At 44.3% G+C, this 72089-nt stretch overlaps 2 protein-coding genes and 1 pseudogene across 2 annotated transcripts; 1 reads left to right on the top strand and 2 right to left on the bottom strand.

The window, feature by feature from the left end:
• Positions 1–39726: 39726 nt before the first annotated feature.
• On the bottom strand, positions 39727–40845 carry LOC131264545 (putative nuclease HARBI1). Its single transcript, XM_058266830.1, has 4 exons — positions 40715–40845; positions 40220–40655; positions 40005–40149; positions 39727–39935 (listed from the first exon to the last, which is right to left on the bottom strand). Exons 1-4 carry the CDS (start codon positions 40843–40845, stop codon positions 39727–39729), a joined length of 921 nt encoding a protein of 306 aa, XP_058122813.1.
• Positions 40846–47070: 6225 nt separating this feature from the next.
• On the top strand, positions 47071–49093 carry LOC131264544 (uncharacterized). Its single transcript, XM_058266829.1, has 4 exons — positions 47071–47109; positions 47190–47418; positions 47504–47595; positions 48599–49093. The coding sequence occupies exons 1-4, from the start codon at positions 47071–47073 to the stop codon at positions 49091–49093; spliced, it is 855 nt and encodes a 284-aa protein (XP_058122812.1).
• Positions 49094–51524: 2431 nt separating this feature from the next.
• On the bottom strand, positions 51525–52801 carry LOC131264543 (uncharacterized; annotated as a pseudogene).
• Between the last annotated feature and the right edge of the window lie 19288 nt (positions 52802–72089).

Raw genomic sequence — 72089 nt, 5'->3', positions numbered from 1 at the left:
AAATGGTAGACGTCAGCCATGAAATTACTTCATCGAAGTAATTTTGTTCGCTCAGTTTTTTGTTGAACGTTTCCAACTTTTCTTCGGTCGAAATACGTTCGAAAACAAAGGTTGATCTATTGGAAGCCGTTTGTTCCGGTGCTGCTGGAAGAAACCGGCTGTCTACCAACAGATCGACCTTTGCGTGAATGCACTGCACCGACTTTTGTAATAAAAAGGAGCTGCTTGCGCCTTGCTGAACCATATTTTGCAACGCAGTGCAATGGTTGGTACACGGCATAACCATCCTAAAAAGTAAAACAAAAAATTAAATAATGATTCAGTAAAACTTGCTAAAACACCATCTATAATGTTACCTTTCCAACATTCCGGGCTCTGTTTGAACGCCAACACTCTGGTGTGAATCCTCCATCACGTTGGTTTTCTTTTCGCTGCTCATTTTTAATGATAGTTGCTGCAAAATAGAAGCAATAGTTAACATAAATTTTATTTTAATGAGTACGAAGCTTACCTTATGTGTCCGTTGAAAATTTGATCGGAATGACGCTAGTAATATGACAGCTCGTCAAATCTAAATACTGCACTGTAAGAGAAGCGTCATGCTAAGCGGACATAATTTAATTTGTCTTGATTAATAGACATTTTTTTATACATTCGCGGCTTAATTCCTGTGTGAATATTGTAAAATGAATTTTGACAACGAGTACACATCATGAATTAATTTTAAAATGATGTTTTAGGTTTTCATCATGTTTTACCCGCCTTTTCGGGCCAATATATTTTGGCCGAAATAAAATTTCACTTTGATCTAGTATCCCTAGACAGCTCGCAGTATTGAACCAAAACCCAAACAAAGCAGTGGTGTGTGCTGTGCGTGGAGCAAAAACTAAGAAAAACTAGTTTGTTTTAAACTGTTAATGAAGTGTTTAGTGTTATTTGCTTTCTTTTAGCAAAAAGTGTTTGTTGCTGCCGCTTTATACACGATTGCTGCAGATTGGACGAAGCCTGATGAAGTCTGCTGGAGCCGGATGGAGTCGGAAAAAGCTGCTGGATTGACCAATGAAAAGGATGGAGGAAATTGTTTGCACGAGAGAAAAAGATAAGTATTTTCATAATCTATAGTACAGTTTACTATCATTTTAAGCATACATCGTATAAAAGATCATTTTTTTATTGTTTTTCAGACCACCTTGACGGAGCTGAAGCCGGTCGTCAACCCCAGTTAGCAGCCAGCAGCTGCTGCTGCTGAACACCGCTGTAATGCTGCCAATCATTACTGTGCACGGTAAGTTATAGTTTAGTGCGTGAAAGTGATCTTAAAATCATAAAATTAACTCCGTAATTTGTGTTTTGTTTTTCAGACCACCGGCTGACGAAAAAAGTGAAAAGTGCGTTGAAAGTACGATGGCCGGACATCGAACGCTGTACTGCTGCCGATCATCGCTGTGCTGCTGCCCTTAGGTGCGTGAAATAGTTCGTGTGAAATGCGTGAAAAAGTGCGTGAAAAAAGTCATGTGTGTAGTGCGTGAAATTATAGTTTTTAAGTGAATAAATTGTGATGTAATTATTGTAATAATTTTTCTCATTTCGTGTGTTCACACACACGACTGCATTTTGATGACACTAACACCACTACGCAAGGGATACTGCGGTACGGCACGCACACATGCTCAAAACGAGCTCATCTCACGCACACACTCTCAAAAAAGTAACTCAGAGTCGCTTAGAATCTGGGCATTCTAAGCGGGTCAATATGGGGTTCTAAGCGGGTTTTGATGGTTTCTAAGCGGGGTGTGCAACACATTTTTGCTGCGACGTGACATTTTTGCCGAGCGGGATGTTAGCAAGATAAAATCCGCCAGTTGGGTTATAACGAGTGTGAAGTCGAGGTCGGAACTCGATCTCGTGCAGGACAGTTCCACAGGGCCATGTATCGGGGCATAGCGCTTTTTCGCGAAGTGTTGTCGGAACTCCCACTTTAAAAGAAGAGAAGCGGCGAATATCCTTTTTCCTTAGAAAATTGAAAAATTCCACCTTCTTATTCTGGATGCCGTTTGCATTCCAATATAACATTTTTAGTTTGTCAAGGTCAAACATTTTTAAAACAGTATTTGGCTGTGATTTGAACGATCACTGAGATTAAATCTTTTTTGGTCTTGCAAAGGTTGGAGAAGACGTCTTCAACAATTTCACCAATTTCGCGTAAATCAATATCATTGTCTAGTGATGAACTATCTTTAATATGCATGGATTTGAGCTGGCTCGCATACCTCGGTGGGTTCACTGGCATTATATTTTTAACTGTTTCGTTTGTTGTTATCGTAGGGAAGTTTTCGTTGTTTAGATTAAATGTTTTCTTTTGTTTTGGAGGGTTTCCATTTCGTTTTGGATTTTGGATTGCTCTGCGCGCAGGACACCCATTGAAGTTAGCGGTATGGTGATTGCCGCAATTGGCACAGCGTAATTTTTCAGGTGCAATTTTGCCCTCTGGGTGAATGGATGATTGACTAAGAGGACACGTGATAGATTTGTGCCCACCAGCGCATTTCACGCATACTGGGATTTTAAGCAGTTTGCTTCACCGTCCCCGTATTTTTGGCAATTGTGGCATTGTATTGGCCCTTGCTTACTGGCGTAATAATCGAAACTCACCCGATGGTGGTTTACCACTTTTACCTGCCTGAGCTCAGCTATGGACTCAGCCTGAGCAAGTACTGTTACGGCGCGTTCTAGCAAACAGGCCCCGCGAAGGTAGACCTCCTAGCTTGCTATTCCGCGTGGTAACGTTTTTTAAATAAAGTAGGGGGAAGGATTACTGGTATCTGCCGGGACAAAATTGTCGAAGTCTCTGACTCTCTATTACCATCAAGCTAGTTGCCTCAAGCTTATGACGGAGGCCTATGCATCAGATGGGGAAAGCTGATCGTTTCGAACTTTCTTTCGGTGGCAGAATACCAGTGAGTGTAGCGGTCAAAATAACATACGACGTGAATCGTTCGAGTTTCAACTTAACACTGATTTATTCTATGAATTGTTTCTGTTTATATACCAGAATTTCTTCGTGGTATTTGTGCTTGTACAATAGTCGGATTGCTTACATGTATGTGCGTGGTAAAAAGGATCGGTGATCCTTTTTTGGGTTTTTTACCGATCGGTTTTTCCCTGAATATTCTACCCACTTTTTTATGCGTTATGTCGCCTAAACATTCTGTTACCGGCGCGCCGTGCCCTTTGCCTGCTTTCTTGTTTATTTGGGTTCCGGATCGCGAGAGGTAACGAGAATTTACATGTTGGGTTCGTTTCGTGGCGCCGATCGATAATAGTTGTTTCTGATCTACCATAAACTGATGTGAAATCGACTATGCACTTGTTATCTATTATTTTAGGCATCTCGTTTCCGGTACGTCGTGTCCTTTTCGGAAACTTTTATTTGGAACAACGATCATACCGGGTACTGAGATGTTACAGTTTATGGTGGGTTTTTTTCCTATGTTGTGGTTCGACTCAAGGGGGTAGCGTTATAATGTTTTTGGTTTTTATGGTGCAGTTCCGTTGGGGTTCAAACTGGCCGTTTCTATTTTGTTGTTTGAATCTTTTCCGTTGAGCGCCTCGTTGGTGCAGCAACAACCCCGGTGGCAAAATCAGCATGCTTTCTCATTCTGTCCAATTGACAATTGATACCACCAGAACGAGAAAGCATGATGATTTTGCCACCAGGGAAGTACATCGCCTCGTCATTGAATCTTTTGTTCTTGATACTTAGTTTCTTCACTGCGTTCGGCTGGATTTTGCAGTCAGCAAGCGTGGTGGAGATTTCTTCTATGGTCATATCTGGCAGTCCAAATATTACCACTTTTGTTGTTCTTCCTCAGGGAGCTGGTGAGTGTGAAAGCTCATTTTGTTGGTCTTCAAAGCAGTTGTAGCAGCGTTCAAGTCTTGTGGGTCATTAATCCGTACTGCAATACCTTGCCTTGTGGCGTTGGTAGAGTACCTAACGACACCGGCCTCGACGATTTTTCGGTGCACATCGACAACCTACGTGCCCGACACTACAATGGGTGGAACCCGTTGCTCTTTTGTTTTCGGTGACTCCGGGGGCTTCGAAAACGTTGATGGTGGTTCTTCATCTACGCTGAGCATCTCGTATGTGTTTTTGGTTTGGATGCCGCCATCACTCATACTTTGAAACTCGTCAAGCGATATTGTCTTTTTTTTACCCTTTTTTCCCTTATCGGGTGGTTTTACACTGATCTGTTTTGCTCGACCCATGTCTGTGGATCTAGCTCCACCTGCTCTTTTGCGGGTGTTAGTACCGATTATCTTGACTCTTTCCTTTTTATTCTTTTTTTCCGATACACAAACTATTCCACTCGATAACCAGAAACACGTCTGTTCAGTCCGGAGGCTGAGAGTGAACTGACCAAGGTTTGGAATGCGTTCGTTGCATTTTAATCAAATTTAATTGGAACATTTTTTGGTTCGTTTTTTGAAATTTGGCGATGGCCATCCTCCCCTCTTAAGCGACGGCTAGACACAGCGGTATTCGCACGAATATTCCCGCCGTCCAGCGGGAATCCCGCTGGACGACGGGAAACTCCATATGAAAAAAACGGATTTCGTTCCCGCTATGTTTAAAAAACGCGAAACTACGACCCGGCGGGAACGGACGCATTTGCTTAATTGAAACGTTTCATGAAAAGTTTCATTCGCTTGCTACAACAACGTCGGTATGGGCAACGTATATGGATGCGGCCGATGTTGTTGGAGAGAAACCAAAATGCGAGTAGTCTTCGACGCAAAATTTTGGAGGAGGAACTCAACAACACCATTCATAAACTTTATATTTGATAATGACTCACAATTCCACTTTTACCTGCCGCCAATTTAGATCACGTAAACAAACTAAAACGTAAACAAAGCTTCACTTTGACAGATCGGACGAATAAGCTCGTTCCCGCTGGATATTTTGTCGAATCTGGGCTACTTTTTCCCGTTCCCGCCACCGGGAATTCCAGGCAAGTTTAAACAGCGGTTTAGGGGTTTTGTGATGGGTTTTGCCAAGTGTGCATAGTTTTTAATAAACCTGCGGTAATAACCTGACAGTCCTAAGAATCTTCTCAGTTCTTTGAGGTTCTGTGGTTCTGGGAATTGCTTTATGGCTTCAACTTTTTTTATGTTTTGCCTAAGCAGAGGCGGATCAATCCATTTCGGGGCCCCACGCGGTGGGATAATCGGGGGCCCTCGAGGCCGTTCCATTATCTAAATGTTTCTTTACAAAAGATATATCTAATTGTACTAATATCAGAAACACACTCAAACATTTATGTGAAATTGTACTTAACTTTACTAAACATATTTTATTTTATTAACGTTATACATTTTATTATTAATAAAATAACTAACATTACTCAATTAACTTATATGAATTTTCTTCTGGATATTTTTCTTGCAAACTCTCGAATTATTTCATCTGTATCAATTTGATTAAGAAATTCATGTTCAATGTATATTATAGACAAATTATTAAACCTACTTTCTCCTAACGTACTTCTTAAAGAGTTTTGAATCCTATTCATTGAAGAAAATGATCGCTCTCCGGTGGCATTAGTTATAGGAAGGGTTAAAAATATTTTTAACAACGTTTCTACGCTAGGGAATGTACACGAGATTTCTTTAGCAATCTTATTTACTGTGCATATATCAACATTGGTTCTGTTATTTTCGTCAATATTGGCGTTATAACTTTCTTTAATAAAAATAAGAAACTGTCATGTAGATTCAATTCGTCTAGATCATTTTCATACATGCTCCTTAACGTCTCAGACAACCTTCTTCTTTCTTCAATTGTCATGTCCAAATCCAAAAAGATTCGGAATGGATCCACGACTGATTTATAAACTTTAATTTTTTGTGTAAGTTGTTCTCTTATCGAGTCACATCTAATATATAAAAGTCACCGTTGTCTGTATATATACGTTACGGCCCCGGACGTTATATACGAGTAGTTGTAAGATAATGTAAGGTATAAGTGTGCGTAATGATAAGATTAGATTGTACTTAGTCGATAAGCATCCCAAAAAATATAGTTCAGTTGATTCTCGAAGCTCGAACGAGCAAGGACCATCTCATAACTGGCGCAGCCGATAACCGTTCCATCTGGAACCCTGCATAACGTCATCCTATCCCGGATTATTCCATCCCTGAGAGCATATCAGAGGACTTGCGGAGGAAGCAGCAGATCCAGAAGAAACGCCCCGACCATCGGGTTACAAAACGACACCAAACAGCGGAAGCAACTTAATACTCAGAACGCTCCAGAGCACGCGCTGCAGCACCAAAAGAAGCAGAGCAAATATTCTAGCCGTGAGTAAAGTGCGTTTAGTGGAAATAATGGAACCAAACTATACTCAGGAAGAGTTGCTGGAACACATTCGGCAACTCACTAACACGCAAAACGAACTCGTCAGGGAAATGAATAGCCTGAAAGCGAGGTCAAGCGAGTCTATTATAAATTTTAGAACGCCGGACAGCATCCGCTATCTACCCACTTACGAAGGTAAAAAATACGAAACCCGCGCGTGGATCGAGGATCGAATTCTAACGATAACATAGAGATTATCTACAAACCGGGAAAGGAAAACGTAGTAGCGGATGCTCTATCTCGAATTAAACCCAATGAAATCGATACGAGTAAATCCGCTACTAACGAATTTAACGTTAACGAGAGCGATATAATGACAGTTCACTCGGCAGATACGAGCGATGATCATTATATGCGCACAAGCGAAAGGCCAGTAAATTCGTGTAAAACCCAAATTATTGTCAAAATAGGTGCAACAAATTCGGAACAATATGAAGAAATTTTTCCCACATATCATAGATTCACGATTTGTAGATCGAATTATAGAGAATCCGATCTGGTAAATATTATTAAAGAAAAGGCCAATGCAAAAGGGATTAGCTGTATCCATTGTCCACTATCTTTGGTTCAATTGATACACGAAACATATCGCAAACATTTTTCCCAAAATAACGCTTTCAAAATGGTTTACTCTCCCCGTTTGCTCACCGACATAGCAATGGCTTGCAAGCAAGACAATATTATAAAAATGGTACACGAGAGAGCCCACAGAGGAATAAAAGAAAACGTCGCTCAAATCCTCGGAACATATTTTTTCCCCAATATGGAAAAAAAAGTTAGAATTTTTATAAATAACTGCATAATATGCAAGCGATGTAAATATGACCGAAAACCGCCTTAACTAACAATTAATCACCTAAGGTAAAGTCGAATGAGGACGTTCGAAAGCAACAGGGGAAGCGTTACGGCCCCGGACGTTATATACCTTACACTATCTTACAACTACTCGTATAAGTGTGCGTAATGATAAGATTAGATTGTACTTAGTCGATAAGCATCCCAAAAAATATAGTTCAGTTGATTCTCGAAGCTCGAACGAGCAAGGACCATCGCATAACTTATATATATATATGTATGTGATCGCATCACGCAAAATCTACAGGGCCGATTTACACCAAACTTGGCAGGAAGGTAGCTAATTTTCCAGGATTGAATGATCTGAACTTCGTTTGTTAAAATCTCCAATCCTCCCTACCCCTCCCGAACACCTACCCTCTAAAATTAATGAAAAACAATTATAGTTCAACAATTTTTGAACGAATTTTCACAAAACTTGGTACAAATACTACTTACATAAGGACATACCATGGGTTAAAATTTCATTTATCTAGAGAAAGGGGAAAAGGGGGCTCTCCCACTACCCCATGCCTCAAAAATGGTAAAAATGTAATATGGGTATCAATTTCGTGGTATTTGTGGTCTCTAAATCGAATGACTTTACTGTTAATGTTCCATCTTAGCCCAGACTCCCACTACTCTCTGCTTCTTCAGCATATCAATAGCAATGCTCAAAATGAAGAACGTTAATTCTTACCATGTGTTCAACAGCTTTACGGACCGAATCTAACGGACCGATTTGCGCCAAAGTTGACTGGATATTAGCTAATTTTTCAATTATAAACTATTTGTACTTCGTTTGTTAATATCCCCATACCTTGCAACTCCTCCCAGACACCTATCCTCTAAAAATAAGGAAAACCAATTATAGCTCAACGATTGTTGAAGGGATCTTCACAAAAATTGGTACACATACTGCTTATATAAGGACATAGCGTATGTTAAAATTTCATTCATCTAGGTCAAGGGGTAGGGGGGCTCTCATACTAACCCCTACTCCAACAATCGTAAAGCTGGGGATAGACGGATGCAATATTTCACTGCAATGAAATAAAATTTGACATTGCTACCAAAAATGACAGTGAATGCAATATTTCGATGCTTAACCATCTCGTTTGGATCTTTGCAATATTGCAATGATATACGCATAGCAATATTGCAATGACTGTCATTTTAGGTAAAAATGTCAAATTTTATTTCATTGCATTGAAATATTGCATCCGTCTATCCGCAGCTTAAAAACGCGATATGGGTATCAGTTTCGCAGTATTTTGGGTCTCTAAATCGAATAGCCTCACTATTAATGTTCAATCATACCCCAGACTCCCACTACCCTCCTCCTGTCCAGCAAAACAGTAGGAATTCTCAGAATAAAAAGCGTCAATTCTGATCACATGTATGCAACGCGCCTACCTGTACTAAACAAGGCTGGAGTGTAGCTAATTTTTTTATTGTGTAAAATGTCCTCCTTCCCTTTCCCCCTTCCGTACATCTACATGATGAAAAATAATAATAATTCAATAATTATTGAATGGGTTTTTACCAAATTTGGTACACGTGGTAATTAAATACACTGGGCCCAAAGTTAATCCGGACGCTCAAAAAATGAGCATGCGTCCGACTTTGTGGTCGATTTTAGAGTACTTAGAATTGATAACAATGATTTTTGTTCATTGCATCTTCTTGGTGCACCTTCCTACGAAGTACGTGCAAAAAGAACGGTGAAAAAAATCGTACCCAAGCGGCGCAATAAACAATAGAGTGGAAAAAGTCAGAATTTTGACGGCCAATCGCAAAGTCGGACAGTTATATTTCATCGTACTTTTGTTAGCTAAAGTGGTGTGTAAGTTAGTTTCGACACTCGATATTTGTTATTATCGATGCAGACGACTCTTAGGCATCGTTAGAAGCACTCGGATGATTCGATTTATTATATTATTGAAGTTTTTATTGAAATATACGTCACACTACTTTGTTGGAACGAAACATCATCATTTATCCATCATAACGATGGAAAAAGATTTCAAAACATATGAAATTAGACTTACAATAGCAAACTAACAGATTCAGACAACATTAAAAAGTATAAAACATCAAAAAGTATTGTAAAATCAAAAAAGTTAGTCGTGGTGTATCTACCAGGAGTGAAACCGTGTTGTTGGTCGCTTAAAACAGAGCGTACATAAAACAGTAACGACGGATTAATCATAGATTCGAACACCTTGCTACAGGCGCAGAGCAGAGAGACACCGCGGTAATTTTTTACTGAAGATTTGTCCCCTTTTTTGTGGATGGGGCAAATCCAAGAAGTTTTCCAGATATGGGGGAAAACCCCGCTGGATATCGAGCGCTCAAAAAGAGAGCTAAGAACGGGCGCCAAACTCGAGTGGCAATGTTTGAGAACACAGGCCGGGATACCATCCGGGCCCGGCGAATATGACATCTTGAGTCTACGGATGGCTCGTTCAACCCGATCGACTCCCACCGGGAACGATGTGACATATAGAGCGCCGCTATGGGTGGTCGATAAGCCCGGCGCCAAGTCAGCCTGGTCAGTGACCGGTGTGGTGAACACCTCCTTAACCTTCAGGTCTACGACCAAAAATACCTACGTTAACATACGACCGCCTACCCGGGTAGGCCATACGTTTTGTATGGGGGTTTGCATTTTGTTGTGCTTCAAAGCTAATATCTTTTGTTCTAGATGCCGTAGTGAGTTGAAATTTTCAGTAATGATACTTAAGAATGTTTTCTAACACATCCCATTCAAATAATAATATTAAAAATTCGATAAGTAAGTATTTTTTTCATTCAAATATATTTTATCCCATGGATCTATAATCGCCAACTCTGTAAACCATACATTTTCAATAAGTTATTGTGTTTGTTTATACTTCTTAAGTTTCTGGTGAAGTAACTTCTTGGTGCCTTCAACATTTTTGCTTATAAATTGAAATTTCAAAGATGTAGAAATATTTTTCTATTAAATTTTACGTTTTGGAAATGTTCATGTTCCTCAGTAAATTCGGTGGCATATCTGGAGGAAATTCTTCATTATACATTGTTACAACTAATATTTAAGCCTTAACATTTTAAAACTTAGCTCATATATTGTTAGTTGCATCATGAGTTTCTTGCAATTAATAAATTATTATTTTGTGTAGAAAATTATGAAAGTTCACCTAGAATGCTTTCGTTGCCGCTGTGTGGTCCAAAATGTAGCATAATTTGCATATTTGTACATCGTCTTCGAGTTTATCTCATTACTAATTGTTCGAGGAGTTCGAGGAGTAAAACAGTCTTTCATAGTGTGTCTTAGATAAATTTGGATTGTTTTCAATATAAATATAAAAAGAAAAACCCGAGAGGCACCTCCTTTCACCTACTGGTGGTTTTTCTTGGTACAGAAAAATATAAACTCTCGTACAAAACGTATGACTTACCCGGGTAGGCGGTTGTAGATTTAAGGGGTATAAATAGAAAAATGGTGTAAAAAAATACTTAGAATAAAAATAAAAGGTCGGTTTTCGGCAGAATGATAGAGAACATGTTGCTTGAGGCATTCCAGGAATTTCGAGTCGATATAACTGTTCAATTCGAAGTAATTACAAAATAAAAGGGCAAAACTTACCCAGGTAGGCGGTTGTAGATCTGAAGGTTAAAGTGGGCCGAGAAAAGAGACGCGATACCAACAGGATCGTCCGCAGATATGTCATCGCGGAACATGCGAGACGAGAGTGAGTTCGAGTTTCGGCGAGAATTGACAAAACGCCAAAAGGAACGCGGATTGGAACGGAAACGGGATTGGAGCTAAATTATATAGCCCTTATACCGAGCACGATTATAGCCATGGTGCGCCGCGGATGCGAATTAAACAAGCGCTTGGAATACGGCGAGCGGTGCAGCTGATAAATACGTAGATAGTGGCGCTTGTCCGAGCCCAGAGAGCGCAGAGTGTGGTCAGACCAGGGAGGGGAAGGACGGGGTTTAAGGAAAGGAGTGCAAGACGAAAATGCCTGAACTAGTACGGCATTGAAACCCTGCACCTCTTCGTCGATCGTCGTACAGGAAAAAACAAAAGACCAATCGACGCGGGAGAGGATATCGTTCAGCTTGTGAAAGTTAGTTTTTGCAAAATTAAGGAGCCTGGGAGTAATACTCCTGGGTCGACTAGAAACACTAGGTTGCGAGGTGTTAGTAAAATTAACTGCTAAATCAAACGGCGGGTGGTGCGGGTCAACGGGCAGAAGAGATTCGACGGCTGGAAAAACGCGGCAGGCGGCGATGGCAGCAGAGTTCGCCAGCACAAGGTCCAGTTGGCGATCATTCACGTTGCGAATCCCACTCAGCTGGTGAAGATCGTGCAAGTGCAGTAGATCGAAGAGGCTGGGAGCGGCAGGTGAGGCTGCGCACGGAGTGAAGTACAGTACCGGTGAGTTGTCGATCAACGGGAGGTTGGTGTAGGCAGGTGTCCAGGAAACGAGCACCTGGTTAAAATCACCGATGATGATGAGCGGTACGTCTCGGGATGGTCTACTCGAAACAGCGCCAATACACTCCGATAGGTTGCTAAGCGTCCTGCGATCATTGTTGAGGTAGGGCGGGATGTAGACGGTCCCGATAACGATGTGTTGTCCGCTGATATACACGTCGATCCAGACAGCTTCCAGAGAGGGGTAATTAGACCGAAGCTCGTGCGAGGGAAGCCGATGAGAGCACGCGATCAGCACTCCTCTACCTCGTGTGCGTGTTGAGTTTACGTTATTACGATCACATCGGTACACCGCGTAACGGTCAAGATCGAAGAATAGGCTGGAGGGTAATGAGGGGTCAAGCCAGGTTTCAGTGAGGAGCACGATATCGAAGTCACACTCCGATATCGCCAGTCGAAAATTGGAGCTCTTCGTGCGCAGGCCCCTGACATTCTGATAGAACCAGGAGCAACGTTGTGAGCGGGGGTCGGGGACAATCGATCGGGTTAATATTTGGTGTCGCTGGTCGGTAATCTGCTATTGTGTTGGAATAGTGACGGGAGTGGTTGGTGAGTTAGTCCTGCAGGCTGGTACTGGAACTCTCGGATCGTGCCCAGAAGTGCCCTCCCCCAAGCCAGAACGATCCTCAGAGGCGGACAATACACCATGGATTGTGTTTCTTCGATTGATGAACTCCTTGAAGACTGTACCCACCGGCCACGTGGTAGGTGACAGAGCTTTCAGTTTATGCTCCAGCGACATCCCGACCTTGAACGAGATGAAGGTCAGAGTGCTGAGCTCCTTGTTTTGAGGCACAAGTTTGACAACCGTGGCATCATCAATGCCCATTTGTTCAGTGACAAATGCTTGCATCTCCGAAACAGTGGCCGTTGGACGGCAATGCGAAATATAGAGCCAGAATTTCGGCGTTTCTGGCGGTAGTATTATCGCGGCATGAGATGCCTTGGTGTTTGGAAGTGCAGTGCCCGTGAGAAAAGTTGGTGCTGGTTCCACAGGAGGTGGGGACGGGGGGGAACGGTCCATCAGTCGTCTCTTCGGTGGATTAATATTCAGAGTAGTGATGGAGGTTGACGCGGTGGGTGTGTGTGTTGAGTGAACCCGTGGTGCGGGCCGTACTGGTGGGCTGAGTGCGTTTTTCAACGCAGCCTCAATCGAAGATGTGGCTGCGTCCAGACGTGCGCGGGATGAATCCAACTCGGCTATCAGTTGCGAGCGAAGGTCCGCTAGGGCAGCAGAGAGTTGTTGAACTGCCAGCTCTCTCCCATTTCGACGGGTCTCCGTGCAACTGCTGCACTGCCACAGAAGTTGCGATCCTTCTCGCGAGAGTTCTTTGAGGATGGCGCCACTCACACCCATACAGGATCGATGGGTCCATCGCTTGCAGAAGCCGTCGCAAGCGTAGATCGGATCCTCCAGGGACGAAGGGCGGGCACAGGCAAGGCAAAGGGTAGCCATCGCAAATCGGGTTCAATAAACGCAGCAAACCGAAAACACTTCGAGGCGCACGTAAACAAATCTCAAAAATTGTAGGCAGACCGACGGGAAAAGTGTTGAAATTCGCGGAATAACGTTCGAGCAACCTACAGCGGTTGCGGTGCCTTTAACGGGTTACAAATTGTGGAACTACGCGAGTAAAAGAACGGCCCAGCGGAGCGAGGTGAAAGTACGTGTTTACTGATCGCTAGTTGTCAACCGAAAAAAAAGTTACTTGTGAGGTAAAAGGTAATTTAGAATCAGGTGGTTGGAAAAGATCCTGATATTCCTGTTGTAAGTTATGTAGCTGTATTTTTTCGTTTTGGTTGAGATGACTATCGCGGATATTTATTTTAATTACTTCCTGTAGTTCATATTGTTGTAGGGGTATTACATTTGTGTCGTCAATGATTAATTCATCATTGGCTGTATCAATAACTGCTTTTGTCACGAATGGAAACAAGGTGGGATTGACAGCGCTGACATTTGTCAACAAGCCGGCGCCAACTACGGTGTAGTTACGCCGATTACGCCGATTAAGGATTACGCCTACCCAAGGTAGGAGTATAAAAACGAGAGAATTGTAAAGGCAGGTCCTTTGTTCACTGATTTACAACTTGATCTAAGGACCTGCCTTTACAATTACAAGACACTAAATTAGTGGCGCATCCACTAGCGACCAAAATTTACCCTTTTTTCTAAAACTACTAGCTCGAAGCCCCGGCGAAGCTCGGGGAGGAAAATTGTGACTAAAGTGTTTATTCTTGGTTCATTTTCTATGCTATATTCAGTTTGCCTACATACATATTAGTAGCAGTGATATCACGCGGAAATTTTCTTTCATCAATAGTCTAGGGGGCTAAGTGCATGGGTGTTGTTCCGGCGGATCGGAGTTCGAATCTAGGCTGAGAAAAACTTTTTTATTGACGATTGTGAAATATTTTTACATAATTTTTTTAGATATTTAATGTAATTTTTCAAATCCGATAATAGTGCATGGGTGTTGTTCTGGAGGATCGGAGTTCAAATCTAGGCTAGGAAAAACTTTTTGTTGACGGTTATAAATTTTTTTTTTCATAATTTTTTTTAGATATTTTATGTACTTTTTCAAATCCGATTATATTTTGATACATAGATTTCAAATTATCATAACCATTATTAAATAAAATGCTTGGTGGTTCAATTTATTCACATAGCCATATATACCTGTATTTTCCCAATGCTATACACTCGTACAACTGGTGAGTGGTGCTCGAGCCTTGTAACAGAGGTTTGGTGTTCGTATCCCAATTGGGAAAATCTTTTATAGTACGAAATAAAATTTTTCTTCAAAATCTACGTTTGCCATTCAAGTAGCGATATTTCCTCATTATTTCTAACTTGTGCTATGGTTCTTCGGCAAGACTACGGCTTCGCTCTTGGTAAACCTATGTTCGAGTCCCGTTTCCACTTAGAGTCAGATTGTAAAAAGCATGCTTCACCGTGCACTATAAAAATGTAGGGTTTATTGCCTCATCTCATCACGGGACTTTGAAACTAAGATTTATAAAAATAAAGATTTGCAACAGCTTTCATTTCTTTCAGTGAATCGTGCCCTATTATGGCATCGAATGATTTCAAGTTTTCAAGATGTCTCCTGCTACAGAAGATACATAAAATGGTTTATCGATTTTATGGGAAATTTTAGCAAGTTCTTATTAGAACCGGTATCAATGAGCATTTTTAATGGCTCCGAGGCGTTACCGTAAAAAAAGAAAATAAGGCAACGCCGAGTTTAGTCTAAAAAATTAAGTTCTGCGACTTCGACAGTGTCACTGAAGTTGCATCCTTCTTGTTTTTCAATGGTTCGGAGGTATCTCTCGAACGATTGTAGTGTGTTGTTATCTATTGTGTTGTTCGCGAGGTTACCGTTTTCGAACTGTTGTGGCGGATTGGCAGCCGTTATGTGGTTCACCGTATTTGAGTGTCCTGGCTGTGTTTGGATATTATTGACCCTGGGACGTTTTGGGGGTCGAACGTTGTTTGAGTTAGGGCGGTTTCCATAGTTCGCTTGTTGTGTTCTGATGGAATGGTCAACTTCCATGGGCTCTGGTGGCGGTTGACGTTGAAAATTGTTAAATGGTTTTTGTTGGTAGTGTTGGTTGTTCTTTTGGGCGAAATTATTAAAATTTCTGTTTCCCGTGAACGGTTTGGGATGGTAAGGCCTTGGTGGCGGAGGTGGATGCAGTAGCTGTATGCACCTGCAAGGGATGTCGGTTCATAATTTCTAATGAATTTGTAAACGTCTCCATCCAGTCCTCTCATGAAAACATCGATTGCTTTTTTGTTGTACATTTCGATTAAAGCTCTTGAGGTTTCGGGGTGTGTGAATCTTTCGTCAGCGTTTATTTGGTTTGCTATAAGCGAGAGCAATCTATTTAATTCATCGTAGTATACTTCCAGTGAGCGGTTCTTCTACTGCACGCTCATAAGTTGGAAGTCTAAAAACTCTTGCACACCTGAGCAATGCCTGCCAAGGTAATACCAAAGCAATACTTGACAACCTCTGTTTTTCTGTCAGAATAGCTTACCTTGGCATTGCTCATGTGTGAAGTATCAGTACAAGTTGTCGACAAGTTGGCGACGACAACATTGTTTTAAATTTCATTCTATACTCGTTTTTACATTAAAAATAAACAACACCAGTTGTGTTTGAATGCGAATGGTTGTTTACGCTTGGTATACTGGTTTGTTTACCATTTCTGTACTAGGTAATATTGAATTGTCAAACATTGGCGAGGTTGCAACCAAATTTTTTTGGTTGAGCAAGATTTGGTTGCAAACTTTTCCGACAGATGGCGATACCATAGAATCTGCATATTGGCAGTGAAAGTTGGCGCCAACATTGGCAATGTGTGCAAGAATTTTAATGTTTCCAAATCTCGTTTTTCACCGTAATACGTGACCAATGTTTTTTTGATCAGCTTCCAATTTATGCCTACGTTTGAAGCAACGAGTGAATCGTTCGCTTCACCGCGGATTTTTCTGCGAATGAATTTGCAGATCATATGGTATTTGTTTTGGCGTTCAAGTGTGTCTGTACTTTTAGTTTGGTACAGTTTTACCAAGCTGTCTACGTCATTCAACCAGCTATTCAGTTCGCTGGGATCCCCAGTGAAATTTGGTAGATCCTTTACCAAATCAGGGATTTTTTGAAAACTTTCGGGATTTACACTTGTTCCATCTGGCTTTGTAAAATAAAGCGGTGGATCGGAATAATCGATTTGAGTGGGGGCGACATTGCACGCTTCGAGTGCGGCAATGCGGTTAATAATTTGATCAAGGTCTGGTCTCGACATTTTGAAGGAAAAAGATTGTAATGAGTTAATAAGATCCTCCAGGAGTTTTTTGTTTCAACACGTTTTTAACTTCACGAGGTAATTTATTTGTTAATCGCGTTTTTGTAATCACTTGATTTTTGTGTCACAATTTTGTGTTTGTTTCACATCTTTTACTTAATGTTTTTTTGTTACTTACAGTACCATACGCATCCTGTGTCGGGCGATGGTTTTACGATTTATGATGCTCCTCTGATGGGCGTTGTGTTTTACTGCTCCCCTAGCGGGCGTAGTTTAGTTTCTGGAAAACCGGCTGTGAATGACTTCCTTCTCGGTGTAGTGTAGAAGCAGTGACGGAAGAGGCATCTGTCCCTAGGTTAAAATCTCAGTTTACGGACGCTGTGGCACGTAACTAACTCCTAAAGGGTGAAAGCGCGTGTTGTTAAAGGGCTAACTGGTACCCTCTGCCTACCAGGGTCATGTTTCCCACGCCTAAAGCAACGGAATCGGTGCAGTGCAACTTAAGCGGCTCAGGAGATCGATCCGACAGCTGACTTATCTGACACCACTACCTCCTAAAAACCCGCAGATGGACTTGCACTTGGTTCTGATACCATCCGGATTCGTCAGCCCGCAAAACTAAGCTCCTGCCTAGTCTACGTGCTGGGTCTCCGCTATTTGACACCTCTGATGTTCCTTGCTGGCCCGCAAAACCAAGCTCCTGCTCGGTCTACGTGCCGTCCACCTTGGCCTGTTTGGTCTTCTACCAGGCCCTGAACGCGACCACTGTCCAAGATGATGATCCGCTATGACTTGATCAGCGATCGGAGGCGACGGCATTACACCCCCGACGCCTCTCTCACCAAAGCTTCACAAACATCGAGTACTTGGTCTTGTTCCTCCACGTGTTGAAACCAAAATTGCAAAATCGCGCTGCTGCGCAATCTACGTCTGGTTCCAACCTTGGGGTCGTCCGACGTCTGAATTGATTCAGTCATGGACGACCTGGTACCACCTCGGTGGAGGCCGTACACCTCGGCTCCCGAAGCCGACCAATCCTTTATCGCTGCATAGTCTGGACTTGCCTTCTTACGCTTGGCCTGGCTGGTGTTATGCCAGGGCCTTGACAGACCGGTTTCTGGTTTGACAAGACCATTGTCGCATAGGTACCACCTTGGTGCCAGCGCTCACCGGTGCATCCCTCATCGACATCAGTCAAGTCGCCTCATAGGCCGGCCTGTCATCCACACACAGTGGGCTTTCGCGTCTGCACTAAACGTGCCCGCTTTTGCCACGAGCGACCTTCCGTTCTGCTGCTGGTCATGGCTTATGATGGTTGGCAGGTCCATCCTACTCGCCCGCCAGCAACTCCAGGAGTTGTTTCCGACGCAACTCCCTCGTTTCCGGACGTCCACTCGCTGCCTGCGCATCGGTCTAGGTCCTGCACTCCGGGAGGCAACAGAGCACATCGTGACTTCGACCTTTGCGACTTTTGATGAATCTTCCGGGAGAGTGAGTCCTTTCCGAAACACTCCCTACGTCTTCGCGGTCCTGTCCGTTGACATAGGGTCAATCCTAACCTCCGGAGAGGCTAAACAGACCAGAGGGCTAGATATCTAAAACCAGGATTAAAGATACCTTACAAGGCCCGCTCCGTCTGCGGCACACTACCATAACCCTGGCCCATCAGGGCATCACTCTGATAATGCACGGGAGGTCGGATGTACCTCCCACCCGGATCTCTGTTCGTCACCCCTGTCTCCAAGGGGTCTAGTGGCGCCACGAGGAGGCCAGTATTCCAAGCGTTCACGCCGTCACACCGTTTCTGCTTCTGCTGCTTGGTGTCCTCATCCGTTTTATATCTCGGGTGGAACCGAGTGCCGTTCTCGAAAATAATGTCCAGCGTTCCTGTGGAGACCTCTGACAGCAGCAAGAATCGTTTTCGATGGTTCCTCCCGTAGCACCAGGATTGCGAACGTAGCACGTCCCTTTCGCACTGCCGATTAGTGGTGCCGGTTCCGGTGTTGTAGGGGCCTACTCCTACGTGTTGCTGCCAGTATTCCGTACCTGCTTTGCATCGCTCACGCGACTGTCCCATCAATTCGCTTTCGTTTCGCTCGCTAACTCCATGAAACACTCGATGACTGATCTCCACCCTTTGCTTGTTCACAGACGGTGGATCCAGCACGCTCCCGTGTATATACACAATCTTCCGGAGGATGAACGCACACATCCCGCCCGCCTGGAACCGTTTGCGATGATGTGTCCCGACCCACCATGACTGTAGTTGGAGGGCATCCAAAATTTCACGCTGCCGACAATCAATTTTGTCCGGTCTCAACGCAGTACGATGAGCAAGCTGACCAAACTGCTGCCGCATGGTGTCACAAAGCTGCAGCTTCACTGGAACCTCGGGTAGTGGCTCGTCTGTCCCCCGATCAAGCTGAGGATCAACGGTCAATTCCGGGATGCCTCCGGTAAATCCGGTAGCGCAGTGAGTGCCATACATCTAGTGTCAAGTGTGCAGTTTGCTGATACCGTGTGTCCAGATTTTGGTGCGTTAGTTGTCGGTGCCGTGGGTTCAGAGTCCGTCGTATATTGCGAATTTGAAGCGTGTTTCGGGTTTTCGGAATGTTCCGCGAGTCCAGTGATTATTGCTTGTTCCGTCTGTGCCGTGGTTCCGTTGTGTGTTGCTGTGTGTGCGGTGTGTCCGTGTGATGCTATCGTATGTGCCGTTCCGAGTCCGTTGCCATGATGCTTAGCGTTGGTCCTTAACGTATCCGCCATCGCGGGTACGTTGACCAGCTCCGCCATCACGGATGCTTTCACTTTCGCATCGATGGCGCGGCGCCATTCAAGAAACGCCGCCGTATCATCGCGTTGCGAATCTAGCCGAGTGCTGGTGACTTGTGTCACCGTTCTGCTGGTGTGCACCTCTTCCCCGTGAGGGGCTCCTGTGCCGTAGCCAACGGTTTAGGGTAGCTCTTCTCGCGCTCCCTCCATTTCTTCTTCCTCCTCTTCAGCTTCCAGCTCCTAGAGCTGGATGTCTATATCCAGCTTTTCCTTCCTCATGCGGAGTAGCTCGATTTCTCGTCTTCTGCGGTCTGCGCCGCTTAACCTCTTTGCTTTCGGTTGGGGACGGATGTCCCGTGTATTTTTCGTCCCAAACATTCCAGGCGGCAGAGCGGTATCCTGGGAAGTCTCGGCCACCCAGGTCGGTGTTCCGCCACCTGTAGTGTGGGCCAACGGTGTGGTGCTCCGCGACGTAGCCAGCAGAGATAGCGGATCCGTACGCACTGCGGCGGTGCTTGCCTGCTCTTCCCCGGTCACAAACGACGATGGCCCTACCAAAGGCACGCGCTTGTCCTGCTGCATCCCGTATCGATCACACACGCAAACTCACAACGACCCGAACCAACGAAAAATAGCTTTTTGTAGCTATTTTTCTACGAAGGATACATTTTTGGATTGTTAGGACTCGTCCTAACGAGCGCGAATAAAACGAAGCTTAAAAGGATTTATGGGTGCGCTTACTGGAGCGGACCAAAAATTTAGCCTTTATTTCCGTACAATTTATTCGCGACTGGCAACTTTTGCCCCGACTTCCCCTATTTATAACATGTCCCGGAGGCGATGGCCGATCTCAGGGGTCATCGATCGGCGAGCGGTCAGCTGATCGCTGAAGTTCCCCTTTTTGGTGTTGACGTTATCGGCTCGGGTTATCTGTTCTGAGACAATTCTGACAACTGGCGTTAGTAACGTAACGCGTTCCTAACAGAGTCCAACAGAAGGAGCTTAAGAAAGCCATAAAACAGGTGTCGCAAGAAAACATCGCTCCTATTCTGTTGGAAAAGCGATAAGAACGCAGTTTAATTTTTGTAACACCGCATAGTACGGTTTTTTGATTGAAAATAAAGTTACGAGAAATTGTGATTAAATTAAAACTTTTCCAACACTATAATTCTTGATGTTCTACATACACTGCCGCGGTTGCTAGGTGAGATGTAAAACGCTGTAATATTCAGAGCTATTCCGAGATCCGTTTCGAAACGGTGTCGGATGCGAGCGCTCGCCTCGCATCGAGATTTTTTCGGTATTCTATCATTCGAATAGAGTCGACAAAGTCGACATAGCTGTTTGGCAGTTCCCAAAATCAAGTAGTCAACACAGCTTTGGACGTTGAGTGTGAAAAGTGAGTTTATTATAAAATCATATCCTTTGTATATAGCAGTAGTGATGATAGTGATGAGGAGCAAGGAACGATAATAAATCTTGCTTCGGATCGGCGAATGATCCGAACTACGACAGATGCGTTGGAATAGACTGACAGAGCGTGAGTTTTGTAAAACAAGGAATAAACGAGATTAAACTAACCTATTGCTGTCTTTTTAGCTTTATTAAGAGTTTTCGTGTGTCGAAGGATATTTTTGTTAATATTCTTCGTGATATTGAGCCAAGATTTGCTCCAGTCATAGGACGCGGGTTGACTCTCAAAGAAAAATTTGCCGCTACTTTGCGATTCTTAGCAGAAGGCAGTTATCAGCATGGAGTTGGACAAGACTACGTGGTAGCTATTGCCCAACCAACCTTCTCTGCTAGTTTTCAAGCAATTTTGGATGCTATGGAAGCTACACTATGCCCCAAGTGGATTTCGCTTGAGATGAGCAGTAACGAGCAACAAGAAGCAAGGCGTTACTTTTTTAGAAAAAGCGAAATACCCTTCAATGTGATGTGCGTAGATGGTACACACGTACCAATTATCGCTCCAAAAATAAACAAGGATCAGTTTTACAACCGAAAGGGATTTTCCAGCTTGAACGTAATGATGGTAGGCTTATATATACGTTTTTACAATAGTAGAGCTCTTATTTAGAAGTTTCATCCCATTTCTTTTAAAGCTTTGTGATCATCAAATGAACATCCGATACGTGAACGCCTGATATGGGGAAGCCAATCATGATGCTCATGTTGTTCAACGGAGACTGAGGCCTATTTTGAGGCAAAACTGAAGGAGTACTACCAAAATGGTATCAAAAAATTGGAAGGTCGTTATAATCGTTGTATCGCCCTTGAAGGGAACTATGTTGAATAATAAAAACGAATTTTGACAAAAAAATGTGTTTCTTTGTTAGACCGGGGACTTATCAGCCAACCTGTTATCAATGTAATTAAAACTAGCTAGTATATCTAACTTATAATTAACCATTCATTTATAATAATGAACTTAATATTACTTAGTTTTTTTTTTCTTTACTTCTACGAGTAATTCTGTAAAGAGATCGTTTGATAATTTTTGTTCTTCTCTCAAACGTCGCAGTTCCACTGCAGTTTCTTCATTCGAGGCAATTAATTTTTTTTCTACTTCGATCTTTTCCTTCATAATATTTATCATATCCTGATTCTGTTTTAAAACATCGTTCTAACTTCGTTTCCTTTGGAATGCAAGTTTTTGCCTATTACTATTTGCTAAAATTGTAGGAGTGTTTAACTCGCTACTATTACAATTTTCGGAGGAAGCAACTTGCGGTTCCTCGCTTTTTATATTTGCCGAAGAACCTTCCTTACTAGTGTTACCGGGGGACACCATTTTCGGTTCCTGGCTTGCTGTATTTGCAGAAGCGCTTGCGCTGCTACTGCTACAACTTGCGGAGGAAGTAATTTGCTTTTGCTGACCGGTAGAAGCGTTTGGCAACCCAAAAGTTTTAGCATCAATGCCAGTAATAGTGTACCATTTATAGCACTTTTGTTGCATCTCAACTTGTGTTTGGTGTTGTGCTTGTAATCTGCCCAAACCTATGTAAAAAACAACAGATGATAGAGGTTATGCAAATACTACCCAATATATTCAAATAAATGTGTTTTACCTACTTCCAAGCAGCGACCGGTTTCACTGGAGGTCCCAATGAATTTAAGTTTTCGGTCAATTCCTTCCAAAACACATCTAGCCAATTCCCTTTTGCTGTGGCTCTTGCGACCTCCGGTTCTGCCTCCATTACATCTACTAATTTGTGCAATTGCACTTGAGTAGAGTACTCGTTACGTCCACCCGAATTGTTCATTTCAATATTATCACTAAAAGCGAAATAATCGTCTGTTAAAATATGTTAATGAATCATTTTTCATAATACTTACACAGCGTTGCTCCAGCAAAATTAAACACAACTTCACTTCTAACCGCTTTCAATCAGACTATTGGAGTAGAATTGAGGGGGAAAGGAATGGTCAATATAGCAACCATAGCTCGCTTGATTTAAATGAAGATTCTCTAAAAAACATCTAACCGGACTAAGCATTAATGCTCCTGATATCAGAATTTCTCAGGCACAACTCTCAATTACAAATAGTTATTTTTTATCCACCAACCAATTGAGCCGATATCATATCAGAATAACCTGGATTAGGATTTGCCACACAGCTTGATACAGCTTGAGTTCTGACCGGGCGGTGGTTTTTAGTAAAACAGCCTTTTTACTTACTAAAACTACCGTAATAAATTCAGTATATTTTAATGCCTATTATTTCATCAACATGCACCTGTGTAACCGGGCCTTTTAACCTAGTTTCTTGCCAAAAAAAACAAAAAATCGAATTTAACAATAACAATCAAAACGAATTATCGTACATCACCAAAGGTTTATTGAAACCATTAAGCGGTAACCCTTGAAACACTGTTGCATACACCTTGATAAATCTCGAATTCGAATTTGGTAATGCAAATATCGAATCTCGAATATAAATCTCGATCGTTCGGATCTCGGAATAGCTCTGATTGTTAGCATCGGTATGTTGATTTAGTCGAGATGCGAAAACTTTCTCAAATATTTTTGCTAAGCAGCTTAATAGGCTTATTCGTCTATAGTTTTCTGGAAGGGAATGATCTTTACCCGATTTTGGGATCGCAACAACTTAAGCTTTCTTCCATACGTCTGGAAAGTATCCTAACTTGAAGCAACCATTAATAATAGTGTTTAAATAAATGATAGCCTTAGTAGGAAGTCTTTTTATGGTGGTGTAATTAATTCTGTCCCGTGGACTTTTTCGATTTTATCCGTTTGATATTTTTTGTCAAATCTTTAGGCAGACACAAGGGAAACTTATTGTCAGTTGTCGTCTTTGGCTGAAATAAGCTAATAGCGTTGGTGTTTGTAGCTGAAAATCTATTATCTAGGGCGCTCCGGTAGTGATAAGTGCCGGTGTGGGCATTTTGCTTCATTTGTTATGAGATGTCCATTGCCAACTTTGAGTACAGGTTATTCCTTTTTTTCATGATGCCAATAAATTTCCATAACTTGCTATTATTTTGTTCAGCATTCATTTCAATTAAGTTTCTGGACCAGGCATAGTTCAACTGCCTTGAAAAAATAATATGTATGCTTAAAGTTATTATTCTCTCGATGTCTTTGCCATTTCTTCCTGTACGAATTTTAATAAGTTGGAGAGATCTGAGAGTGTCTAACATGAGATCGATATTACGGGTGTTTGTTATCATGCCCAGATTAACTACAGCTAAATCCAAGGAGCTGTTTATGCAGTTTCTAATTCAGTCCAGTCCGTTTGAGGGTCCGCGACAGCCGAGCGGTAGCACCGGTTAGAAAATCGGCCCATGAGCGCCGGGGCTCACCACCTCGACGGCGTGGGTTCGAATCCCAACCGAGACCGGACCCTCCCCCTGTACGAGAGGACTGACTATACACGTACAACAGGGAAACAAGTCTTGTAAGCCCTTAACGGGCAGGCATGACAAAGAGGTCGTTACGCCAAGAAAAAGAAGAAGAAGTCTATGGATCCTATGGTCTATGGAAGTCCCGCTCGGGGACATCATGTATGCTCTAGGTCCCGCTCAGGGACATCATGATCGCCCCAAGTCCGGAATCGCGCCAAGTCTAGCCCCACGGTGGTCGTGGTGGACCTGTTGCACGCTCAGGGGATGACAGCCGTATTCCGGACTTGGAAATATTTTTTGAATTGAACACCGCACACGCTACACCACCATAACACCATCTCCTTGCTAGTACCTAAGAACCCTCAACTCAATGGTGAAGGCAATGTTACTCCATCACCAACCTCTTTGCACTGCAAGCAGTTGCGTTCCTGCAACACTCCGAAGAAGGCAACGGCGCACGATGTCCAACTCCCCACACAACACACCACTGATGGACAGCCAGCCGGCCAGCACAACCAAGGGCCAACCAACCAACCAACCAACCAACCACCAACTGACAAGGCCAGCCCGATCCCACCTTCAAGTGCGAGCACCGCCAAGTGTTCACCAACCAACCATCTTACTATCTTGGTCAGCTGCCCGGTCCACACCTTCAAGTGCCATTACCCTCGGGTGCAAGCTCAATCAAGTGTTAACCAACCAACCCGGCCAAGGCAGTAGCCAACAGGCCGGCACCCAGCAGCGCCGACCCGCCACTTACCACCCCAACCGTTGACCATTACACCACGAACTCATGCAAGTGGTCTCGGAAAACAGGTGATACCCGAAGTACCACCGAGATGGTACATCAAGTGTTTGTTCACCAAGTCTACATCCAAACTCCAAGTACTTGTGAGTACCCGAAGTGTGTGATCCCAACCAGTACCGGCACTCCAAGTCCTTGACGAACCCAAAGTGTTTGCTCGGTAAGGCCCTTAGATCACACTCCTCGCATGTGTTAAGCCAGAAACGGACCGATCAGCACACCGCTAGGGTGGGTCCAACCAATCCCTAAACGTATGCCCCATGTGCCCACGGGGGGCACACCGCACACAACCACCAAGCGTGGTTCGCCTGAAAGGGTCGAAATGTACATCTCTCTTCAATGCGTAGCGCCCAGCCTGTAAACCAGTCATTTTCGGTTGGTCTTAGGAGTCGAAACTATTCTTGCAAGACTCAGTTTGAGAGTATTCCAATGAATGGAAAGAGTTCATAGTCAACTCGATCCGGTCTCGTGAGGTTATAAGCCATCTAGCTAACGACTCCTATTGCTACCAGCCTGGTTCGGTTACGACCTTAGAGGCGTAGCATCATACCAAAGTCCGCTCGGACTAGTATTAAACCATTGGTCCGTACCTGTGGTTCCTCTCGTAATGCACAGGAATTCCATTGAGCTCACGTTCCCTTGAAAGGGTGAACAATCCTACGCTTTGTGTATTTTGCTTCGCAATGATAGGAAGAGCCGACATCGAAGGATCAAAAAGTCACGTCGCTATGAACGCTTGACGGCCACAAGCCAGTTATTCCTCTTTTCGTATGCTGAAAATCAGTTTCCAAAAATTTTCCGATTTCCCGGGAAAAGTTGAAGTCAATCAACGCGGAAAATTAAAAGATAATTTTAGAAAGAAACCGCGAGTGATTTGGTAAAAAACTGACAAAGATATTAGCGAAAAACTTTTTGACAGGTTGTCAGTCGGGAAATTGGTGGAAAAGTTTTTTACGATTTCCCGTACATGTGAGGTGTCAAACGACGCGGAAAATAAAAGAACCGAATTGGACGCGGTTTTCACCAAAAATTTTTGAGATTTGGAAACTGTATGCGAAAAACGTGGTGACATAAAGTGGAGCGCAACTACAGTCCAGCCTTCCAGGTGAGGTCCTCGGCGTTCTGGTGGACCCCGGAGCTCGACAGGCTGCGGAAAGAATGCCAGGTAGCCAGCGTACGCGCCCGCTCCACCACGGACCCTGGTGAGCGACTGGCAGCAGCTGAGCGCCACATGGCTCTCAGGTTGCGCCTGTCCCGGGCCATCAAGGCGAGCAAGGACGAATGCTTCGATGACCTCATCCGGGAGGCCGAGGAGAATGCGTACGGAGAATGCGTACAAGGTCGTGATGGCTCGCCTGCGGGGCAGCCGCGTCCCTCCCGAAAGGGAACGCGCAGTGCTTGAGCGCATCGTGAACGACTTGTTCCCACAGCATGATCCCTTCGTGTGGCCGACCCCACTGGCCGCCGAAGATGGTGCTTCTCCGACGCGCGCGGTCACGGACGAGGAGCTTCTGGAGATAGCGCGATCCTTGGCCCCTCGGATGGTGCCCGGCCTCGGCAGCCTTCAGCGCTCCATTGCAGATCACCCTGAGGTCCCATCCGCCAACACCCCGAGGTCTTCCGGCGGGTGTACCAGTCGTACTTCGACCATGGTGTGTTCCCATCACTGTGGAAGGAACAGCGGCTGGTGCTGCTGGCGAAGCCCGGTAAGCCCCCAGGAGAGTCCTCGTCGTTCTGACCCCTGGGGATGCTAAACGGCGCTGGCAAGGTCCTAGAGCGCCTCATGCTCGACCGGCTCAACGAGCATTTAGAAGCCCCGGACATTCCTCGCCTCCCTCCGGCGCAGTACGGGTTCCGTCGGGGTTGTTCGACAACCCAGGCGATTTTGAGAGTTGTCGAGGAGTGCCGCAGAGTCCTCGCGCTCAACACCAGGGAGCCGATAACGCGACGCCTTGTGCACCACTGCCTGATGGTAGTGTCACTGGACGTCAGGAACGCGTTCAACACCGCTAGCTGGAGCCATATCGCTGCCGCGGCCCAGGAGATGGAGGTCCCGGCCGACCTGCAGAGGATGCTCGCTAGTTGGATGGAGGATCGGAGACTGGTTTTCGAGTTTAGCGACGGAGCCGCGTCCTTGTGTCGAAGCGAGCCATTGTCGTTGTCGTGCTGCTGAATAGTAAGTTGTCCTGGTTTCCGAACCTAACGCAGGCTGCTGAGAAGGCGCAGAGAGTGGGTGACGCCGTCTCTCGCCTGATGCGGAATCACAGCGGTCCCAAGGGCGCCAAGACACGTCTGCTGGCGGCAGTGGTGGAGTCTGTGCTTCGTTATGCTGCACCAGTTTGGGGTTCCGTCGTCGAGGTTCGCGAGGCACAGCGGATTCTAGAGCGGGCGCAGGGGCGAGTGGTGCAAAGGGCAGCTTCGGCCTTCCGCACCGCCTCGTACCGTGCGTGCTGTGTGGTCGCCAGAATAGTGCCGGTTTGGAGACTCTTACTGGAGGACGCCAGATGTTTCAAGCGGCAGCAGAGTGGAGGACTCGGCACCAACGGCCAGACCATCCGCAAGGAGAAGCGGATCGCTACCATCCGTTCGTGGCAGGAGCGGTGGGACGCTGACGTGGCAACCCCTGGCGGCGCCTCGTCAAGGATCCGCTGGTCGCACCGGCTTATACCAGACATTGCGGTGTGGATCGACCGAAAGCACGAAGAGGGCGGTTTCCATCTGTGCCAGTTGCTGACTGAACAGTGCAGGTGTTGAGGAGACGGCAGAGCACGCCACATTCTGCTGACCTCGTTTCCAGGAAGTATGCGAACCATTCACTCAGCTCAGCGAGCAAGTTCCGGTGACTCCCGATACCCTTCAGTGGCACCTCCTCCGTGGCCAAGAGGAGTGGAGCCGGATAACTGAAGTGGTAAAACAGATCACTGAGGCACTGCAGCGAGATCGCGCCCGCTGGGCCAGAGAGCGCCAGGATGAGGCCGACGCGGAAGCTGAGGAGAGGGCAGCGGAACTAGCTGCAGAACAACAGGAGCGTCGAAGAGCGTACAATGATTGGCGGAACGCAGCGAGAAGGCAGCGGAGAGCTGAGGAACGGGCAGAGAGTGAGATTCTCAATCCCACCCAGCCACCTTCGCCCGCCACCGCGGAGAGGAGGGAAGCAGTGCGTGATCCAAACGTCTCTTATAATAATTTTCCTTCCGAGGGTCGACCATGGCCCAACAAACACGCGCGCGAAAAGTAACCATCGGTTAAGGCATTCACCAGAATCTCGTGTATTGGTCTCTTTCCAGCTAATACCACAACCAAATACTTCTTTACTGTTTGGATGAGTCGTTCCCAGGCTCCCTGGATCTTTCTAACTGTGGCGTCTATGATTCGGTCTGTCTTGCCAAATCTTCGTTGCAGCGCTTCTATCGCCCCGGGCACGTTATCGGGATGCAACAAACGACCGTACACTGCTTTCCACGCATCGCCTTTCAGGTTTTCCTTCAACTGCAAGAGATTTTCTGCGTCGGTTAGGCCACACATTTCTGTAGACTGTTGGTACGCCGAGGAGAATTATGACCACTCTTCGACGGCCCCACTAAAGGTTGGCAGCTTTGACGGTACAATTTGACGAGCCAATAACTGCTGCTTCGTCAGTGACGTATCGTGCGATGTTGGCTTAGGTTGCTGCGTAAAATGCCTTTTAATGTGTTCCAGTTGAGGCGTTGTTGCATTGAGCCATTCTTTCACTTGGCTATTCGCTTCGCGCGCAGGCGTCGAGATGGCGCGTGCCTTCATCGCTGTTTCTAGCTTCGCCGAGATGAGAATGCCACGTGCACTCAAGACTGGCTCTCTCGATTCTACTACTGGTCCACCATTTTCCTCCTCCATCTCCGTCTGATAGGGTTTTCTTACCGACCCTAGCGGTTTCAGCGTCTGGGGTTCGTCCGGAGCTTCTTGCGGCCAGTTCCTAGCGTCCTCCGCCAACCCAATCGACTCTTCGTCCGACGAAGAATCTTCGTCGCCTATGCTAGACAACATTAGCTCCATTTTTCTTTTCTGGATGCTACTTGTTTTGTCGAACAATTTTCGCTCCCTTTCCAATTTCTTCCACTCTAAGGCTTCCTCCCTCTGCCGCAGCTGATCCGCGATTTTTATCCGCCTATCTTCTTCTTCTAGCTGCTGTAGTAGAAGTAGTTGCCTTGCCTTGCTGCTTGAGCGCGAACTGCCCTTTCTCGAACCAACTGGCTTAATTGTTGCAGCAGAAGAAGGATTGGTCGTCTCTTCCGTGCAAACCACACAGGTCCAGCTTTTCTCTGCGATATCGCTCGAAACTTGTGCGCACCCGAAGTGATGCCAATTCGCGCAACGATCGCATTGCACCACGTCTTCCGTCTTTGCCGTCTTGCACGTTGCACACACGACGTCGCTCGCGCTTACTGCACTTTCACTTGCGTTCATCTTCTTTCTGCACTCCACTGGCACCTTTCTTTCTGGGTTGCTTCTACGAATCTTCTCTCTTACCTCGTTCTGAGATGCAATTTGGCTGCTCGTTCTGAGCTGCTAGTCGGTTGCTCGTTCTGAGCTTGCGAACGCAATCGAAGAAAATAAATTTTAAAATGTTAAAACGTAGTCTTACTTATAAAGCTTAGAATATTAAAAAACTAAGTCTTATTTATAATAGTAAAGATTTAACTAATTTATTTTACTGACGAAAATATTGAACACTCGTAGCTTAGCGTAGTGTTAAAATGTATGTCTGTTTGTATGTTAAAATGTTTTGCTTTTGTGTTAGAGTTTCCTGTAGGTATAGTTTGAAGATTTAGCATTTGATTCGACAAAAGAAATTCATCAGGATTAATATTTTCTTCGTTGGATGTTTGGCAACGCAGAAAATTATGTAAATAACATACAGTTGGGGGTCCGCGACAGCCGAGCGGTAGCGCCGGTTAGAAATTCGGCCCATGAGCGCCAGGGCTCACCACCTCGACGGCATGGGTTCGAATCCCAACCGAGACCGGACCATCCCCTGCACGAGAGGACTGACTATCCACGTACAGGGGGGGTAATAAGTCTCGTAAGCCCTTAACGGGGCAGGCATGACCAACAACAAGGTCGTTACGCCAAGAAAAAAAAAAAACAAACATACAGTTAAAACTATTTTTTTAATGTTTTCAACGTTTTTGATTCTTATCGCTGATTGTAAAATTTGAAAACGAGCAGCTAAAATGCCGAATGCATTCTCTACAACCCTACGGGCGCGTGACAATCTGTAATTAAAAACCTTAGCTGAATAATTAAGTTGCCTTCTATTGAAAGGTTTTAAAAAATCTTTGCGCAATGCGAAAGCTTCATCACCCACAAAATCGTATGAAAGTACCGTGTTATAGTTTTCAACATTTTCTTCCGGCGGCAGTTGTAATTTTCCATTTATAAGTTTTTTATAAAAAATTGTAGATTGAATGCATCCTCCATCTGAGATACTTCCATGGCCACCAACATCTCTTATAATAATTTTCCTTCCGAGGGTCGACCATGGCCCAACAAACACGCGCGCGAAAAGTAACCATCATTCGATCGAAGTCTGATTCGATGTCGCTACTAATTCAAAATCAGAAAAATGGCCCTGCTAAGCAAAACCGACCCTTCTATGCGTTATTGTTGGAATTTAGTGCTGTCAGTGTGTGTAAGAGTGAGAGAAAGAAATAGGGAGAGGTAGAACGAGAAAGTGAGAGAGAAGGAAAGAGGCATACAGTAAAGAGATGGTGGGAAAAAGAGAGCCAAAAATGGAAAATATGACAAGGCGAGACATAGGGAAAGAGATAGCGAGAGAGAGAGAGAGAGAGAGAAAGAGAGAGAAAAAAGAGAGAGAGAAAGAGAGAGAAAGAAAGAGATAATGAGAGACAGAGACAGTGTGCATGCGATGGGAGATGTGGCAGGCAAAGTGAGAAAGAGTACGATGGGGAGAAGAGAGATTGTTGATGGGAGATGGGAGATGGGAGATGGTAGATGAGAGAGGATGCCGGTGGGCTGTGTATGGTACGTGGTGGGAGGGTGAGAGGTGGAAGGTTTGTTGAGGGTGGTAGGCGATAGGAGATGGGTGGTAGAATGTATGAGGCAGATCGTGGGAGTTGAGAAGTGAGAATGAGAGATGAGAGATGAGCGGTGGGTGGTGGGAGGTAGGTGGTGGGTGGTTGGTGAGCGGAGGGGGGAAGGGGGAGGTTGCAGGTGGTAGATGGGAAAGTAAGGAACATAGTTTGTAGTGTTAACAAAGAAAGAGAGAGATTGGCTGACAATGAGAGGGATGGGAAGAAAACGAGGGAGAGAAACGAAGGGAGAAAGTTAGCGGCATAGGACGGTATGTCCGAGTTGTACGAGCAGGTAGCTTTACCTTCCGCGAAACGGACAAGGCAAGAGATGGGGAATAGTTCCTTCCGCGAAAGAATGTGGGGTATAGCAAGCGGCAGAGTGTGCTGGACGCCGATACTGCGCCTTTCGCGAATCGTCACACACATGGAAGAATTCTGCCGTAGGAACGAAAGAAAGAAGAAACCGACACGCGGGGAATAATTCGCCGCAGAATGTGCAGCAAATGCGCCACAGATGGCATGGAAGGAGAAAGTTTTGTAGCGGCAATATGCGTTTTTTCTGTAAACCGCTGTTTAAACGTAGCTGGAATTCCCGGTGGCGGGAACGGGAAAAAGTAGCCCAGATTCGACAGAATATCCAGCGGCAACGAGCGGGATTCCCGCTGGACGGCGGGAATATTCGTGCGATTACCACTGTGTCTAGCCGTCGCTTAAGCTCAGGTAGCAAGTAATAAAAGCAGTGATCTTAATTTCTCTGAATTGTTTTGTTTCTGTTTGAGTGGTTTTTTCTTATTGGCCGACACAATACCCAATTCGCATCGCAATAATGTGGGTTATCATGTGTAGTAGGAGTTAGTTGCTTAGTTTATACGAGAGCCAAAAGATTGATAACTCATGCGTAAATGTCAGTTTTGCTGTCACTTTGTTTCGTTTCGTATCGACGCTACTATTCGTGAGCCGATCCAAATGAAAGTACATTCAGTGTCGATTTGAGTGCTTAACTGTAAAAACTGCAGAGAGGTGATGTGTTCATGTTTTACGTTTGTTGATAAGATTTCGGTGAACACACAAACAACTGTTTTCCATCCGCTTGCAATCAATACCGAGTGCGCAAATTTTTTCAATCATTTGTTTACTCGCCGATGGAAAAACACATTTGCGCATATTTTGACAGTTGACTGACCAACTGACAACATTTTACCGTTTGCAAAGGTTGCTTTGTGCTTCATGTCCGACCGACACTTTAAAAAGGGGCGTAACCACAGGACATGCGTAGGCTTGCATGTACTGCGTAGCACTGAAACTGGTACAATATGCTGTAACTCGGTTCAAGTACATGCTAATCCTACTATCCGAGCTGTTTGATAAACACGTTTGGTTTGATTTTTTTTGTAACATTTTTCGATATAACTGTGCTTTTACATTTATATCGATAGGGGCTTCAGTTAAACGGAGATATCCTGTGCGTCAAGATCAGGCTCTGGTCGAACAGGGAGACGGTCAGATTACTTCGTATCTTATTTTTGATCCCGCAATACGTATTTTGGACCCCCTTACCGTTCGGCAATTGCCGATACAATTGAAACCATAACGGGGACGACATGGAACCATCAAAAGGGCGGTAGGGGAACCAGGGACTGCCGACGGGCCAGGTACCTGGCCTAAAAAACCTAGTAAATGAATAAAGTTCAAACGCAACGAAACATTTCAACATGACAACATGAAATCGCCGTATTCTTTTTGTTGGGTGTAATATCTTCGGAAGATGATTGATCTTCGGTAGATGATTGCCCAGACATTTGTTCCAAGGCAGATTCGGCATCCGAGAAGGTTTCGCACCTCCGCAAAATCTTACATTCGAAACGGGTCCAATGAGTTTGCGGCTGGCTTGTTGCGTCTCGCAACATTTCCTTTATAACTTCCACTTTTGTTTTACTTGGCCACAGAAGAATAGACTTTCCGGTTTTCGTGGTGCGCACCCATGTTCGTGGGGCCTGTAACGACGTGGAATTGTCCGATCAAGCGCGAAGGTAGCTTGACCGTGTGCGTCAGTCGTCTCCAGTGACTATGCCGCCAACGGAGAGAGATTCCGACGAATTATCGTTAAGTCTTAAGTGACTACGCCGACGACGGAGAAATCGCGACCGAGGATGGGATAGAACTTTGGATCTTTCGAGAGTTTGGTCCGTGCCGTGACTACGCCGACGCCGGAGGAGACGCTCTCGAATTTTCCTGAATCTTTCGGATAGGAAGGTTGATTCGGTACGATCGGTCCGCGCCGTGACTACGCCGACAACGGAGAAATCGTAACCGGTTGCAAATGGACTTGCGGAATTTCCGAGAGTTTGGTCCGTGCCGTGACTACGCCGACGCCGGAGGGGACGCTCTCGAAATTTCCTAAGCCCTTGGGGTAAGGAGGGAATAGAACTTGTGGATTTTCTGAGAGTTTGGTCCGTGCCGTGACTATGCCGACGCCGGAGGGGACGCTCTCAAGATTTCCTAAGTCCTTAGGGTAAGGTTGCTGAAAGAGTAAAAAATGATTAGACCGAACTTCCTTTCCTCTAAAGCGTTAAGATGATGAGAACATCCACGAGCCTCGTACCAAGACGGTCAAGGTGACCGCCTCGGATGGATTCCCATGAAAGTCTGATTTTATTCCAAATTTGTCCATCTTATATACCTAAATGGTTTCTATGGACTAAAGAGCGCGAGCGAGTTAGAAGATCTCGCTTCAGAATCCAGATTTGTTTGAAGTTGCGTAAGATTCGCGTAAATTCCTGTTTCAACATGTTCATTCATGTTCGTTCGAACATATCCGCATTTTTTCTGTTGAACTTGAAATCGACCAGTCCCATTTGTGACTACATTGTTGTCTTGGCTTAGATGCTTATGTTTTGGCCTGACTCACTGACTTTCGCATGGTTTGGTCATGCGTTACTATATTTCAATTTGAATTTAGTTCTTTCGTAATAGGCTTCAATGTTGTGTTTAGCCTGCCCTTGATTCAATGTCACGTATTCGGATCTTATGCTGGCCATGTACTTGAACCCTTATGTCGATCGGGCTTCAATTGTTTGAAGATTGTTTATCGACGCGTTCTTGCTTCGCTCGATCGTTCGTTCTACAATGTTGTATCGTTGGAATTCGGTTATCTGGATTTTGTACTGGATAAAACATTGTTAGATCCCGCACGCTCGCGATTCTTTCTACAATGTTGTATTGTTGGAATTCGGTTAGCTGAATTTTGTACTTGTTACAACATTGTTAGATCGCGCCCGCTCGCGATCGTTCGTTCTACAATGTTTTATTGTTGGATTTTGGTTATGTGGAATTTGTTTCGCGTACGCATACGTGTGGCGTCTTGACTTTGTAGCCTTAAGCGATCTCGCTTTCCCTGTCTTTTGCTCCCATGCTTTGAGCAAGCCATGTTTTGATTTAATCATTAATATTTGTCGCGCCATACGTTTAGCGCTGTCGTTGCACGCATGCTTACACATCTCGTTCCCGATGAATCGTGTCCGGGAAGTCAAGTGTATTTTGGTCCACGATTGTACTTGGTACCGAAAGTAACAATCGTTTCCTTTACCGTGATTTACATGCGAGTTTTGCATTGGTGCAACAACAGCGGTAATCGCTGTTTCTATGATTACGTTTATCCTAAACTTTACTCGTGGTTGTTCTGTTAAACCAACAACCTTTTCTGGCCAATTCAAGCATTTTATGGCCATCTTTGTTGGTTATTTTTTCCTTCCTTTACTTTCATTTTCTTGTCTGTGTGTAAATTTTATATTTTGACATGCCAATTTGAAAACAGATTTTTTAACTCGAACAGGACTTATCGTCCGTCCGTAACAGGGCCACTCCCAATTCCTTTTCCCCTCGTGCGCCTGTTGTTTCTGTCACAAGGAACATTCTGAAAATATGCATGTTTTTAAAAATATATCCTAAGTATCAGCAGTAATATTTTAAGCATCATTTCACATTTCTCCAAGGCAAACTATATGAAAATGAGTGAACTACTACAAAACATGGATTGGAATTCTTGCGAATCTTCTCAAGACATCGATTTGGCTACAGAACTTTTTATCACCAAGATAAACAGCACCTTTGCAGAATGTTGCCCTAAGATCCAGACACGAACAACATATCCAGCCTGGTCGAACCACGAGCTAAAAGCTCTTAAAGCAGAAAAAATGAGAGCCTACAAACGATACAACAGATCGGGCCTCGAGCGTGACAGAATAACCTTCCACAGTGCCACTGATCGATACCGGCGACTCAATTACGTGCTTCACACGCGATACACGCACAAAATGCAAAAAAAATTCTACTCAAGCCCCAAAGCATTTTGGAAATACGTTAACAACAAACGCAAACAGCCTACAATACCGACAACAATGACTCTTAATGACACCTAAGCCTCCACGCCAAATGACATCTGCCAACTTTTTGCTCAGAAATTGCCCTAGATTTCTCATTTGCAAACGTAAGTGTTACACCTGAATCAGTGCTGGCTTCCATAAATAAACTAAAGCCCTCTAATAACCCTGGACCGGATGGAATCCCATCGTCTGCACTTATAAAGTGTGCAAAAGCCATTTGTGTTCCTCTCTGTAACTTGCTTCAAACCTCAATACGCTTGCGCAAATTCCCTGACGCATGGAAATACTCATACATGACGCCAAAACACAAAAAAAGGTTCAAAAAGTGACATAAATAACTATAGAGGAATAACATCTTTATGCTCGAGTGCCAAAATATTTGAGATCATTCTCCACGACGCACTATTATTCTCATGCAAAAACTACATATCTGTTAACCAACACGGGTTCGTACCAAAGCGGTCAGTGTCCACGAACCTAGTACAATTTGTTTCGAACTCTATAGAATGTATGGAATCAGGAGGTCAGATAGACGCAGTCTACACAGACTTTAAAGCAGCCTTTGACACAATTAATCATGACTTGCTGTTAGCTAAGCTTACTCGCTTAGGGGTAGCACAGGAGGTCGTAGTCTGGCTATCCTCATATCTAAGCCAACGAAAATACCGCATCAAAATTGACAACACCGTTTCAAAGGAGTTTAGAAGTAAGTCCGGTGTCCCACAGGGCAGCAACTTGGGTCCACTACTATTTATTCTCTTCATAAACGATCTCTACTTAGCCATTCCGGACCAACCCCTATTGATGTATGCAGACGACATCAAACAATACAGTACGATAAATAGTGTTAATGACTGCCAAAGAATGCAAGCTTCGTTAAATGTGTTTTCCAATTGGTGTGCGTCCAACCTTCTTACCTTATGCGTCAGTAAGTGCAACATTATTAGCTTATATCGGAAAAAGCATCCAACAACCTACAACTATACCCTGAATAATCATCAACTGGCCCGTAAAAGCGTAATACGAGACCTTGGCACCATTCTTGACCACAAACTTACATTTAATGACCACTACAAAACTGTGATAGACAAAGGAAATCGTATACTCGGCTTCATTATGAGAAATGCTAATGACTTGAAGGACCCTATGTGCCTAAAAGCTTTATATACCTCGCTAGTTCGCTCAATATTAGAATTTAACTCTATCACTTGGACGCCATATTCCGCAGTTTGGATAAATAGACTAGAGTCAATTCAGCGCAGGTTCACCAAAATAGCTCTCTATTACACACCATGGCTCAACCCGACTGACCCGATATGTTATCGTGACCGCTGCTCACTACTAGGATTGCAACCCCTGTCCCACAGGCGAAATGTAGCCCAAGCTACCTAATAGCCTAACTACTACACAATGAAATTGACGCACCATCGCTACTAGACAAAATAAATATTTCTGCGCCGGAAAGGGCTCTGAGATCCAAAGACGCCATCAGAATCCCACACACAACTACGACATATGCCAGCAACGCCCCGATCATCGCTATGTCCAAAATGTTCAACATATTCAGTGCCCACCACGATTTCAATCTTAGCACGACTAATTTTAAAACCAACATACTATTAAGATGGACGTCCACCACTAACTAAAAATGTTCATGTTGTGATTCTGTTTTCATAGAAGATTGTAAACTCAAATGTAATAGTAACTGTAAGTTCAAACAGACTAAATTGTCCATTGAACAAACTAAACTAAATAAATAAAATAAATAAATTTCCTACTTGATTTTGCGATGCTTCCCGTTCAAAAGGCAACAATAAACTGACAGTCTGCAAAACGTCTTGTGGCTTCGATTGCCAAAATTTGTTTTCATTTTAATGAAATCGAAGCAACTTGTTCGGGAGCGCGAGTTAATAATAACGCTTTCGCGGGTGTGGGTGTCGGAATCGAAGTGAAGTTTATTAAACAATGTTTAAACAATACATGACCCTTATCGACAGGTACAGAAACTGCAACGCAGTGTAAATAGTTGGTCGGTGGCGGTTGAACTTCGCGGCGATCATCGGTTGCTACCGGGTGTAACATAAAGAGCTATTCCGAGATCCGAACGTTCGAGATTTATGTTCGAGATTCGATATTCGGCATTACCAAATTCGAATTCGAGATTTATCAAGGTGTATGCAACAGTGTTTTAAGGGTTACCGCTTAATGGTTTCAATAAACCTTTGGTGATGTACGATAATTCGATTTGATTGTTATTGTTAAAATCGAATTTTTGGTTTTTTGATAAAAAAAATAGGTTAAAAGGTCCGATTACACAGGTGCATGTTGAGGAAATAATATGCATTAAAATTTACTGAATTTATTACGGTAGTTTTAGTAAATAAAAAGGCTGTTTTACTAAAAACCACCGCCCGGTCAGAACTCAAGCTGTATTAAACTGTGTGGCAAATCCTAATCCAAGTTATTCTGATATGATATCTGCTCAATTGGATGGTGGATAAAAAATAACTATTTGTAATTGAGAGTTGTGCCTGAGGAGCATTAATGCTTAGTCCGGTCAGACGGGACGATGTTTTGTAGAGAATCTTCATTTAAATCAAGCGGGCTATGGTTGCTATGGTGACCATTCCTTTCCCCCTCAATTCTACTCCAATAGTCTGATTGAAAGCGGTTAGAAGTAAAATCGTGTTTAATTTTGCTGGAGCAACGCTGTGTAAGTATTCTGAAAAATGATTCATTCATATATTTTAACAGACGATTATTTTGCTTTTAGTGGTAGTATTGAAATGAACAATTCGGGTGGACATAACGAGTACTCTACTCAAGTGCAATTGCACAAATTAGTAGATGCAATGGAGGCAGAACCGGAGGTCGCAAGAGCCACAGCAAAAGGGAATTGGGTAGATGTGTTTTGGAAGGAATTGACGGAAAACTTAAATGCATTGGGACCTCCAGTGAAACCGGTCGTTGCTTGGAAGAAGGTAAAACACATTCATTTGAATATATTGGGTAGTATTTGCATAACCTCTATCATCTGTTGTTTTTTACATAGGTTTGGGCAGATTACAAGCACAACACCAAACACAAGTTGAGATGCAACAAAAGTGCTATAAATGGTACAGGAGGTGGTCCATACAAAGTAAAGCGTCTCAGCGACCTAGAAGAACGTGTAGCTGCTTTAACAAATCTTCATAATACTATTACTGGCATTGATGCTAAAACTTTTGGGTTGCCAATCGCTACTACCGGCCAGGAAAAGCAAATTGCTTCCTCCGCAAGTTGTAGCAGCAGCAACGCAAGCGCTTCTGCAAATACAGCAAGCCAGGAACCGCAAATTGCGTCCCCCGGTAACACTAGTAAGGAAGGTTCTTCGGCAAATATAAAAAGACAGGAACCGCAAGTTGCTTCCTCCGAAAATTGTAATAGTAGCGAGTTAAACACTCCTACAATTTTAGCAAATAGTAATAGACAAAAACCTGCATTCCAAAGGAAACGAAGTTTGAACGATGTTTTAAAACAGAATCAGGATATGATAAATATTATGAAGGAAAAGATCGAAGTAGAAAAAAAATTAATTGCCTCGAATGAAGAAACTGCAGTGGAGCTGCGACGTTTGAGAGAAGAACAAAAATTATCAAACGATCTCTTTAAAGAATTACTCGTGGAATTAAAGAAAAAAAAACTAAGTAATATTAAGTTCATTATCATAATTGTATGGTTAATTATAAGTTAGATATAATAGCTAGTTTTAATTACATTGATAGTATAAGATAATTGGATTACTGGATAAGGCTGATGTCATTGCTTTACCGCACGATGTTTTGACAGGCGAAAATGTATGGGATTTGACAGCTGCAAGGTTCGTACGATTTCTTCGCACGATAAAATCAAAATCATTTGATTTTATCGGATGGACGCATCCGATTTTATCTGTCAACAAAGTTGGACTTTATAAACTCGGAGTTGTGGCTTTCATCTGAGAAAAATAATAAAATTCATTTAATCGACTTAGAAATTGAAAAATTACAGAAAAATTGGCAGACCTGTCGTCCGACAAAACATCGTACGGTAAAGCACTGACACCAGCCTAATAAATGGCGATTGGTTTTGTTTCTTCATTTAATGTATAGAGAAAATATTTATATACGACCTGACTATTTTTTAAAAATTATTAAATTTTGTTGTTTTCAGTCGCTTTCGTTTGAAGCCAACGTCAAATTATTTGTATATTTTTAAAATAAAATTTAATTATTATATATTTTAATTATTTAATTTGAGCTGCTTTTTCTGGTGCGTAGTGCAATTGTCTTGCATCTGAGAGACATCGAAACCGGGATTTTAGTAATCCAAACGTCCTCTCAACAATTTCCCTTCCTTGTACATGTTTAGAGTTGTATCTTGCTTCAGGAGTATCATGAGCTGCGTTTCTTTTCGGCGTAACAAGCCATGGTTTTGAAGGATATGCCGAATCTCCTGAAAGAATTTGTATCGTAATTTAATTAGACATTTTAGTTGATATACAACTTTATCGCTTAAACCCACCAAGTACTCTGAATGCGGTTTCTCCATTCCGATGTTTTGATTCAAAATAACTATCTACGATGCTAACAGCCCAAACATGAGCATCATGATTGGCTCCCCCATATCGGGCATTCACGTAACGGATGTTCATTTGATGATCACAAAGCTTTAAAAGAAATGGGATGAAACTTCTAAATAAGAGCTCTTCTATTGTAAAAACGTATATATAAGCCTACCATCATTACGTTCAAGCTGGAAAATCCTTTTCGGTTGTAAAATTGATCCTTATTTATTTTTGGAGCGATAATTGGTACGTGTGTACCATCTACGCACATCACAATGCCGGGTATTTCGCTTTTTCTAAAAAAGTAACGCCTTGCTTCTTGTTGCTCGTTACTGCTCATCTCAAGCGAAATCCACTTGGGGCATAGTGTGGCTTCCATAGCATCCAAAATTGCTTGAAAACTAGCAGAGAAGGTTGGTTGGGCAATAGCTACCACGTAGTCTTGTCCAACTCCATGCTGATAACTGCCTTCTGCTAAGAATCGCAAAGCAGCGGCAAGTTTTTCTTTGACAGTCAACCCGCGTCCTTTGACTGGAGCAAATCTTGGCTCAATATCACGAAGAATACTAACAAAAATATCCTTCGACACACGAAAACTCTTAATAAAGCTAAAAAGAAAGCAATAGGTTAGTTTAATCTCGTTTATTCCTTGTTTTACAAAACTCACGCTCGGTCAGGCAATTCCAACGCATCTGTCGTAGTTCGGATCATTCGCCGATGCGAAGCAAGATTTATTATCGTTCCTTGCTCCTCATCGCTATCATCACTACTGCTATTAACAAAGGACGCTAGTATCATTTTAAAATAAACCCGTAAAACTCGTAAAACTCGTAAACACGAAACTCTACTGACAACAACTAACTTTTCGCATTCAACGTCCAAAGCTGTGTTGACTATTTGATTTTGACAACTGCCGAACAGCTATGTCGACTTTGTCGACTCGATTCGAATGTTAGAATACCGAAAAAATCTCGATTCGAGACGAGCTCTCGCATTCGACACCGTTTCGAAACGGATCTCGGAATAGCCCTGATAGTATCGGTGGCCAGTGTTCGATAGCAGCGCTTGGATCGACCGACTCGGGGTGATTAACCGGGGCCAGGTTAACTCGCACCAGACAGTAAGCACGTGTGTAAGAACCCACAGTACAGTTCTTACTGATGATGATTTTTCCGCGTTTTTCACACATTTTAGTGTCTCGACAAGGAGGAAGAAGCGGCTTCAAGTGAACATCAACGCGTTCTACGTGTTTTCACTGGCCATGGTGCTGCACATTGTACATCGAACGAGCCTGCTACGATCCGTGGTCGCTGTTTGCCAGCACGAACCAGAGGAGGCGTCGGACGATTTCTGAACATTTCCCCTGATTGCTTTCCGAACCGGACGATATGTATATAATATTAGGGTAAGTGCACCCATAGTGGAGCTAGTACCAATAGTGGTTGTAGTGGAATAAAATCTTAGCTCTACGCCGATATATATGCAATGGAGTTATTTGTTCTTCTATGAAATGTTCTTTGATCTTCTGCGAAGTGTTAAAAAGATGAACCATCTCATTCCGTAATATAGAAGCTCCAAAATTTATATTTTCCAAACAGGTTGTCCCAACATACTGCATTCCTTAAGAATCTGTAACGAATATCATGATTACCTTAAGGCTATAAATCACTGCAAAATCATTAAAACTATATGATTTCGCTACTGTCATACCCCAATATAATTGATTTATACGAACTTAGTGCATTTTAGCATAATTTTATTATATTTTCATAGTTTTTACTATAGTGCCACTATAGGCACAAAAACCCAAGTTGTTCCTATAGCAGCCATAGATTTTTTCACAAGTATATTTTACTTTTATTCCGGTTTATATATAATCAGGTAAATTTAGTGATTTTATTCTGTTTCTACAAAATAAACAAAGCAGAACTGGAGAGAAGGCTCAGCAAAAGAAGCAGAGGAAAGAAAAATGAAAGCGGGCGAAGGATACGCTATAAAGCATATACTATAGTTTTAGCTGTAATATTCAGAGCATTTTTTATGAATTAAAATCTACTACATATTTTAGCTTTTTTTATGTATGGAGTTCTATGTACACTAAAAACTCCAAAAATATTGAACTGTTAAAGCTGAAACTTTTCACACATATAGTTTAAGCACTGCAGATGTTGTTGAAGGTTTGTTTGATCACTTTTTTTCGATAAAATCATCTAAATTTTACAATTTAAACTCAGTTTTACTAACACTAACAAAACAAGCATGTAAACAAATGTCAAGGTGTATCTACCATAGCTACAACAAGGTTTATACATCACCGGGAAATTGATGAACAATCAAACATTTTATACATGCCGTTATCGTAACTATTAAATTAAATCGAACTTTCAAGTAAAGAGTAGATCCATAACTCTTTTCTCAACCTATTCTTCACCGAGCAACGCCGGGGCGTCAAGCTAGTTGGACACATTTCCGTAAAACAATACAGTCTTTTCAATGACAACGCATTGGTCAAGGAGTATTTTACCGTTCTGTTAGAAATATGCTTCAAAAATAAGTAATAGTCAAAATATATTCAAGTTTGTCGTACTACCACCACTATAGGAACACGATACCACAACTATAGGAACCATACCACCATAATAGGAGCAACCGACTAGGAAGAAAAATACGCTTTTTTTCGTGTATTCTGTATGGTTTACGGTGAAAATAAGATGTTTTTCAGAAGAAAAGTCATGTTTCGATCATAATTAATTCAAATATGTGGAATATTGTGTTCTTAACACTCATAAATTACACCTAATTGGAATTTACATTACTAAGTGCACCGCTATTGGTATAGTTACCCTATCGATGTATCAAAATAATAAAACAATCAAAAATATTTTCCTGCATGAAAATAATTATTTTGGGAAAGAAAAGATATCCTGAACCCAGCTCATATAATCTACTACGAATGGGTATACGTTTTTGCCACGTATAGTTAGAAATGTTCTCTTTTGCGGTCAAAACTGTTCTCTTTTGCGGTGTCCCGCAAGTATTAAGAGAAATGTTTTACCCTTCTTTTCAGAAGTCGTTTAACACCTAGATTGCATAGGAAATCTGCTGCAAAAGAAGGGGTAAAAGAATTCTCAAAAGAAGAGCGGGCAGTTCTGAAGAGAATTCTTTTACCCCAAAATAACGCCAACATTTCTCGTTGGGATGTGCGTAAGTGCATTTGTCCCTGGGTTAACAAAAAAAAAACCAGTTATCCCTGGCGACACAAAAATTTTCGAATTTATCTGTAGTATGGGTATCAAAAGATGCAGAAAATTATTTGTGGAATATTGGTGAAAGAACGGGCGTGATCGGTTGGAAATTGTGGAAACCGCGCGCGAAAAACTTTTCGTGAGCGGAAAATTAGTTTCCCAAAATTTCCCGATTTTCCGAGGAAAAGTGATGCTGATCGACGCGGAAAATTAAGAGATAATTTTGAGTGAAAACCGCGAGTGATTCGGTGGAAAACTGGCAAAGTTATTAGTGAAAAACTTTTTGACAGATTGTCAGTCGGGAAATCGGTGGAAAAGTTTTTTACGATTTCCCGGGCAAGTGTAGTGTTAAACGACGCGGAAAATTATTTAAAAATTTTTGGTGAAAACCGCGTGCGATTCGGTTAATATTTGTGGAAACGGTGAGCGAAAAACGTGGTGACGTAAAGTGGTGCCGTTTTTGCGATCGGCCCTAGTGGCAAAATCTCGGCCCTCGAGCAAAATCCGCTGAAAGGTGCTAAAAACAAACAGGACATTGCGATTTGTTAGTGGAAGTTTGGAAAAAAAGTGGTTTTGAGTCCAGTTGGTACCCAGATACCCCCGGTGGGTCGTGCAGGACCACCCCTCCCCGCGACCACCCAACTGCCACCCACTACCTTCCCCCTGAGGCCTTAAAATCCTGCCAGAAGTGATAGAAAAATGCGACAATCGTCTTTAAACCCCTGGTCACAGCTTTGCGCAACCGCATGCGGTTGCGTTTTTTCCCATGGGAGAGATAGGAGCTGTCATGGGCTGTCAACGCAGACGCAAGACCTTTCGGTTTCTGTACTAAAAAATCAAACGAGTTTGATTCTTGCCGCAGACTCTTGCGTTTTTATATGTCAACAGTAAATATTGTTCCTAGTAGACTTTAATGAGATTGTATGCTCATATAAGCGGTATATTCAAACATTAAATTATTATTTTTGGCAAAAAGCTGTGCTTGTTTGACAGACCAAAAACGCAACCGCATGCGGTTGCGGAAAGCTGTGACCACAGGTTAATGGCCTTATCACACTGGTCACCAGTGGTGGCCTGGAAAAAGCACCGGATTGTCAAACGACCATCGAAAACGAATGACATTGGAGTGGCGGGAGGCCCGTTGGTGAATGAGCTTGTTCATATCACTGAAGTGTCATCGTCGTTTGTTTACTATATTTGAAAACAGTTGAAAGTAAACGTAAAATCAGATATAACCATGGACGAAGAATTACTTATTGCAGTGGGTGTTCTTTTTGCAACATAAGTCCCAAAAACAAAAAGTACTAAATGGGTTACAAATTTACATTCGAAAAGACATCGTTTTTCACACACGAACTTGATGGATGAACTGCGGTTGGAACCGACGGATTGGCTAATCTACGCAAGGATGGATGATAACACTTATTTAATGTTACTGCAGTGGGTTACACCATTCATCCGAAAACAAAACATTCAGCTTAGAGAAGCGGTATCTGCCCATGAAAGGTTAAGTGCAACACTTCGATTTTTGATCAGCGGCATCAAAATTTACCTTTTGAAACGGCTATATCCCAACCCTTATTGTGTGAAATAGTTCCAGAAACATGCCAGGCGATTATGAACGTGCTCAAAAGATACATGAAGGTAAATGAAAGAAATTCGATGATGTGGGTAAATAATTTATTGCCGTTGACTAATATACGACGTTGATGTAATGTTGCCGGTTCGACCAAGAGCAACAACTTCCATCAGCATTTTTTTTGCATATGGAAGGATTTCGGTTGGAACCATGTCCAATTCAGTTTGTAAAGTTTCAATGAATCCTGAAGTCTTAGTTATTGGTGCTTGTAATGGCTGGTTCTCTAGTCGATCGATGACTAGCTTCATAACTTTTTTACGCAAAGACTTTTCGTCTTCCACCGGCTTCCGCTTCCGTGATAGTCCAGGTGCATTATTATTGTCGTTGTATTCTATAGAAGTTTCTGTTCTATTATTTTTATGGTCCATCAGATACTCTTCGAGGTACTCCTCCGGGTATTCATCATGATTCTCTTCGATATCGGCCAACTGAAATATATCGGCCAACTGAAATATAAAAAATCGTACCATGCATAAATTGTAGAAAATCAATTCTCAATTTCAGGTCTGAAGGAACTGTGATGAATGGAGAGCAATTTCTGCGGAGTTTTTTGAGCGATGGCAGTTTCCACATTGCTTGGACGCTGTGGATGGAAAACATATTAGAATAATTCCGCCACCAGGCAGTGGGTCGGAATATTTTAAGTACAAAAAATTCCACAGCATCGTGCTCATGGCAATAGTTGATTCGAATTATAAGTTTATTATGTGCGATGTTGGTGGCCATGGAAGTATCTCAGATGGAGGATGCATTCAATCTATAGATGGAAAATTACAACTGCCGCCGGAAGAAAATGTTGAAAACTCCAACACGGTTCTTCCATACGTTTTTGTGGGTGATGAAGCTTTCGCATTGCGCAAAGATTTTTTAAAACCTTTCAATAGAAGGCAGCTTAATTATTCAGCTAAGGTTTTTAATTACAGATTGTCACGCGCTCGTAGGGTTGTAGAGAATGCATTCGGCATTTTAGCTGCTCGTTTTCAAATTATACAATCAGCGATAAGAATCAAAAACGTTGAAAACATTAAAAAAATAGTTTTAACTGTATGTTTGTTTTTTTTTCTTGGCGTAACGACCTTGCTGTTGGTCATGCCTGCCCCGTTAAGGGCTTAGGAGACTTATTACCCTATGTGTACGTGGATAGTCAGTCCTCTCGTACAGGGGATGGTCCGGTCTCGGTTGGGATTCGAACCCATGCCGTCGAGGTGGTGAGCCCCGGCGCTCATGGGCCGATTTTCTAACCGGCGCTACCGCTCGGCTGTCGCGGACCCCCAACTGTATGTTATTTACATAATTTTCTGCGTTGCCAAACATCCAACGAAGAAAATATCAAGCCTGATGAATTTCTTTTGTCGAATCAAATGCTAAATCTTCAAACTATACCTACAGGAAACTCTAAGAGAACCGCTACACGACCCGCAAACTCAAAAACTTTGCGGCGCGAAGAGGGGAACAACCGAGAAGTTTGCGTCAGAAACTTTTCAGCTCCGTGAGCTGGAAACTGCACCCGCGAAGTTTTTGGCAGCGAACCCCAAACTCAAATGCGTCAGAAGAAGAAGACGAAAAAGAAATAAATGTAAACATAACAAATCTCAAAAACAAAATAAACGAACATATGGTGATAAATTTACGTGTTTCTTTTGTAGTTACGGTAATATTTTGTAATTTTATAGCTATAATTTTTAATTTAAGATTTATTTCCCTGTGATGAAACTGTTTTTTTTAATTTCAGAGACTTTGACCTCCTCGGTCATTCGTCTCTGCCTGTGATGAAACTAAATTACATTTCCGTTGGATTTTAAGGTTACTAAAGGCTTTTTTTTCGGCAATATGGCACCCGGTGCAAATGCATAAGGGGATTATGTGATGGATGCTGGATACAACAAAGGGCTCCCGAGATAAAGGGTTTGGCAAACCGGAAAGCGGGAAGTCACTCGAATGATAAGCGGCACCACGTAAGGATCAAGTGGGAAGGAAGCACAACAAATAACCGCGAAATACTAAAAAAGTAAAGTGACTTTCGTGCTCAAACTGTGTGTGCGATTGTATTTTTTTTATTGTTAATATATGTGGTTTTGAATTCTCCAGCTAATTTCATCTAAAAATATTCATCCGGAATTCGCTGGTAAACAAGGCAAGATGAGCGGAACCGAATCAAAGAGATTGTACGCGCGTCAGGTGAGAACGGACATTTTTTATGAAAAATATGAACGGTTAGCGTAAGATTACGGTTCTTACATATATATTATTTATTTAAGAACGTAGAACAAAGTCTCCGCTTGATATCGGTAGTGGAGAAACGGCCGGTCGTTTATAATAAAAAGCTTAAACATTATAAAAATAAGGTATCGCAGAACGACGCTTGGTCAAGCATCGCTGTGGAGGTCGATATGCCGGTAGCAGAAGCCAAGCGTTTGTGGCAAAATCTGCTGTCGAGCTACCGTTCGTATCGATCAAAAGTTCGGCAATCTACACAGACGGGGGCTGGTAAGTTGATGTTTGTTATAATGTTATGTTTTTATACATATATAAAATTTATTAATTGCAAAACATATATATATATAATGTTTAGCACACTCGGAAGTGTACCGACCGAAATGGTTCGCGTACGATGCCATGGCGTTTCTCGGAAATGTAATGGAGGACGATGGACACGTTGATACGGTATGTAAAATAATTTTATTGTTAAATTGTATTAGGCATATGTACAGTCGTACCTGATTTGTTGAGTATGTCTTAGTTGATTAGTTCGTTAATTGTTCAGTGTAATAATTGTTGTTTTTTAAATCGTGTACCATATGCTTACGAATGTTCATTAGACGATCAGGTGTACGTGTCGGAATAAATTGTAGATTTTCCAAATGATCGTTGTTCCGCCAGTCGCCTTGAACTAAGTTTCCATCAACGATCCTATCGAATGACGATGGCGGAGAGTAAGTATTCCTTGAGGACGATTTCCTTATATAGTTATGTAAAAAAACTGTTGTCAATACAACGTGTTTTGCCACATCAGGAGCAAGAAGTATAGGACCTTTCAATACTTGAAATCGATTTGCAAGTATTCCAAGCGAATTTTCTACAGGCATTCGAGCACGCGAATGTCTATAATTGAAAATACGCTGGTAACTGCCAGGTGGGTGTACTCCTCCAAAAAGACGGATACAGTATTCGGTAAAAGCAAAAGGCTTGTCTCCTAACAAAAAATATGGTACTTGAACCTTATACGGCACTCTTAATGGCTCTGCACTTGGAATATTGAGTAAATTATTTTCTAGCTTGTTGTGAAGCCGACTTGTCCTGAGCATTCCCCCGTCCGATATACCCCCTTTACCACCAGCATCAGCAAACAGAAAATTGTAGTGAGCGTCCACTATCACCAGAAGCACAATGCTATAAAAGTTTTTATAATTGTAATAATCTGATCCGCTGTGATCCGGTTGCCGGAAGCTGACGTGTTTGCCATCGATTGCTCCAATAGCATGTGGAAAGTTCCAACGATCCTCAAACTGTTTTGAAACCTCTAACCATTTTGCTTTTGTAGAAGGAAACTGTAAAAAAGAAAATAAAACTTAACTTAATAACTTATTTACATTTAGAAAACTATTTGCTCAAGTTGATTATCAATTTGCTATTAATATTTGTAAATATTTGTTTTTTGTCTTTTCAGCTTGACGAGCACGATGAGGACCTCGCTCTGCACTCCCTCAATCCTTCTGCTCCTCCTGCTAATCCGACTCCAACATCACCTCCTGATAGCTATCCCGACCACTGCTACATGTTGCCAATAGATCCCCCCCAGTCCCTTTCCGATAATCTCTCTCCTTGTCCTGGACCATCAAACCGTTTATCTTCCTTACCTTCAAGCTTTCCTTCCACGTCCTTAGACGATACACCTTCACCTTCCATTCCTGCCCGAACCCCCGCAAACCCTCAAAGAAAACGGCGAAGGATCAATGAGGGTAGTGAAGTGAGCGAGGTCCTCAAAGAGCTAATGGAGGCGACCGTGGCCAACGCAAACTCGCCGGAAAACACTTTCGGTCGCTGGGTCGCTGAATTCCTCAGACGATTCACGCCTGAAGAACAACAGGAGGTGACGTCGAGGATTCAGCGAGCCATGCTGGAGGCCGAGGACGATGTGAAGGCCAAAAGGCAAGCGATGTGATTGTTATGTGCATTGTGTTTAATGTTATAAATGTTGTTTACCTCTAATTCCTACGTTGTGTTTTTTTTAATTGTAAACGTGTTCTTCTGCTGATGATGATGATAATAAAATAAAATGAATGTTGAAATTAAATGAACTGAAACAATTGATTGTTAGGCTATCTTATTGAAAGAAAACCAAATTTCAACACATTTTATCTCTACAGTATGTCCCATAAAAAAATGCGAAAATCGGTACCTTAGATTCAAATAATTTTTTTCAAACAAAATAATCAAACAAATTGTAATTTAAGGAAGGGAATCGTTTTTTAAGCCTTAAATGATTACATTAATAATTTGGTAAACCATTTTTCTTGATCGCCTCGTCCATACGGGGACAAAATCGAGAGCATATCTTCTCAATGTATGAATCAGTTTTCGAGATCCACGCCTTGGCAATTGTAGCTGTCAGGGATCCAACGATGGTGCTAGAACGTTCACAGGCTTTAACCTGAGCATGTGCCCATGTTGTTTAATCCAAAGGATTCAAGCCCGGACTGGTGGGAGGTCAAATGTAATTGCCCAAAATTCCATGTTTTTATTCAGCCATAGTTGAGTCCTTTTTGAAGTACGTCACGGGGCTGAAACCTATTGAAAAATGATGTGTTTTTGTGCTCCAAAGTTTGCTTTTATCCATGGCAGAACGTGGTCCTACAAAATGTTAATATTAACCTCGGTATTAAATTTTAATTCAGCTTTGATGAATGCTGATGGCATTTTAAAGCTATTGGGCGAAATGGTCTCAAAATCTATGACTCCGGCCGAATGTTTGGTTATAAACTTGATTTTCAGGGTCTCTGGAACATCCTCAATCTTCTTGGCTGTTATAAACCTGTCTGTACGTGTGTTAGACACGGGATCGACGAAGGACATTTTTTCATCAGAGAATACGACGACGGTATTCTTTTGTTTTGATGTTGACACCAAACGTGTCGAGAACTCCAGCCGTAGTTGTTTGATTCGGTCTGTTACAAGGTGACGCATTACTCTGACTCTGGACGAACTTTTCAAGTCATGTTTGATCAACCGATGCATGGTAGATTTTGAAATATCGGCTTCCTTAGCCGATTTCCTAATCGATCTGCTACGATTTTGTCTCACTCTACCTCTCATTGATCTGATGCCCTTTGGCGTGCGAGTGGACCGTGAATGGCCACTTCCTGGCATCATGGGATGTGGTCCATCAAGGAGTGATCGTTGGATACGGTAAACAGTAGCCAGGTGGCATCCCGCGATCGATACAATTTGTTTTACGGGCATTTGGGCGAGCAGTAAACTAATCACAATGTATTAACGTACATTTTTCTCAACTTTATTATTCGAGAATCACTTCTTTGGTTACATCTTCTCATAGTATACTACCAGATGATTACACACACACATGACCACCGTAAAAATAACGTTTAAAGTTACCCAAAAATAAGCATTGAAAATTTTCGCATTTTTTTATGGGACATACTGTATATAATTTTTAGCTGAAAATAATAAATTTACCTTCACATACAGTCTGACAAGAAAGTATCCGTACAGTCACCAATTTCAACTTTAAGCCTAGTTATCTCAGCGACTACGTGACCTAGGACAGTTATTTAAACGACATCTCGTAGATAAACTTCTATTCTATCCAATGAGGTCTTAACATTTCGAGAAAGTTACTTGTAGGTCACTTTGTTCTATAGAAACCCAAAAAAGGCTCAAAATCGATGACAAAAAAGTATCCGTACACCCACCTTTCTTGAAGAAAACCACCGGTTTGGTGAGGTTCTAGTAGTCAAAGTATCAACCTAGCCATTATTTCGAGTTATTAAGTGTCTAAAAGTATGGTGGCAACAATTTTATATCATCATCCAACGTGAAATGCCGGTGAAACTAGGCAAACAGCTGCAACCGATAGAGAACTATCTTTTTCATGTGCAGTAAAGGGAACCTAACTTGGGAAGTTGATGAACCCTGTGGGAAATATCATGCTAAGTCTCAGGAACTTACAATTTGTCGAATTAACCAGGGTACAACTAGACTAAACCCTTCAAACAGACATCTTTCGTGGTTACTCAATCGCTATGAGGGGGTGATTGCTCGAAAAGCTATGAAGTCCTCCATACTTAGAGTTCTTAAACATGAAGAAAGAAGTGTCTAGATCACCAATCATATGATTTGGATTACAACTCCTAAGAAGGTGTTTTGTAAATAACAATAACATTGCATAATTGTACGTTGCAAATTTTTCATTTCTAAGGAAAGAATAAGGAAGACTGGGGATTTGCAAATCGCTGTATTTTGATGCCATTGGCGTGTCGGCACAGTGTTTTATACACTATATAAAGACTTCATACAGACAATATTAAGCAATTGTGGCCAAAAAAACGAACATCAATAGAGACTTGACGTCGAACTCAATCATCAATACGAGCAACGTTCTTCCAACTATAAAACACAGTAGTTGAGAGTATGTGTTATGGTGTTCGGAGGCCATTAATCGAACTGGAAACATTGAACTAATTATAAATCATCTGTGGGACATGGTCTACTTAGCCCATTTTATTCCTTGGACAAGCCAACCCTTGTTAAAAGTTTAGATGTTCTACAATGTTCTCTCTGAGTAAAATAACGATCCTAGGAATAGGCCATGTATTGTCCAAGAGTGACTACTTTATGAGATCATACAAGTGTTGACGACACTCGAAAAGGGCCCGGAATCGATCTCTATACAACATTTGTCGAAAGATGCCTAGATTTACCACCAACGGAACATTATCCTGATCTTAGTAGACATCTTTAGAACTATTATGGAATCGGGTCAAATTTCCAGCATCTTTCGAAAAGAAAACTGGTAGAAATTATTTCTTGGCACTTACAGGCTATTATAGAGGCAAGTGGCATTGATTGCACCATATTGGCATATCATGTACGGATGGCACATCATCAATACTCATCATGTACGGATACTTTTTTGTCATCGATTTTGAGCCTTTTTTTGGGTTTCTATAGAACAAAGTGACCTACAAGTAACTTTCTCGAAATGTTAAGACCTCATTGGATAGAATAGAAGTTTATCTACGAGATGTCGTTTAAATAATTGTCCTAGGTCACGTAGTCGCTGAGATAACTAGGCTTAAAGTTGAAATTGATGACTGTACGGATACTTTCTTGATAGACTGTATGACCGTAGAGCTTTAGTAAGGCAGGAGCAAGTTTCCTTGACTATATTGCTTATAGAGGAACGAGACACCTACAATAAAAAAAGAATGTTGAATTTTGTTTTGATCAAACGCGGTTAACTCACCCGAAACAAATACTTCAAGCTACTGAATGTTTCTCCAGTTGCCAAGTAGCGCATCGTTATAAGCAACCGTTCTTGGGCTGTTATGGAGTCGCGCATATTTGTGTTCATTCTATTTATTTCTGGGCGTATCATGTCAAGGAGAACATCAAAATCTTCCTTCTTCATGCGAAGAAAGTTAATCAGGGTTTCATTTGCTTGCTCTGCTACAATATTGTCAAGCAAACGGTTGCCATCTTCTTGCCGCCGGAAAAAAATTGGACGCATCCACCACCTACGCACAATACGCCTGTTGCGTTGCCTGTTGCGTTGTTGAGAGTTTTGGGTACTTAACTCGATGACCCTGGATAGGGTTGTTAGCCACTCTTCACTCATCAACAGATTATCCATATTTAACTTTTTGTGTTAACTTAAGATGATATCTTGTTTGCTTCAAAGGCAGCTTTTTGAGCTAACTGATAACAAAAACAAAAACAGCAGAGACTGACACATGCATAGACTGTCAGAAACTTTTCGCTTGCATTGACTGGCGACAGCATTGGTACCACAAAACGCGGCTACACGAACCGAAAAGATTTTGACGTAAACTTATACGGTTTTTGAGTTCGCGGTTGGAGTTTGCGGTTCGTGTAGCGGCCCGGTAACACAGAAGCAAAACAGGTACGATTAAGATTCCAAAATTATTTCACAAGTGAGGGTTGAGTTGAATGGCAAGATGCGGCCATCGACCAAGGTTATACCGCATAGGATTTATACGATTCTGTAAGATGTAATCAAAATAGTATCTTGTCTATCTAAAACTAAAGTTTTATGGTATTGTGATGAAAGGAGGATGTTGTATGTACAGGATACTGGCCACCAAGAAATAGTTGTGTATTAAAAAACAGTTTACTTTTATTCTGCTTCCTTCGTCTTCGCTTTCAATGTTGCTAAGAGATGTTTTGGAAGAGTAACCCAAAAAGGAGAGCTGGTCGTAATACCACAATGTTGGAACACGGACATCCTTAGATCCTGCTCCACTTCTTGAAGAGGCCTCAACTTTACTTTTTTCTTTTCCGTAGCATTTGCGAAGGCTGTTCAGTTTGTGTTTCACAACGTCGACCGTTGCGTCCGGTTCGTACAAAGAGTAAATTTCCAATACTTCTTGTAGTCCCTTCTGTCTCGCATCTATATTTTTATATTTCGGATCACACTTGTTCCACAAATACGGACGATTTTTCCAGCCATTAATAAGATCGTTGTTGTCAAAACAAATACGTGAGCGTGAGGATCAGTGAGGTAGGGCCAGTGAGCGAAATGAGAATGAGACAGGAGGAGTACGGTCGGGTCAACGTCCCAGCATATAGGAAGGAGAGGATCGAGAACGAGAGGTATCAGCTGATCGATGAGTAATCGATAAGATCGTAGCTGATAAGCGAAAGGGGAACGTTGACCCGACCGACCCAAGAATGAACGAGACGACAATAGATGCATAACGAAACCTTCCTCGGCGGTGCCACGGAGAAAGTCTTTCTTTTTGGATTGTGCCACCGCCGAGGAAGACGACATAAATTTTAACACTACGCTAAGCTACGAGTGTTCAATATTTTCGTCAGTAAAATAAATTAGTTAAATCTTTACTATTATAAATAAGACTTAGTTTTTTAATATTCTAAGCTTTATAAGTAAGACTAGGTTTTAACAATCGTTAATCAATTGATAATCTTTCGGCATCTTGAACAACTGTTGTGAATGCTGATGCTGAATGTGTGTTAACAATTAACTGACATTTAGTGACACGACGCCCACTCCCAGGTGGCTTGCAAAGGTCACACTGCAAAGAGTCACCATTATGTCAAACTGGATGCCAAAATAAAATTTTGACAGTCTGGTGACCGAAAGTCGACCGAAAACAGAATAAAAGAGATTTTACCCACAGGCAAGAAAAGCTGGGTAATTTCTGTTTTCGGTCGACTTGCAATACGGCATCCGAAGGCGCATCCTTCGATCCCTTTTATACAATTACAAAAACACCGCCGTCGCTGCGACGTTTCCGTTCGGACAGCTTCGTTGGACCGATACATTACAGCGGTTTCAACATTCCCCCTCCTAGTGTGGCGACGATTAAACGCAGCTTAATCATCTGTCATAGCGCCCTGTCACCGTTGTCGCATTTAACCTAGCTGCCGAACTTGCTGTTGTTATACGCTTCTAAACACTAAACGACACTAAAAGGGGGCCGAAATAGTCGATGCCCGTATACGAAAAGGCACGATGACCCACTGCGACCCGTTGGTACGGATGTTGCCCATTCTTGGTGGTTCCGGTTTGGCATTATCTACCTTGCATCGCTGACAAGCCGCTTTTAGACGTCGATACTCGCTGAGCAAACGAGGTATGTAGAATCGGGATCGCAGCGTGTTTATCACTGTATTGTGGCAACTGTGCTTGTAGTTCTCGTTACTCGAGCATCTCTTACAATCAACATCGTTTCCACTTGAGTACGAGGCAAGATGATCGGTTGACGTGTGTCCTCGTTGATCCCGACGCACTCCGATAAGCGACCACCAATGCGTAATATACCGTTCTTGTCGAGCATGGGAGAAAGCTTGCCGATAAGCTTTTTCCACGGGTGCTTCTTTTGCTCCCCATGCTTTAAATTGGTGATTTCTTCCGGGAATGCATCCGCCAGCATCCTTCGAAAGAGGGTCTGTTCCGCCGCCTCCAGTTCCTGTTGCGTTAAAGGACCTCTCTCTACGGACTCCTTATGAACACTATGGAGTGTATTGTTTACGAAGCGGATTACATACGCCACCGCTCGCAGTAGTCTCTTCCATTTCGAAAAACGCTCGAAGTTCACGAAGGGGAGAACAGGCCGGTGATGTTAAAGGTATTTCCGGAATGTAAAAGGTATATTAGTTCGTGCGCTGGCCACTCGTTCTCTGGGCCCCATAGAAAACTCGGCCCGCGAAACCAGCGACTTGTGGGAGAGAGATCCGGCGTCCTTGTCCACTTAGTGCCATAGTCGGCGACGTTTACCTTGGTCGGAATCCATTTCCATTGGTCGGCATCAGTGGCGTCGAGCAGCTCTCCTACTCGGTGGGCTACATACTGGTGGTATCGACGGTGGTCCGAGTGTAGCCAACTTAGGACGTTCCGCGAGTCGGACCAGAACAGTTTTCGAATAATCTTAAAACGGTCGGCTTTCTCGACGGTTTGTGCCAATCTTGAACCGATGACTGCCGCGGTCAGTTCTAGCCCTGGAATGGATACAAATTTAATGGGTGCCACCTTGGCCTTCGAGCCGACCAGGCTGCATTCCGTAATCCAATTCTCCTCGAACCGAAAGTACGCTGCGGCCGCCATGCCCTGCTCGCTGGCATCGCAAAATACATGCAGCTCCACGGTCGCTCGGATTGACGTTAGCTGACGGTAGCATCTCGGTATCGTTATCTCTGCCATGTACGCCATTTCTTTTCCATCTCGCTATCAATAGGTGCATCGCATCCAACACCTGCTCGCCAAATTTCTTGCAACAGAACCTTCAGGTACATTAGAAAATGTCCTAATAAACCCATGGGGTCGTATATGCTCATCTGTGTTCTGAGTACCGCCCGTTTTGTTGCAGGTTTTTTGCCAGCTAGAAGCTCTATATCGTGTTTCGATGACAATCGGTAGACAAGGTAAGTGAAAGTATCGGAAGCGGTGTTCCACCACATTCCCAAAACCTTTTCCGTTGCAAGATGACTGCTCAAGCTAACGTTCATCTCCTCATTCGATTTTCCTTCTAGGTGCCGAACTATACCGAACTTTCTCCGCAAGTTGGATCGCTTCTTCTTGCGTTTCCACGCAGACGAGCAAAACATCGACGTAACTTTATGCATTCAACCGCCCGGGGATACTCGCGTGCAAAGCGGTCTGCATTAAGGTTTTTCACAAACTGTGCGCTACTCGGGGAGCAGGCCGCTCCGAACGTCATGACCGTGACTGCGTAGACTCCTGGCTCACCATCCGGCTCATTGCCTTCCCAGAAGATCAGTTGACTACGCTGGTCTTCCTTTTTCATGGCCACTTGGTGGAACCTTTCGCGTATGTCCCCGACAAAGCCGATTCTGAACTCTCTAAACCGGAACAACACCGAGAGCAGGCCTGTGAGCAAGTCCGGACCCGCTAGAAGAAACGAGTTTAAACTAACTCCACTCACCTTGGCCGCCGCGTCAAAGACCATGCGAATTTTCCCTGGCTTGTGCGGATTGAAAACCGGAAAGACGGGCAGGTACCAATTGTTACGATGCCGTTTCTCTAATTCCACATCGGTAAGTCGTCTTATGTAGCCCTTTGCTTCGTAGTTTTTCATTTTATCAGTGACTGCTTTGGCTAAATTTGGATCTTTTTTCATTTTGTTTTTTTAGGCATACATACCGCTTCAATGCTGCAGATTTATTGCACGGCAGCCTCACGTCTCTCGCTCCAGCACCATCAGGGCTCTTTCGTCCTCCTTCGATTGAAGCGGACGCACGGACTTGTCGAACCCTATCGACTCCAATGAGAAGTGTTCCTTTAGGGCCCGCGTCAGCTCTTCATCCTCAGAGCAGTTGCAGGAGCGAATGTGGAACACGTGTGAAGGGCCTGAGGCGGCGAGTCTCGAACAAGGACCACCGATAACCCATCCAAGGCGGGTTTTGGATGCAATCGGTTCGTCGCAACCACCTTCCGCGTTCCGCAAGGGCTGACCGAGCCGACAATTGTCAACGCCAATGAGTACGCGTGGAACCGCATTCGCGTACGAGATCAGCGGGACACCTCTCAGATGAGAGAACTTGGCGTTCAGCTGTGATGTGCTCGATCGACTGCGCCGGGAGTGCTAACGTTCGAACCGTATGCACGTTCTGGAGCTCAGGAACCGTATAGCACAGGACTCGTCACGGCCGGACACTCGCACGCTTACCATGACCGAATCTTTCTCTTCCCGGGTCACGTCGGAAGTCCATTGCAAACTCATGGGGTGAGACACTCCGGTCAGCCTCAGTTCTTCAAGCAAACCGTGTTCCATGAATGTGGATGTGGAGCCGTCATCGAGAAGGGCACATATTTCAGCATCACGTCAGAGGTCAAGTGTGCGTTTACATGCGCCACGTTTTTCCCTTGTCGTCCCGCTGAGTGACCATCCTCTTGATGTAGAAGAACGTGATGCATGGCACTGCATCCATTAGTGTCGCAAGCCGCTGTAATGAAACATTTGCCACGATGATACGATAGGCACTTACGGCACAACCTCCGTTCGCTAACGAAGGCTTTCCTCGCTTCCACCGTCGTTTGAAGGAACCTCGCGCAGACGGATAAGGAAGCGCATGTCCCTCCGCAAAGGTAGCAGGCCGTTTCTGGGATCGGAGCACTGTCAGCTGCCGGTGAGTATGCTTCCGTGTGTGTGTTGCAGAAGGCGCGCGTCGGCATAGAATGTCCTGCTCCGGGGTGCTTCTCTGGGATTCCTCGGGGCTGGAAACGCTGCACGTTGGTGGGCTTGCTTCGTTGGTAGCGCTCCGAATTGCCGTCCATAACGCTCACGGGGACGTCCGCAACACTACACAAGTCATCTGCCAGCTCTCCAATCCACAGTCCAAACTCGTACAGCGTCACTTGCGGCAATCTCTTTTTGCGTCGTACCCAATCGATGCACAACGTCGCTGGCAAGCGTTTCTATAACTCTTTAAGCAAGATCACATCGAACATGTAACCATGGACCCCAGATGCTTGTACCGTTTCCATCAATCGGTTTACTGCAAACCCGAACTCAACCAGGTCCAGCTTTCAATCCAGCTTCTCAATCCTGGTGTTGGCAACTGCCTTACCTTGGCGATTATTAACTCCACTATCAACTCGGGACGCCCAAACCACGCCTTGAGCGTCAGGATTGCCTCGTGCAGCCCAGCCGGAAAGGACAGTAGATGACCCTCGGTTTCTCTCGCGACACCTTTCAACGCGTGCTGCAACCTCAAAATATTTTCGTCGTCCGAATAACCGCAGGCGAGGGTGGTTCGCACAAACGTCGCGATGAAAAGTGGCCACTCCTCGACGGAGCCCGAAAACGCGGGTAAATCTCGCGGATTTCCTTGGCGGGCCATGAACTGGCTGTGGCACGGGAGTGAAGTGCCGTTAAGATTTTGGTGCGGAAAAGTGCTGAGAAAAGGTGTTGTAGTGCGACGGTTGTGTGGTGATGTTTTGCAAGTAAAATGGTGGTGGTGCAAAATAGTAAGGTGGTTGACCCCGTGTAGTGCTATTGACCTTCGCAGCGTCACCGGCAGTCGTGAAGTCCATCGCGTGCCTAAACTCGAGCGGTTGATTTCCTGACGCTGACCCATCGCCTTTCACCTCCCCCCCCCTCAACGACCGTTCCATCATCTGGAACCATTCCCTGTACTCCGGTTCCCGCGTCCATCTTCTATCGTACCCGGGCGGCGGGTTGCCCGTACTAGCGACGAGCATTTCTGAATGGTTCATCCGTGTCGCGTTCAAACGGTCCTCCGGCGCAGCGAACCTATCCGTTGCGCCCAGCCATTCCTCCGCTTTCTTTAATTCGGCCGCCGACTCTTTTTCTTCCGTGGCTTTCCTTGCGTCGGCCATTTCGAGATCCAGCAACGCCAACTCATGGATCATTCTCCTTCTTCTTTCCTCTATACGAGACAGGCTCGTCTCGCGTTCCGCTCTAGCATCGGCGGTCTCGTCGCTTGTCGTGGGAGTGTTAAACGTAGACCGTACGGTGCTTCGCTGCGGGGGCCCCGAACTCGCAGGAATCGCGTCACGCACCGTGACGCTCCCGGCGTTGCCCTCTTGTAGCGGTGTTGACGGCACGGTCGCATTTGATGGACCCGGGCTGGACGAAGCATCTCGGACGCCATCGCGTCCTGTCGTTGGACACATCGTGGGCGAAACTAGTGAACCCCACGCCAACCTGCCTTGTACCGGAGTGTCCTGATCCATTCTCACTCACTCTTTTTTCGACGAAATATCGACGTACTAAACGCGGATTTCGTAACACTAGAAAACAAACGTCGTTTTCTTTATCGGCGCGCGTGACTTTCGACTAACTTTCGCGCGCGGTCAAAACCAAAAGGATTGTTTGGAATGTTAAAGACAATCGTCTTTAACGGGCTCTAAGTCGACCGAAAACAAAAATTACCCTACCGCCACAAGCTTCGGGACGAGATAGGAAATCAATGGGCAAGAGCGAGATGGTGATATCCTTGCTCCTTCCTAGCCGAACCCTCATGTGTGTAGTCATCAAAGTGCGCATGCGCATTGCAATACGATACGAAGTTTAAATGCTCTGCGCGAAGACCCAGCGCGAGCGATCGAAAACCCAGCGCGAGCAATCGTAGACCCAGCGCGAGCGATCATTCATTCATCCGGCTCTGAGCCGTTGAGTCTGGAGCTCGAGCAGTCGACGCAGATGGAGACAACTGTACAGCCGGAGCGCACCGAAGCCTCGCTGCGCACCCAGGTGGAGGCGCTCACTGATACGGTAGCCAGCCTGATGCGAACGATGGGGAACCAGACAAGGAAAATGGACATATTGCAAAAGCTGATTGAGGCAAACTTTGGTGGCCTCTCAGCCTCTAAGCCGGTAACATCTTCCAAGTCTGGAGGCAAGAAAGAGCAGCAGCAACAGCAGCAGCAGCTGGAGCAGGAGCAGCCGCGGCAGCAGCTGCTGCTGCTCTTCAGAGGCGATCTTCATGCGGACTCGTAGCGATGGACTGCAGGTGGCGCAAATGCGTAATCCTCTGCGTCCGGCGCTCTTGCTAAGTGAGAAGACGCTTCGCATCGGCTACACTCGGGTTCGCATGGAGATACTCCCACCGCTTGGCCTACCAGAGCAGCAGCGGCAGCAGCAGCAGCAGCGTGGTGTCAGGGAGGAGCAGCATCCTGGAACGAGCGGCAGCGGCGCAGCAGCAGGACGGCGATGGAAGGTGCGGTAGTTCAACGCGGGTACGTGGAGGCTCTGCGGCACAGCAATTTTTCGGAGCTCGCGTACTCACCCGAAGGTCTGGTAGCTGGTCTCGCACGCGCCTGCGACGAGACCATGAAGCGCAACCACGGCCCAGCCTTTCAGGTGTGGTCCTCCGCGTTCTGGTGGACCCCGGAACTCGACAGGCTGCGAGGAGAATGCCAGGCAGCCAGCGAACGCGCCCGCTCCACCGCGGACCCTGGTAAGCGATCGGCAGCGGCTGAGCGCCACATGGCTCTCAGGTTGCGCCTGTCCCGGGCCATCAAGGCGAGCAAGGACGAATGCTTCGATGACCTCATCCGGGAGGCCGAGGAGAACACATTCGGAGCTGGGTACAAGGTCGTGATGGCTCGCCCTCCCGAAAGGGAACGCGCAGTGCTTGAGCGCATCGTCGACGACCTGTTCCCCCAACACGATCCCTTCGTGTGGCCGACCCCACTGGCCACCGTAGATGGTGCTTCTCCGATACGCGCAGTCACGGACGAGAAGCTTCTGGAGATAGAGCAATCCTTGGCCGCCCGGCCTCGACGGATCTGCAATGGAGCGCTGAAGGCTGCCATCCGCCAACACCCCGAGGTCTTCCGGCGTGTGTACCAGTCCTGTTTTGACCAGGGTGTATTCCCATCACCGTGGAAGGAACAGCGGCTGGTGCTGCTGACGAAGCCCGGTAAGCCCCCAGGAGAGTCCTCGTCGTTCCGACCCCTGGGGATGCTAAACGGCGCTGGCAAGGTCCTGGAGCGCCACATGCTCGACCGGCTCAACGAGCATTTAGAGGCCCCGGACAATCCTCGCCTCCATCCGGCGCTGTACGGGTTCCGTCGGGGTTGTTCGACGACCCAGGCGATTTTGAGAGTTGTCGAGGAGTGCCGCAGAGTCCTCGCGCTCAGCACCAGGGAGCCGATAACGCGACGCCACGTGCACCACTGTCGGATGATAGTGTCACTGGACGTCAGAAACGCGTTCAACACCGCTAGCTGGAGCCACATCGCTGCAGCGGCCCAGCACATGGCGGTCCCGGCCGACCTGCAGAGGATGCTCGCTAGTTGGATGGAGGATCGGAGACTGGTGTTCGAGTTTAGCGACGGAGCCGCGTCCAGGCTGCTTAGTGCAGGCGTTCCACAGGGGTCGATCCTCGGCCCCACCCTGTGGAATGTGATGTACAACAGCGTCCTGTCGGTGCAACTTCCAGAGGGTGTCGAGGTGGTGGCGTACGCGGACGACTTGGTGCTGCTGGTGGAGGGCATGGGACCACAGGACACCTCGAACCGAGCGGCTGCCGCAGTCACCGTGGTGAATGAGTGGATGGGGGCGCATCAACTCAACATCGCGCCGCAGAAGACGGCGGCGGTACTTGTGTCAAAACGGAACGTCGCCGTTGACGACCCACGCAACCCGGTCACCGTTGTCGTGAACGACCAAGTAGTGGCTGTGAAGAAGCAGCTACGCTACCTAGGAGTGATGCTGGACTCCAAACTGTCCTGGTATCCGCACCTCGAGCAGGTTGCTGAGAAGGCGCAGAGAGTGGGCGACGCCGTCTCTCGCCTGATGCGGAATCACAGCGGCCCCAAGGGCACCAAGACACGTCTGCTGGCGGCAGTGGTAGAGTCTGTGCTTCGTTATGCTGCACCAGTTTGGGGTTCCGTCGTCGAGGTTCGCGAGGCACAGCGGATTCTCCGGTTTGGAGACTCTTACTGGAGGACGCCAGATGTTTCGAGCGGCAGCAGAGTGGAAGACCCGGGACCAACGGCCAGACCATCCGCAAGGAGGAGCGGATCGCTACCATCCGTTCGTGGCAGGAGCGGTAGGAAGCTGACGTGGCAACCCCTGGCGGCGCCTCGTCAAGGATCCGCTGGTCGCACCGGCTCATACCAGACATCGCGGCGTGGATCGACCGAAAGCACGGATAGGGCGGTTTCCATCTGTGCCAGTTGCTGACTGAACAGTGCAGGTGTTGAGGAGACGGCAGAGCACGCCACATTCTGCTGTCCTCGTTTCCACGAAGTACGCGAACCGTTCACTCAGCTCAGCGAGCAAGTTCCGGTGACTCCCGATACCCTTCAGTAGCACCTCCTCCGTGGCCAAGAGGAGTCGAGCCGGATAACTGAAGTGGTAAAACGGATCACTGAGGCACTGCAGCGAGAGTGGAACGAGGATCGCGCCCGCTGGGCCAGGGAGCGCCAGGACGAGGCCGATGCGGAAGCTGAGGATAGAGCGGCGGAAATAGCAGCTGAACGCGCGGAGCGTCGCCTACTCTACAATGAACGGCGGAATGCAGCGAGAAGGCAGCGGACAGCTGAGGAACGGGCAGAGCGTGAGAGGCTCAATCCCCCCCAGCCACCGTGGCGAGGAGGGAAGCAGTGCGTCTCCGTGTAGCGGAGCACCGTCTTCACAACCCCAGAAGGAGCAGGCGTGGTAGGCGACGTGCGCGTTCGGACACCGAAGCAGACTCCACCAACTCCAGCAACGCCCCAGCTCGCAACGATCCAGTAGGCCGCAGCCGCAGCAGCAGGCAGCAGCGTTCCAGGAGGAGCAGAAGCGAAATGCCAAACAGCAGGCACTCACCCGCAACGCAAGCAGGAGATGGCGTCAGCAGCAGCACACGTCCTCTCGGCCACCATGAGGACCGAAGCCGAAGCCGCAGACGACCAGGGAACGGGGTTGCGGAGGACCGCATCCCCATCAGTTCCAGCAGCCGGAGCCCCCACGCACCCCGGGAGGCGATGCCCGACGAGACCGGCCGCAGCCCGCTGACACCGGCGGAGGAGGCGGAGGTCTCTGAGGCCACCACCTCGGGTCGCTAACCAGCGATTGGTCGTCATGTAGGTGCCCCACGGCACGGAAGGTGTGCAGCTGAAGCTGCGGGTAAGTAGCCGCTACGCGCAAGGGCTTTCGCGAAAGTCCAAGTGGCTTTCTGGTGTGTGCTCGCAAAACACAGAGACAGGCCCCAGCCAATGACCAATGCCTCGCGGTTACGGTCAGCGGCGAAGTGGGCAGCACCCGTCAGGTTGTTTAGTCGGTAAAAATCCGGCATTCGGAGTCGCGCCCGGATCTTTCGAAGGTTTCCCTGACGTAAAAAAAAAAAAAGCCAGTTATCCCTGTGGCTGTACGGCAGGACCACGAGTTGGATGGTGCTATCGATCGTCCCCGGCGGTCGGCGGACAACGTCTTGACGTTGTATTTGTCGAAGACTGCGGACAGCAGCGCGGTTCTGGAGAGGGTTGCCAAGGCGGTGGGAGAGACTGCAAAGACGAGCCTGCAGACAGAGATGACGACGGTCGAGGTGAAAGGCGTCGACATGCTCGTCACGGCCGACGAAGTGGCTGAAGCGGTCGAGCTCGCCACCGGGGTCAACGTCTCGTCTGAGGCGATATTTATGACGACCCGCACCGACGGACTGCAGGTGGCACGAATGCGGATCCCCCGGCGTTCGGCGCTCACGTTGAGTGAGAGTTCGCTGCAGATCGGCTTCACCAGGGTTCGCATGTAGATTCTCCCGCCGCTTGGCCTTCCAGCCCAGCGGTGCTTCAGGTGTAAAGAGCGAGGTCATCACGCTGCCACGTGTAAGGGCGTCGATCGCTCTGACTGCTGTTTCAGGTGCAGCCACATCGCGAAGAACTGCGCCAACCCGATGAGATGTATGGTGTGTGGAGAACCCCACATGGTCGGGGATGCTGCTTGTAGGACACAGTCATCGTCGTGCTCTCGCTAAGACGGACACGTAACCAGGAGGATCGGTTGGTGCTGAGGGTACTGCAGATCAACCTGGGTAGGGGTCGAGCAGCGCAGGACCTCATGCTGCAGACAGCTAGGGAGGCGAGGGTTGATGTCGTTCTGGCAAGCGAGATTTACCGTCCCCCGGGTGGCAACGGGAACTGGGCGGTGGACTGCAATGGGCAGGTTGCGGTCATCGCGACAGGCGCATCACCCATTCAGCGAGTATGGAGCAGTGTCCCTGGGATGGTGGCAGTGCAGATCGGTGGCATCTGCTTCGTGAGCTGCTACGCCTCCCCTAGCTGGAGACCGCCCAGGTTTGAGCAGTACCTCGACCTCCTGGAGATCGAAGCTCAGGCTCACGCACGACTGGTGTTCGCAGGGGACTTCAACGCCCCCCACACGGCTTTTGGAATGTGCTGTACCAAGCATACACACAGGCGCAATTACCAAAAGTACAGATTAAGATAAGATTAAAACAATTAACATTTCAAGCTCCATTGCAGAACTTAATCGTCCAAGCAAGTTCTAAGTAGAACACAATGTAGAATGCAATATGGCATGCAACATAATTGCAAGGCAAGATAAAACGCAAAGATGCAACGTAATCACAATCAAAGCCAAACGGGCATGTACGCATATTGTAACCTGATATTGTTTACCGATAACAAATTCAACCACGAAAAAACCAAAATAACTATGCGCAATAAACCAAATGCCAAAGAAGCAATGCATGCGTAGTTGGGAATGCGTGTTCCCACGCTTTCAAGTGCATACGCCCTTAGGTAGCATACGACTCGTCTCAATATGACACCGCGAGATAATTCTCACGATTTCGGGTGCACATGCAATCGCGCCAATAAACAACATATTTAGTTCAAGGGTAAACGAACGTTTAGAAACGCATTCAAATACAATGTATGGATTCCCACACTTTCAGTTAAAATAATGAACCCCAAAAATTATAAAAACATGTACAATGATCTAAAAAAATGTATTGGAAAAGATGTACAAGGAATTTGGTGTTAAAGTAGATGAACCAAGGTAAATGGGTGGAAATAGTATGACGGGAAATGTTTCGTTGCGATTGAACTTTATTCATTTACGTTTGGATCATGCACAGATAGGCAACAGTATTTCAGTTGGACGTCAAATGTTTACTTACGGTTGAACAGTGATACAGAAGCAGTTGAACGATGCTTACCTGGGCTCGAAAACGGTGTATGTTATTAACTATGACCGTGATGTTTTATACATCGTTGGAATGGTAATGTTTTACTCACTTTTGCCAAGTAAAACTGTGAGGCATTATGGAAAAAATACGCTTTTTCAACTTTGGTAATACTTAATATATAATTATCTATCTATCTATCTATAAATTATAAAATTTAGCGAACTGCACTTACAAGTTGTACAATCTCATGTTGCACGCAACCTCAAACTGCATGCAAGTGTGCTATGCAACCAGTAACCTGCTGCTGGAATAGGGAATACTATTCAAACCGACAATCCCGCAACAGAATAATTGAATTAGCGTCTTCAAACCTAGAACCAAGTGCATCAAGACCGATCATGAAGTCACTAACTTGCCACAGATGTTTAGTACTTTCGGGTTGTCCACAAATAAGGAACATGAACAAAAATAGCTAAGCGTGTTTACTTTTGACATAAAGTACCGAACAACTGTTGCCATTGTTGAAGTTGAAATTGCTAGTTTTTGTACGGAGAAGTATCGGGAAACAAGGTATCAGTAACCTCTTTTAGAGAGCAAATCGTACTTGCTCTTACTAATGCAGCTAACGATATTCCAAATAAATGTGTCATCCGCAGTACCAAACATCGCTGTGCAAAAAAGGCCTTACAGTCCATAAGGGTAGACAATACTGTACTATTTGCTACAGAACAAATTCAACTCTTTTTGGTTACGACCAAATAAAAGGCTCAACTTATTATTTTAACTGAGTTTGTGTTTTATTCTAGAACTAGATTTTTTAGGCCAGGTACCTGGCCCGGCAACAGTCCCTTGCTCACCTACCGCCCATGCCAGGAAGGTTCCATGCCACCCCCGTTACAGTTTCTAGGTCTTTCTGCAGAAAGTATATTATGTTGACAATTGCCGAATAGTAAGCGGGTTCAAATACAAATACGAATAACGGGATCAAAAATAACGAAATAATCTAACCCTCTCCCTGTTCGACCAGCGCCTGATCTTGGCAGTTATCCCTTTAACTGAAGCCCCCATCGACATAAATGTAAAAGCACTGTAATATCGCAAAATGTTACCAAAAACCAAACGCGTCTATCAAACAGCTCGGTTTGTAGGAGGTTTTTCAAAGACAGATACTTGTTCCAAGTTACAGCATATTGTACCAGTTTCTGTGCCACACAGTGCATGTCTTGGCAGTGCATGTCTTGTGGTTGCGCCACTTTTTATGCTTAGCTTACATGAACCACAAAGCAACCTTTGCAAACGGTAAAGTGTTGTCAATGAGTCAGTGAACGGTCAAAATCTGCATTTATTTTTCGGCCAGAGTGTGAAAAAAAAGATTTGCAAAAATTAATTTTTTTTTGCGTCTCGTGTAAACTAAGCATAATGCTTGGTCTACACGAAGCGCAAAACAACCTTTGCAAACGGCAAAATGCTGTAAGTTAACGGTAAAATACTGTCAGATGGGCAGTCAACTGTTAAAGTAAGCGAAAATCTGTTTTTCGGTCGGCGAGTGAAAAATAGATTTGCAAAAATTGGCACACCCGGTATAGAGTGCCGTTGGATGGAAAATAGTTGTTTGTGATGATGTACACTGGTTGTTGATAAGATTTCAGTGTACACACTATCTCTGTGATTTTTTTTATAGTTAAACAATTAAATCAACACTGAACGCGCTTTCATTTGGATCGGCTCACGGATAGCAACGTCTACACGAAGCGAAAAAAAGTGACAGAAAAACTGACATTTGCGCCTGTATGCACAGAATTTTGTGCCTCGTGTAAACTAAGCATAACACTCCTACTACGCATGATAATCCGTAGATGCGAATTGCGATAAGAATTGCGTATTGTTTCCGCCAATAGTAAGAATCCCTTCAGACAGGATTAAAACAATTCAGAGAAAGCGAGAGCACTGCATTGATTACTCGTTACCTGACCTTATAGAAAAACGAATAATGTCGGTGCACATCCTTCTCTCTCCATGCCATCCGTGCCGCATTCGCTGCAAATTCTGGGGTTCACTATTCCCCACGTATCAGTTTCTCCTTTCTTTCGTTTGTAATGGAGAATTCCTTCCATGTGTGTGACGATTCGCGAAAGGCGCAGTAACGACTCGACGTTCGGCACACTCTGCCGCTTTCAATCCCGCACTTCCTGTGTTTCGCGGAAGGAACGACCCCATCTCTTGCCTTGTTCGTTTCGCGGAAGGTAAAGCTACCTGTCCGAACAACAGTACTCTCGGATCGGTCGTCCGTATATTCTGCCGTGGATAGCAGTCCCCACTTCTCGCATTCTTCTTTTGTTTTCTTGTATTCGTAGATCCGCAAACACATGCATTGAGATTCGAGTACGAATCGATTGGCTGCGTTATAAGCTAATCCTGTGTGCGAGCGTGATTGTTCTCACTTCCTCTCACATAATCGCGAAGTGAACTCGGACATACCGTCCACCCGGCTTGCAAAAAAAAACGAGAGAGAAAATTCTAACTTACGAAAGTACTACTTTTTTTTTTACTTTGACTTATAGAGCCATACACTATGGCAGGAAGAAATGTAACTATTGACAAATTTTTTACAAGCTTACCACAAAAAAGGACACCATGTCCCGTTTTTTCATCTGTTGTATACAAATCTGGCAATATGTCACTCACGGTATACAAAACCCAAGAAGAAAGTTTTTATTCTAAGCACAAAACATAAATCGGTCCTTGTGGCTAAAAACGGAAAATGTTTACCTGAATCCATCGAATATTACAATAACACGAAATATGGTGTAGATCAGGGATGTCAAACATGCGGCCCGCGGGCCACATGCGGCCCGCAAGACCATTGGGTGCGGCCCGCGACCCCTTTGAAACATTACATCGAAAGTTTGGATCCTTGAGTATTGGCTTATAGCAATTACCAAAATATTTAATGTAAATTTTTTCACGAACTGCGAATTGCAAGAGAACTGAACGAATGTCAATTTAAACTATTTCAATAAGAAAGTGATATGCAACTTTGCAGCAAAGGTTTTACACAGATTTTTCTAGACAAGTGGATAAATAGTGTTTATAGAAAACAAACGTTTCTATACTACAAGACCATTCTAAACAAAATAACAAATGCGGAGCAATAAGTTAGCTATTGTAATTACAATACCTTTACTTTTCTAAAATCATTAACAATATACTCAATAGTGTTGAACTCCAACATATATTTCAATAAACTTGATTTGAATTCATTAAAATTTGGAAAATGATTGAGCAACAAACCCTCTCTTTTACTCAAAATTTATAAATTTTATAAGAAGTAATATAATATGAAAAAATGTGAAAATGTAAAACATGATTGACTGTTAAGATAAAACCACATTGATAAGAACATATTTTCATCACTCCAATCAATTATATGGTTTGGCCCGCGAGCCTATTTTGGGAGAAAATGCGGCCCGCGAACCTATTTTGGGAGGAAATGCGGCCCGCAAGGTGAAACGAGTTTGACATCACTGGTGTAGATATTGTTGATCAGATGGCCAAAAAATACTGGATTTTCATTCTGGAATAAATGCGTGGATACTATACAAACAAACAACAGGAATCAACATTTCACGCAAAAGATTCTTGTTTTATCTAGCAAAAGAGCTTACAGAGGAGTGGATAGAGACAAAAACTGAGAAAGCTCCAAAAACATCTCTGGAAAAGAAAAACTTTTAAAAACATTTTCTGAGGTGAACAATTAAATTCTTACAAGAAAATGGTGTCAAGTTGGATATTTTAACAACAATAAAACAAAAAACATGTGTTACGTGTGTAAAAAGTATGTGGAAAATGCGGTACAAATAAGGGCTACATTTGTACAAAATGTTTTGCTATCGAATGTATGTGAGTTTTAGTTAAGTTTTTGTTGAATGATGTGAACTAAAAAAAACTGAAATCGTTAAAAGAAATGATGAAGCAACTAATAAAAACAAACTTTGAATGTGGAACTCCACAAACTACTGTTTTTTTGTTGTTATTTTACCAACCAAGTAAATTGCAATGTAAATAAGGTTAAAACATATTTTCTTTAGTGGTATTAGTAACAACCAATCAATAGTTCATTCATCAAAACCTAAAACCTCAAATTTATATATAAATAATAATCAGATCTTAAAAAATGTTTACTTTTGAACAACCAGTCATTTTGACTGGACGCGGTAGAGTTGCCTGTGTTGAAAACGTGGTAGTTCTAGTGTTAAAAGTTCATTCATGCATTTCCTTCACTTTCTGATGTCATGACCGTCTTGAGGAAAATTAACAGGATGATTGATCAGCAGGATAAAAAAAATTATAAAGCATGACCATAACTAAATTGAACCAAGGAAAGCGCGCTACTGTGGCGCCTCTAGCAGCGTCAGCCGAAAACTTATATTTTAAATAGTATTAGTAAATAGTAACAATGAAGTTGTAAAAGTTTCAGATCTGTACTATGGTTTTTCGCTAAATGCCGTATAATGGAAATTGAATGACCAAAAATGAATCCGCACAAATAACGGGAGCGCCGGTGGACGTATTGACAAGGCCTGGAATTCATATTAAAAGCAAAAAAAAATTACAAGTATTTTTTTTTTTTTTGTACAATTATACATAAGGTTTGTTATATAAATAGCTATTTACTATTTACGTGTTCCCGGTTCCTATAAATTCACGTACTTGTTTTTCCCACATTTTTCGACCTGCCATTATTTCACGGTTGTCTTGGAGTGGTACTGGGCCATTAAGATCCACTTGGTACCAAAACCAAATTTCCCAGAGTTTCGCCCCATCGAAAAAATCTGGGAAATCACAAAACTTCATCTTAGACGAAGTGGTGGAATAGTTCGAGATGTTCTTGGCAAGGAGAAGTGAAGGGACGTTGCGAAAACGGTGTCCCTTTCCACGAAACAAGTATGATAACTTTTAAATAATCCACTGCACTGTAACTAAAGTTTTTTGGTTTCCAGCCGATTTGATTATGATGATGACCGGTCAACTTCTGGATGTTGACTGGCTTACTGAATATCGTGTTCGGTCTGGTCAGTTTATTTATACCTCTTTTTGTGACCTACTTATTACATTTTGTATAAACTGTTGTTAGTTTTGGTCAAGCTATGGTGCTATGGTTATTTGTTGTAACTGGATGGACGTATGTTTGTTTTACATGTTGCGTAACCCTTGATCTGCGATACTATGTTTTAATTTGAACTTAGTTATCTTGATATTTGATTCATTGTAGTATTTTGGCCTTCTTCTGATTCTGCGACGCGTGTTCTGATCTTATGCTGATCGTGTAAACAATTGAAGATTGGTTAGATCATCTTACAGCACGCTACGCTTATCAACAATGTTGATTCGTGCTCTCGCTGTTTCCGGCTATTTGTCTCATGCGTACAATGTTGTATCGTATTGGATTGTGCGTGAATTCATCCTATATAATAATTTTCCTTCCGAGGGTCGACCATGGCCCAATAAACACGCGCGCGAAAAGTAACCCTTATTCGATCGATGTCTGATTCGATGTCGCTACTAATTCAAAATCAGAAAACTGGGCCTGCTAAACAAAACCGACCGTTCTGTGCGCAATTGTTGGAATTTTGAGTTGTTAGTGGGTGTAAGAGTGAGCGAAAGAGATAGGGAAAGGTAGAACGAGAAAGCGAGAGAAAAAGAGAGAGACAAAAATGGAAAGTATGACAAGGTGAGGCATAGGGATAGGGATAGATATAGCCAGAGAGCGAAAGAGAGAGAGAGATGAATGAAAAGGGAGAGCGATTATGAGAGAGAGAGGCAGTGTGAATGCGATGGGAGATAGGAAATGGGAGATGGGAGATGGGAGATGGGTGATTTGTGGCAGAAGGTTTGTGGTTTGTGATGGGAGGTGGGAGGTATGTTAGTGGGAGGTGAAAGGTGAGATTTGGGAGGTGGGTGGTGGGAGGTTTGAGGGTGGCGGTGGTAGGTGGGTGGTGGGAGGTGGGAGGTGGTAGATGTTAGATGTGAAATGGGAAATGTGAGATGGAGAGGGAGAGAGAGAGAGAGAAAGAGAGAGAGAGAGAGAGAGAGAGAGAGAGAGAGAGAGAGAGAGAGAGAGAGAGAGAGAGAGAGAGAGAGAGAGAGAAGAGAGAGAGAGAGAGAGAGAGAGAGAGAGAGGGGGGGGGGAGAGGGAGAGAGAGACGGAGAGATAGAGAGAGAGAGAAAGAGAGAGAGAGAGAGAGAGAGAGAGAGAAAGACAGACAGAGGGAAAGACAGAAAGAGAGAAAAGAGATAGAGAGAGAAATCCAACGGCATTGCCCGGCAAGCAAAGAGAGTGTACTTTCGTAGGCAAGGAGTACGTTGCGGTAGGCTGAAACGTGGGGAAGCGCGGTGAGGTGAGCAAAAGTTTGCCTACACGAGAGAGAATCGAAAGATGAGTTGAATTGTGCAGGAGAAATACAAATGAACAGCGTACTTTTGGCCGATCGGCGCGAGTAAAAAACTGCCAAAGCAGGCTTTGCCGCGCAGTCTAATTTTCTAACTTGTCCAGTCTGTGAACTTACAGTTCGGTCGCGCGTTTTAAACAGTAAAAATTGTGATTTTGTGTTGGTGTTTTCAGAAAAACGGACATATGGCCATCTCCAAGTTGGCTTACGAAGGCCCAGGACGTTGGATTGAAGAACCGTCCGGTAGTAAATCCTCGCGAAAGTGGTAGAAGAAAAAATAGAAGTGTTGGTGTCTTACCCCAGAGTGCTAGCAACAACACGGTTATATTTGTCTTTCCCAATATGTTTTTCCTATCCGATGTA

This window comes from Anopheles coustani, chromosome 2, assembly GCF_943734705.1.
Source record: "Anopheles coustani chromosome 2, idAnoCousDA_361_x.2, whole genome shotgun sequence".
NCBI lineage: Eukaryota > Metazoa > Arthropoda > Insecta > Diptera > Culicidae > Anopheles > Anopheles coustani.
Note: the sequence above shows the minus strand (reverse complement) of the source record. Positions and strands in the feature narration are given on the sequence as shown.

What these genes read in the sequence shown, in the direction of transcription:
- LOC131264545 (XM_058266830.1), bottom strand. Translation starts at nt 40,845, where the DNA reads ATGATACTAGCGTCCTTTGTTAATAGCAGTAGTGATGATAGCGATGAG. An exon ending in TTGGAATTGCCTGACCGAGC is followed by an intron (nt 40,656 to 40,714) that starts GTGAGTTTTGTA and finishes CTTTCTTTTTAG; the next exon opens with CTTTATTAAGAGTTTTCGTG. An exon ending in AACCGCATTCAGAGTACTTG is followed by an intron (nt 39,936 to 40,004) that starts GTGGGTTTAAGC and finishes AAATTCTTTCAG; the next exon opens with GAGATTCGGCATATCCTTCA.
- LOC131264544 (XM_058266829.1), top strand. Translation starts at nt 47,071, where the DNA reads ATGAGCGGAACCGAATCAAAGAGATTGTACGCGCGTCAG. An exon ending in AGAGATTGTACGCGCGTCAG is followed by an intron (nt 47,110 to 47,189) that starts GTGAGAACGGAC and finishes TATTTATTTAAG; the next exon opens with AACGTAGAACAAAGTCTCCG. An exon ending in ACGATGGACACGTTGATACG is followed by an intron (nt 47,596 to 48,598) that starts GTATGTAAAATA and finishes TTGTCTTTTCAG; the next exon opens with CTTGACGAGCACGATGAGGA.